At 46.3% G+C, this 72,089-nt stretch overlaps 1 pseudogene; it reads right to left on the bottom strand.

The window, feature by feature from the left end:
• Positions 1 to 43,073: 43,073 nt before the first annotated feature.
• Positions 43,074 to 70,352, bottom strand: LOC128406102 (inositol polyphosphate 5-phosphatase OCRL-like; annotated as a pseudogene).
• Positions 70,353 to 72,089: the final 1,737 nt, after the last annotated feature.

Below are 72,089 nucleotides of genomic sequence, written 5' to 3'. Positions count from 1 at the left end.
CATGGGGAAAGTCACTGGTTCTGACACGGCATTTAGGGCCCGGTAGTCCACTACAAGCCTGGGTTTATCCGTGTTTTTTTTGTCCACAAAAAACACTAGGCTCCCCCCCACCGCTCTGGACTCTCTGATGAAGCCCCTCTTCAGGTTTTTATCAATAAACTCCCTTAACTCCTGCATTTCCCTGTCTGACATGGCGTACAGCTTGCCCACGGGGAGCTGGGCCCCAGGGACCAGGTTAATTTGGCAGTCAAAGGCTCTATGCGGTGGTAGTTTATCTGCTTCCCTTTCGCTGAAGACCTTGCTCAGGTCAGCGTATTGTTTGGGCACCTTCCCTTTGTCCGCCACTTCCGTCCCTGCTAGAAAGGCTTTTGCCCCTTCTGGCACCTTTCCCTCTCTGCAGTGTTCCAGGCAATGTGCTGACCCAAAGGAAACCACTCTCTGATGCCAGCCCACTAGCGGATCATGCAACGCTAGCCAGCTCATTCCCAAAATGACGGGAGCCCCTCCCAGGGTGGCCACATTGAACGCTATCCTTTCGGTGTGCCTGGCCACCCTCATAACCATTGGGACGGTCTGTAGGCTAACTTCTCCTCCCAACAGCTCCCTCCCATCGATCGTGGTCACCTGCAGGGGGTTGCTTAAAGGGAGTAACTGTATCTGGTGTTCAGCTGCAAACTCCTTACTCATAAAATTACAGGAGCTGCCTGAGTCCAACAGCGCCTTTGTCTTTAGTGGGTATCCGTTTGCCAGCTCTAGCAACACCTCTATTACCAGGGCTGGCCTTGGAGGTTCCGGAGTGGGCACTTTTACTGCTCCTTGGCCTGGCTGCAGTGCCCTGACGGTGGCAGCCAGGCGTTGGCTTTTACTGGCTCCTGGACTCCCTCCTCCTTTCCCCCAACAGCTCCCGCCATCCCTTGCCATTCCTTTCTTTGCGGGCAGACTCTGGCAAAGTGACCTGGCTGCTGGCAGAGATAACATTTCTTGGCGCTCTTTCCCTCCTTCTTCCTCCCTTCACTGGGATTTGAAACTGCGCGCGCGCGCGCTGTTCCAACTTCCATCGGCTCTCCTGGCGGGAAACTTGGCTCCGGAATCTCTGGAATGCGGAAATCCCTCCAACGCTCTCCTTTCCCCTCCCGCTTCTCCAAGGCTCTTGCCTCCTTGCGCGCTCCAATGGTCAGCGCTGATTTGGTCAGCTGGTCCATAGACTCCGCCCTGGGCGCCCGGGAAAGTTCGTCTTTCACCGCCGAAGAAAGCCCCTCTTCAAAGAGCATTTGAATGGGTTCCGCCGATAGGTCCCACCCCAATTTATGTATCAACATCGTAAACTCAGTCCAGTACTCACGAACCGATCGGCTACCCTGTTTACAAGCCATCAATTGTCTGCGCACCAGTCCCTGTTCAATCTCGCTGGAAAACATCAAATCCATGGCGCGAAAAAACTTCCTCGTGTCCTTCAGCATTTCACTATTCCCTGCCATCAGGGGTCTAACCCAGTCTCTTGCCCCCCCTTCGAGATGGCCAATCACAAACGCCACTCGCGATGCCTCGTCGGGAAAGTCGTCAAACTGCAGCTCGAGAGCATACTGCATCTCTGTCCTAAAGGCTTGGTAGTTCCTGGGGTCCCCCCCAAACTTCTGCACCAATCCTGGCATCTTTCTTGCTAGTGTAGCGCCTCTTGCCTTTTCTGCATCCTGCGCCCTCCTTTCCTCTAGCCTCGCCGTTTGCAGTGCTAGCTGGACTTCCAACACCCTGTACCTTTCTTCCAGGCTTGGACCCTCTCCAGCTCCTCCTGCTCCCCCGGCTCCGGCTGGGTTGCTCATGATGCCTCTCTGCACAAGCTGCTTTCAGGGACTGTCCGATTGCTGTGATGGGATGGTGAGCTGCTTGTGCGTAAAATCCTAGTCCCTCAGAGTTTGGCTAAGTCCACAAACCTCTGTCTGTGACGGAGCTCCTTAAGCATGGCTCCATCAGTCGCTCGTTGAATCGGACAGTGGGCGTTTACGGAACTTCTTCCAGCATAAAAGCTCCTTAACGGAAACGCGTCTTCTGGACTCTCGGCGTGACAGTTTCCGGCGAGGAGTGGGTGTCCCTATAGGAGGTCCTGAAACCTCCCCACTGTTCTCTCTTGAAGTGTTTCTGAGCCCTCCCTCCGACTCACTTTCCCTTGGAACTCCACTTCTCCCCCTGCTGGTTCCCTCTTCAGCTGAATGGTCTCTCTCACCCTCCGTGAGCCCTTTCACCTCCTGCGCCTCAGATGGCAGTTCCCTGACACATACATAACCCAAATGAGATTAGAAATTGCTTCCAGAAATATTTTAAACAGCTTTATGCACAAGGGCCACAGAACGAAATGGATATAGACCGATTTTTGAAGACAAATGGATTACAAAAAATTTCACAAGAAAGTAAACTTATGTTGAACTGTAAAATAACCGACCAGGAGATAGAAGGTGCCATTCTAAATATGCAAGTGGGCAAGTCTCCAGGACCAGACGGGTTGTCTTCCTGCTACTACAGATTGTTGAAAGAGTGGCTATTGCAACCATTTAAGGAAGTTTGTAATGAAATTTTAGAGGGGAAAAGGGCTCCAGAATCGTGGAAAGAGGCCTACATTACACTAATACCAAAAACAGAGACTGAAAAGACTCAACTTAGGAACTACCGTCCCATATCCTTATTAAATGTGGATTACAAATTTTTTGCTGACATATTAGCTAAGAGATTGAAAAAAGTTTGAAAAAGATTGAGGAGATCCACAAGGACCAGGCGGGCTTTCTCCCGGGTAGATATCTGTCTGACAATTTAAGGAACATAATTGACATTTTGGAGAAGTTAGAAGTGAATATAAACACTAAGGCTGTTTTGATATTTGTGGACGCGGAGAAAGCCTTTGACAATATTTCTTGGAGCTTTATGAAAAAGAACCTACAGGGTATGGGGGTAGGCCATGGTTTTGAGAATGGTATTGGTGCAATATATTCAGAACAAACGGCTAAACTAATTGTAAATAATGTGGTTACAGAACAGTTTAAGATAGAAAAAGGGACACGACAGGGATGCCCAATCTCCCCTCTGCTTTTTATTTCGGTCCTGGAGGTTTTGCTGAACATGATTAGAAGGGACCGGATGGTTAAAGGTATACAGGTCGGAGCCAAACAGTTTAAATTAAGAGCGTTTGCAGATGATCTGGTCTTGACACTACAGGAGCCAGAATCTAGTACTAAAAGAGTTTTAGAACTAATTCAAGAATTTGGTCAGGTGGCAGGATTTAAATTGAAGAAGTTAAAAACCAAAGTTCTTGAGAAAAACTTAACACCGATAGAGAGAGAAAAGTTCCAAAATGAAACAGGCCTGACTGTGGTTAAGAAAGTGAAATATTTGGGGATTAATATGACAGCTAAAAATGGGAATTTGTTCAAAGACAATTATGAAAAATGTTGGGCTGAAGTGAAAAAAGATTTAGAAATTTGGTCAAATTTGAAGCTTTCCTTGTTGGGTCGAATTGCAGCTATAAAGATGAATGTATTGCATAAAATGTTGTTTTTGTTTCAAACTTTGCAAATTTTGGACAAGATGGATTGTTTCAAGAAGTGGCAGAAAGACATTTCTAAATTTGTCTGGCAGGGCAAGAAGCCTAGAATAAAATTTAAGATATTAACTGATGTAAAGGAAAGAGGTGGATTTGCCCTGCCAGACTTTAAACTCTACTATGAATCAGCAGCATTTTGCTGGCTGAAAGACTGGCTGCTTCTTGAGAACACAGACATTTTGGATCTTGAAGGTTTTAACAATGTTTTTGGGTGGCATGCATAGTTGTGGTACGACAAGGTGAAAGCACACAAAGCTTTTAAAAATCATATTGTCAGGAGAGCACTGTTTAATGTTTGGACTAGATATAAAGATCTATTAGAAAATAAAACTCCAAGGTGGTTGTCACCAATGGAGGCTAAGGCTCAGAGAAAAATTAACATGGAGGCCAAATGGCCAAAATATTGGGAAATTTTGGAACAAGAAGGGGACAGACTGAAATTGCAGAGTTTTGAGAAATTGAAAGATAAAGTGCGAGATTGGCTTCATTATTGTCAGAGGCTCAGGAGCAGAAGCGCAGGGGAGAGAGCAAATAGAGAGCGGAGGAGAGGAATCAGAGGGGAGCGTAGGGGAATATGACAGTGACCCGAGAGATTCCATGAGCTTCTCCAGCGAATCAGAAGATTCCCAGAAGGGGGCGCCTATGGTAAGGACAAGGGGGGTCCCAGGGGGGACGCTCCAGAAACAAGGGACCAGCGGGGACTCCCAAGGGAGCAGCGGAGGATCAGGACCAGTTCCCCCACCAGAGCACAGTGGGGGGGAAGAGTCACATGAGTCAGGACCAGCCTCTCCTCCAGCGGGGAGAGAAGATGAGTCAGGGGTAACCACGCCCCCATCGGGAAGTGGGGAAACGGAGGGAAGGCCAGGTCCAGCTAGCCTCCCCGAAAGAGGGAGCAGTGACACAAGTGTAACGGTCAGAAGGAAAGTGGGAGGCTGCGCGCGCGCGCCAAGTTCAAATGTGGAGGAGCGCGGGACAGCAGAAAACCCGGATTGGGAGCCAGGTCCAAAAGCCCGAAGGAGGGAGGGGGAAGAGTCAGGGGACTCAGCGTCAGAGGAGTCTAGGAGGGCTGAGACTCTGACTAGCAGGCGGACCCAGAGAAGGAAGGAACAGAGGAAGAGGTGGAGTAAGGCTAGAATCTTAAACTGGTGTCAGGGGGGAGGAGATTCAGATGGAGCTTCGACGGTCTAAGGTATAGACGTAGCGTTGCGCGCTGCGCATCTGGAAGTGAAACTGAACTTCAATAAAGACTTTTATACTAGAGAAAGAAGCAGCGTTGGTCTTGTGTGAGCTGGGACCTTGGGCAGCGCTGACAATTATTATCAGATAATGGAGGTTTATAATTTGGACAAGAAAGTTGGTTTCCAGGTGGAAAAATCTAAATTGGAAACAGAATTGCTAGAATCCAAAACTAAGACTTTGTCAAAAATGTATAACTTGCTGCTGAAATGGAATACTCAGGATGAGACGGTTAAATCTGTAATGATTAAATGGGCACAAGACGTTGGACATAATATCATGTTTGCTGACTGGGAACAGTTGTGGACCACCGGGATTAAATTTACGGCATGTAATGCCTTTAGAGAGAATATTATGAAAATGATATACAGGTGGTACATGACCCCAGTCAAGCTTGCAAAAATCTATCATTTGCCCGACAATAAATGTTGGAAATGTAAGGAAAATGAAGGTACATTCTTTCACCTTTGGTGGACGTGTCCCAGGATTAAGGCGTTCTGGGAAATGATATATAATGAATTGAAAAAGGTATTTAAATATACCTTCCTGAAGAAACCAGAGGCCTTTCTCTTGGGCATGGCCGGCCAAGTGGTGCCAAAGAAGGACAGAACTTTTTTTATGTATGCTACAACAGCAGCAAGAATACTCATCACAAAGTATTGGAAGACGCAAGATCTACCCACTCTGGAAGAATGGCAGATGAAATTGATTGACTGTATGGGACTGGCAGAATTGACGAGCAGAATCCGTGACCAGGGAGAAGAGTCGGCTGAAGAAGATTGGAAAAAATTCAAGGACTATTTACAGAAATATTGTAAAATTTAAGAAAGTTAGATGGTGCTGGATTGAAATTGAGAGGTTTCTAGCTGTAATGATATATAAGAACATAGATGGGGGGAAAAAGGTTTTGAAAAATAAGGTAATGTTACAAGCTGTAATGCTTTAAATGAAGGATTTGCTGAACAAATAATCTTAATTGGGATACAAGAAGGAGAAGTATGACGAGGTCTGAGAAATTTGTTATGTAAAAGTATGGTTTATGAATTTTATGTTTTTGTTTAATGTTTCTGTTTGTTTTGTTTTTGTTTGTTTGTTTAAAAAATTGGAAAATTTAATAAATATTCTATAAAAAAAAAAGAAAATGTTCCTGCCTCCCCACAGCACCACATTTGCCGGACAATTGCCTCTCAGCTTATGCATGTTTAGGAAGGATTGTGGAGGCAACAGGTCCTCCCCTCAAGGCCTTTTCCTCTAAAGGAGGTAGACTGGTCTTCTCCAATCCTCTGGCCACTGCTGAGTTTTCTGCTGAGCAGAAAAGCAAACTCTTTGGCCTCCAAGATCTCTCCCAACTCTCAGCAGCCCTCGCTGTGAGCCATACTAGAGGAATTTTGTCCTGCTTTTGCTGAGCTACAACACAGGAGCGCACCCCCAGGAGGCCATGATGTGGTAACCCTGGCGAAGCATTGCAGAGCAACTGAGAAAACAGAATGATGTTTGCGTGGACAGTGCATTAGAAAGCTGCACTATTATTGCATCAATAGCACATTGCAGAATACGGCCCCCCTCCAGGCAAAAACATCTGTCTGGAGGCACAGTAGCTTTCATTTAGGAGGTTGTGGTTTTACATCTTCCTATTTATTTATTTATTTATTTATTTGTTTGTTTGTTTGATTGTTTGTTTGTTTGAAATTATTTATTTATTTCATAAAATTTATACACTACCAGATGGTAAGAAACATCAAAGCCGTTTACAGAAAGATAAAACCATAAAATCAGTGAAAACCTACAGTACATTAAACGCTGAAAAAGTGAATACCAGAATAGATCAGAACTCACTCCCAAGGTAAGGGGAAGAGACATGGCTAAGATGGCAGGACAGCTTACTCTATGATGTTAACCCCTTCATGCACTAATTAGACTGAAGCATGTTGGTTATATGAGACTGGTTATCCCGCACAACATACTCTCACACACCCCATGCCCTCCAACTGAAAACCCATTTCCTGGACAATATCAACATTGTGTTTTGTGCCTGTGAACTGCACAGTGAATATTTTTATTAGAAAAGAAAACAGCCCGGTGTTTCAGCTTCTCAGAGTTGTTTTATTCAGTGCGCTGCTACAGCTTGTCACACCCAAATCCTCCCAAGGAATCTGCCAAAGTGCTTTTCCAGGCAAAAGGGGGCAGAGGGAGAGAAACCAAGAACCTTAAATTCACTAGACCAGGGATGGGGAATTGTGTGGCCCTCTAGATGTTGTTGGATTCCATCACCCCTGACCGTCGGCCATGCTGGCTGAGGCAGAAGGCCATTGGATCTGGCAATATCTGGGAGCCCACAAGATTCCCAGCCTCCGCCCTACACAAACAACCAGGCACTCAGCTGTGAGGCACGCCTCTTACCGGAGGGAGGGTCACTCCAGAGGCAGCTGTGGCATGAGGGTGCTGGATCATGCCTTTGTGGGCACATCTGAGGATTAAAGAGGACCTCCTAGGAAGCGTGCTTGGAGATCTTCCTTACCACGTGGCTCTCTGGCAAAAACACAACAGTACTAACGGCCATATGGAACCACACCTCAAAGCTGGATCAGACTTCCCAGATCCTGTAGCCTACATCAGGAGGAAGACTGGGGCAGAGGGGCCTAGAGTGGGAGTCAGAGCTGCTCTTAGGGCTGCATGTCTGAAGCATGGGCAGAAATCTTTGGGTGTGAGGTTGCATGGGGCTGTCTCTTTGTGTTTTGGTGATGCCAAGCCACCAGCCAGCCACAGGCAGGCAACCAACTGGCTTCAGGGGCAAGCTCCTTTGCAAATCCAGTCTGACTTCACCAAATGCAATGGCAGAGTGACCATTCGGCCCGTGTTCTGCTTCGCTGTGAAATGGTGTGTGTTCCTCAACCCAGAGAACCTCTCGTTCAATGTCAAGCTGGTCTAAGGAAGAAAAGCATAAGAGTTAGTCTTGAATCCCCCCCCCACATGTGCTGGGAGATGCCTGCACACCGCACATGTAAAGCACATCTCCCACCCACACCCAAAAAGTCCTGGGAACAATGGTTTGTTAAGGGTGCTGGGAATCGTAGCACTGTGAAAGGAAAACTAAGGTTCTTAGGATGCTTTGGAGGGGGTGGAATGTTGAATACACAGTGGCCACATGGACGGACGGGGACACACACACACACACACACACACACACACACACACCCCAGCATAGCTTCAACTTTTAGCACAAAAAGTCTTCAGCCAGATGTCATGCAACCCTTTGGCAGGGAAACTTATCATTTTATTGATTTTCCATAACAATTAAAAAGGCGGACAATCTTGCAAAGGAGTGTTGCCATTTAAACTGCTGGTGTGACGTAGGAACCCGAACAAAGAGAAGGAACCAACTACCCAGAGTCTGCTTCCGATTGCCCTTGTTCTCCACCTCCCTCTATGCTAATCAGCCGCAAACAAGAGTTCAGATTTGAAAGCCTTGTTATCACCTCATTCCCTTCAATTAGCCAGCTGCTCTGGCAGATGACATCAGTTCCTTCCCGCTCCCAATATTCCTGCTCCTAACCTGGTTCGCCATAGCCCGGAAGCTGAATCTCAGGGGATCGCCTTTGGGCTGGGAAGGGCTCATCTTTTCTGGGCCTCTTTTCCCCCTCAGGAAGGGGTGCTTGGCTCCTGGCCTGTGAAATGCGCTCAAAATGTAAAGATGCCTTCTTTCCAGGGAGCCAAGGAAGAAGGATGGAATTGGTTATACCCCCAAACCTTCCCACGTCAGAGATGCAGGAGTTGCGTCACCTCCAACTTCCTCAGGGATGAAGCAGCTACGAAAAACGAAACATCCCACCTGGGCACGGTTTCTGAGAGAGCAACAGCAGAAGACCCAGACTCTGGCAAGATGAGCATTTGCCCAGTGGATTCCGGCCGGTCCATGAGGGCAGACAGGGGATGGCTGTGGTGGCCGCCAGCCCCTTCCCACTCCATCTCAGATACAGAACGCATTTGCTCTGCCACTCCTTGGCTCTGGCGCCACCTACTGTAGGCCTCCTTGCGTTCCACCCTCCCAGTCCCAATGAGCACCATCCACCCCTGGTCCAGAGGCGCAGAGCAGTACTTAGGTGATCTTGCGCCCCGGCAGAACCGTCCAGATTGCGCCCCCAGCCACGGACAAGTTAGCTCTTCTTTCCTCCGCTCCTCCACCCCCCCACCTATTCAATTCACCCTGGAAGTACAAGTATCGAAAAGTACAATGTTAGAGGTTTCCCCACACCCCATAGCAATATAATTGGATTCAGCTAGCTGGTCAGTCTACTTTCGGTTTCACTCCTGGCTCCTTGTTAAATTAATACTGCATCAGAAAGCTCCCAAGCAGATATCCAAAGTTCTTTGGCATTTCTCCACTTGTTAATGAGATGTCTCTTCTTCTCCAGCGGAGTCTTTTGATCTTCTTCCAGGAAACCAAGAGTCGAAAGCCTTGATTTTCCTTTTTTTCTTTTTCCAGTCATTTCCACAGAGTTAGTCATTATTAGAGTTATTAAAACCTTATTATATTAAGAAATGCAATTTTTTTAGTCTCCCTTGCTTTCCTGGTGACCTTCAGCTTAAAGACAAACTGCTCTGGAGTGAGAAAAACCCATCACACTCAAAAAGCCCAGCTGCAGGGACCTGGAAGTGTGAGGGAAAGAGCAATTTTGTAGTGGGTTTGTTGCACAGGAGCACCAAGTTCACTAACTTCAGATTGAATCCCATTCAAAAAGAGTGCAATGGTGTGTGTTTCAGCCATCCATCTGGCTGCTGCAACTATTCCCTGGGTGCCACCACACTGTCCTGTCTGTGTGTTTGGAAGGGAATGGGAGCTATGCTCCCCTCGGAGACACTCCACTCCTTCTTCCTTAGCTGTGTTGCTCAACAGCTGAGGCAACCTTCACAGTTCTGGGATGCCGAGGAAGCAAACCAATAGTCACGCTCATCTGTACTGGCTCAGTATGACCTATTCTGACAGATGCTGCCTTTCATATTCACGCCCAAGAGCCTTTCTGCTCCAGAGATCTGGGGCTGAACCCGGGATCTGCACGCCAAGGCTGGAGTAAGAAAGAGCCCTTGCCAGCTGGCCACGTTGGGCGCCTGCCTGGAGAGTGGAAGCCAGGGGTTGGAGGGACACCGTGCTGCTCCTGGCAACCCCCACCCAACCCGACGTCCTCCTCCGCCTGAATCCCGCTTCCCCTGGGGCGCACTTCCCATCCTGGAGCGGCTGGGGTGGGAGCGCTCCCCACCCCCCTTTCCAGACTCTCCTCCTTCTTCTTCTTCATGCCCCGGGTGTTTTTCTGAGTGTATCTGCAGAACAACCCTCTGTGAGGGAGGCTAAGCTGCCCAAGGACTGGCCCAAGGTAGCTCAGCCAAGTTGCCAAGGCCAGCATTTCAGACCGCACATCCTTTCCCCTCAGATGATAAAGCCGGCATGAGTCATGCTAGCAGCCTCTGGCCTTGATGGGCTTTGAGGCAGCCCAGCCCCCTTCTCTGCAAGCAGGCTGCCTCCTGGGAGGAGCAGCACTTTTCTGACGGGACACCCCACAGAGCAACAAGCTTGGGAAGCGTGGGGCACATGGTTTGTTCATGGGGTATGAAAAAGGTGCATACAGAGTATGGATGACTAACTCTAAGTCCATAAAGTTCACAAGGAGTGTTGAGTACAATCCTAAGTGGGGGGAAAATGTGGGTATTTTCCAGAGTTACCCAGAGGAGGATGAAGGTGATGTGAAGAAAGCAGATCATGCTGAGAAAGCTGAGGAAACTGAGGATGATGATGATGATGATGATGATGATGATCAGAGTTCGGATTCCAGTTCAGTGGGCGGCGCTGCTGCTGGTGTCAGTGACAGTGATGACACAGCAGACTACAAGAGCGCAAAGGCCTCAGTCAGACCATCTGATGCGTCTGACAATGAACTGGAAGAACCACTGTTCACCATTGGTCACTTTTCTCCTAAGAAGGAGGAGATGAGTCCAGAAGACTTGCGTCTGGTTCGCAGGTCTGAAAGGGCGACCAAAGGCAAACCTCCGAAGAGATTTGCTGATGAGTTTGCTAAGACGGCAACTGCTGTTCTTAGTAGCTCAGAGAAGGTGTGGGAACCTTCAAGCTTCAAAGAGGTTCAGGAGTTAACCTCTAAAGATGCTGAGCCTTGGCTAAATGCCATGAAGGCTGAAGTTGATTCCTTGAACAGGAACCAAACTTGGGAACTGGTACCGGCAGTCCCAGGTATGAGACTGGTTGGCAGCAAATGGGTCTTCAAGGCCAAGACAGACCAGATTATGGAACAAAGGTATGAGATTCTCGGCATGCACAACACTCAGGGAAAATATGTATAAAATGATGTACAGGTGGTACGTAACGCCCGTAAAATTGGAAAAAATATATAAAACTGGTGATAAATTATGTTGGAAGTGTAAGATCAAGGAGGGCGATTTTTATCATATGTGGTGGTTGTGTGAGCCTATCAAAAAATTCTGGGAATCTATTTACAATGAACTAAAAAAAATCTTTAAATATACCTTTATAAAAAAACCCGAAGCTTTTTTGCTGGGGATACTTGGAGAAGAAATCAAAAAGGAAGATCAAACACTCTTTCAGTACGCGACAGTGGCTGCTAGAACTCTAATAGCGCAGAATTGGAAGACATCAAAAATCCCAACTATAAACGAGTGGCAATCCAAACTATTTGATTATTTAGAATTGGCAAAAATGACACAGAAAATAAGAAATCAAAAAGACATAAAGTTTAACAAAGAATGGAATAATTTTATGACATATATGGAAACAGAGGTAAAAAATCTAAAAATCACAGTAGGTATGACGTAACACTTGTGATGTAAAGAGTTTTTTAAGGAAAAGAAACTGCAGATAAAAAATCATATAATATATTCTGAAACCGAGATGAAGGGAAGTCAATTAGTGTTGTGTGTTATTTAGTAAATGTAACCTAATTTGTTGGCATTTTATGTTAGGAGATGTTTTTTCTTTTGTTTTCTTTATTATTATTTCTCTTTTTTATGTATTTCTTTTTTGTGTGTATGTGTTATGAATGTTTTTTTTCGTTTGTTTTAATGTTTGATGTAGCAAAACGAATTAAAATCAATTTAAAAAAGGGAAAAAAAGAAGAAGGCCAAGACAGACCAGAATGGCAAGGTTGTCAGACACAAAGCCAGATTGGTTGCCAGAGGTTTTTCACAGGTACCAGGGCAGGATTACCACGAGACCTACTCGCCCATGGTCAAATATAAAGAGCATTCGGCTGATGCTCAAGATAGCTGCAGAGGAGAAACTGCATGTTTCCCATCATGACATTAATACAGTTTTTTTGTACGGGATTTTGGGGGAGGAGCTGTACATGCTTCCACCTGACGGGATGCAGATACAGAAGGGAATGGTCTGTAAACTGCGGAAATCCTTATATGGTCTCAAGCAGAGTGCCAGGTGTTGGAACACAAAACTCACTGAGACGTTGCTTTCTCTAGGTTTTCACCAGGGCAAAGCTGATCCATGTGTGTTTGTCAAGGAGGAGGGGCAAAACAAACTGTATTGTTTATGTTTTGTTGATGATCTTCTGATGTTTTGGAAGAATCAGGCTTTTTACCAAAGCACCCTAGCTCAACTGAAAGAGCACTTTGACATGAAGGATCTTGGTGAGGTATCCAACTATCTTTCTCTGCAGGTGGAGAGGGACCAAGCAGGTAATTTTCTGGTACACCAAACACAGAAAATTGCTGATGTATTAACCAGGTTGAATTTGGTTGATGCAAACCCAGCAGACACACCGATGGTGACAGGTTACCAGGTAGATAGTACTGCTGAAGCGTTTTCTGACACTACGCTGTACAGATGCATTCTAGGCAAGTTGAATTTCATTGCTAGATGTTCAAGACCTGACATTGCTGTAGGCACTAACCTGCTTAGCAGACATGCTACCAATCCTACTGTTCAGGATTGGAAAGCTCTGAAGCGCATAGCCCGCTATTTGAAAGGGACTATGCACTACAGGCTGAGGTTCACCAGTCAGAAGACTGGAGGTCTTGAAATCTTTGCAGATGCGAGTTTTGGAAGTGACACCACGGATGGTACAAGCACTTCTGGAGTATGCTACATGTACAACCATTGCCTGTTTGACTGGTTGTGCAAAAAGCAGACGACAGTTAGCCTAAGTTCCTGTGAAGCAGAACTCAATGCTCTGTCATTTTCACTCATGGATTGTGAATGGTTGATGCAACTGTTTAAGGACATTGGGGTTTCTGTGAAATGTCCTATACAAGTGTATCAAGACAATAGATCTTGTTTGGCTTTGCTGAACTCGGAGAGTTGCAAGCAAAGAACCAAGTACTTGCAGATTAAGCTACATCGTGCAAGAGAGTATATTCAGAAAGGACTCATTCAGGTGTCCTACATGCCAGGAAATGAAATTCCTGCTGATCTGTTGTCTAAGGTTGTTAACAGAGAACAACTTAAGGTTTACGTACAAAGGTTGCAATTGGGTTGAACCACAGGTACTACAGGTTACACGGAAAGGGGGAGGATGTTAGGATATGTCCGTTCCACCTTAAAAGGGAGCAGGCTTTGTGAGTCACAGAGTCTGTGTATTTCCTGTTCACAGGATGTTTATGTTGTCAGTTGCTTTCGTTTTCGTTGTCCTTGCCTGAACATACCGAGCAGGCGGTCATGGATTTCTTTGTTCTGACCAACGCTGAATAAACTGTAAATATGCTCTCCTGCTGTGCATCTTTTGCTGTGTGAATTCTGCTGATAGAGTGTGCACCAGTCCAAGAATGTGGCAATCTAAATTCTTGAGGCTTCGTGTCGCTGATTGCTGATATTGCCTGTCTACGGGAGATCGATGGATCGTCCGGCAGGAGCTTGGGGGCTCAGATGGACTTTATCTCCCTGGCAGTATCCCAACACCCTCCGTTACTGGAGGCGATTTTAGCGCTCGGATAGCCTCAAATCGGGAGGCTCTTAAAAAGTCTAAGTGGTGGCTTGACCCCGGCGTTCAAACTTACGATCTAGTATACACCCCCACTAGAATATCAAAGGATGTAAAAGTCAATAAGGCGGGAGTGATGCTTTATCAGATGACTCTACGCCTTAATTTAATTATATTAAATGGCAGGTGTCCTCCAGACATACCAGGGGAGTTCACCCACCTGGGGTTAAAATCAAACAGTGTTCTCGACTATGTATTGGTTTCCCGGGATCTATTTTTGAATGTCACCTCTTTTAAAATTGATAATGCCCAATTTAGTGACCATCTTCCCCTGATAACCAATATATGTGTTGACTGGCAGTTGCTCGACCGCTCCCACCCAATCCCGGTGATTGTGGAGTCGTCCACTAAAACAAAGGGGACTAGATGGTCCCCTGCCCTCGCTCATAGATATACGGATTTTATCCAAGAAAAGTTTTCTGGTGATCAGCCGGACGTAGGAATAGTCCCGCGTGATCCTATTACCTGTATGAATTTTTTTTCTTGCCTGATAGAAGTTTTAACTCGCTTTTTTACTTCTCCAACCTATGGAGTTAAAAACGATTATTTTAAATTTGGCGCCCCTTGGTTCAACTCTGCTTGAAAACTAGCCAGACTCCATCTACATACAATATATAATGACTAAGCCATTTCCGACCTGGGAGGAGAGGGGGTTGCGGGCAGAAATCCCTCCCACATCTCACACGCGGGGGCTGGCCCTTGCCCCCGCGTGGTTAGGGAATCCCCGGGCGTGTCAGCAACCCGGCCCTCCAATCAGCGGGCCAGGGAGGCGTGGCCTAGCCTATTTAAGACTAGGCACGACCGGGGACCGCCCTCTTTGCCCCCTTTCCAGCTGAGCGGTTTTCCCATCCCACCCTCCCTTTAGGTTTAGCTAGCCTTGACCTTGCTATGGACTTCGGTTGGTCGCCGCAAGGGGCCTGGTAGGAATTTTTCCAAGTTGGCACACTTCAAGCCTTTTGGTTTTTTCGCCTACCTTGTAGCAAACGTCACAACTTATTTGGTATTGGCGGTTAGGCATTGGCAGGGGTCAATTGTTATGCAAATGAAGGGGGGAAGGAAGCGCCATCACCTTCCCCAAAAGTAAGGGTAGTCCGGTAGAGGACTCCGATGGGCGTGGCCTTGTCCGAAACCTAGGGAGGTAAGGGCCTCCGGCACGCCCCAGAGCGGTGACACCCGTGGGATCCTAGTTGGCGTACTTCAACAGGACTCCCACGGCTTGTGGACAACCCTCCCCGGTCCCCATGCCGGGTAGTCGATAGGAGCCAATGCCTAAGGCCAATACCTTCCAATTCTGTAATCAATAAAGTTGTGGCCTTTTTATGCCCATTAACCTTAAATTCTGTGTCCGGTGTCTTCATTTCACATGGGGGAGGGGAATTGCCACGCAATAAACTTTCCGGCGCTCCGGCCTTACCTCCATCTTATTTCCTGGCTAAAAAAGCATACAAACAGGCCCAGAAATCGGCCAAACGGGAGTGGCATTTAAATCGTTGGCAGACTATAATTTCTGCCTCGAAATCTCATAACTCCCGGAAATTTTGGTCCTTAATAAAGGGAAGAAACACGAAATATCCCTTAACGGTGATCCCGGCCCCTACATGGGAGCAGTTCCTGAGAAAATATTTCTCAGCGGCAGAAGCTCCGGCCACTCATTGGAGACCTTCTAATCCCCTTCCCGTCTGGCCTAATACCGACCCTGCTGAAATCCTAGAATTGATAGCTGAGCTGAAAACTGGTAAGGCCCCTGGGCCAGATTTGGTCCCTGTTGAGGCTATAAAGCTTCATTCTGCATGGTGGGCAGGGATTTTAGCTAAAACGTTTGATGCAATAAATGCCACGGGCTTAATACCAGGAATGTGGAAGGAGACCATTATAATTCCTGTCTACAAAAAAGGCCCTCCCGGTGACCCAGGGAATTATCGGAATATCAGTCTGCTATCATCCATTGGGAAAATATATGCCCGTTTTTTGCTGGCAAGGTTGATGAAGTGGTCAGTTGAGGCTGACCTGATTGGACATGAGCAAGCTGGATTTAGATTAAATCGATCCACAACAGACCAGGCAATTATTCTTTATCACTTAGCCCGGAAATACTCGACACCTCGACGGGGCCAACTTTGCGCAGCTTTCATAGATTTGAAAGCTGCGTTTGATAGTATTCCGAGGAAATTACTATGGGATAAACTTGCCTGTTGGGGAATAGATAGAAGGCTCCTGTGGCTTATCTCCCAACTTCATGCCGGGTCCGTGGCCAGGGTGAGATTATCCCCTGCTGGAGACCTGACTAACCCAGTGCCAGTAAATAAGGGTGTACGCCAGGGTTGTATTTTAGCGCCTCTTCTTTTAAACTTATTTATCAGTGATATGAGGAACCCATTAGCCGTCTCACAAAAATTTATCCACACCCCTCGTATAGCAGACTACCGTTGTCCTTTACTTCTCTACGCAGATGATGCGGTACTACTCTCTTACTCCAGAGTGGGTTTAAGGAGGGCACTAAAGATTTTCGCGACATATTGCCATTCTAATCATCTGTCTATCAACCACACCAAGTCCAAAGTACTGATATTTTCAAGGAGTCGAAAACTTTATTCATGGAAACTGGAGGGCACGAAAATCGAACAAGTACATAAATTTAAATATTTAGGAATTTATTTTCAATATAATTTAGGGTGGAAAGCGCACGTTGAATATCTTCAAAACAAGACAAAAGCCCTATCACACTCCCTCCTCCGTTTTTTCTACTCTGAGGGGGCCTTATTCATCCCTGCGGCCTTGAAAGTGTACAGCATCAAAGTGATGGCCACAATGGCCTATGCTGCACCTTTATGGGCTGCCTTTGCAAACCTCTCTCCTTTAGAGTCACTTCAAAGCCAGTTCTTACGCCGACTTCTAAAATTACCAACATGCGTAAGTAATGCGGCTATTCGTTTAGAAATGAAGATCCCCTCAGTGGAGCTAGTTATATGGAGGAGAGTTTTGATTTATTGGATATCCCTATGGCATAAACTCCCGAACCACTATCTCATTCAATGCATGTGGCGAGATGACTTCACAAATTTGTGGTCAGGAAAAATCCATGCCAAATTGCTGTCCTATGAGATTTCGCCCACTGAATTGCTCAAACTGGATCTAAATGTGGCAAAAAGGTGTATAAATCAAAGGCTGGATGATGTGGAGCTATACCAAAATTTCGTAGCTGGTGGTGGAGCCTGCTCTACGTTAAATTTCGGCATAACCCCTATCTACCGCGCTCCGTCCTACTTAACTTCGCTTATGGCCGCGTCTCACCGATATGCCTTCATTAGAGCTAGGTTCAATGTCTTTCCAACAAACGTGCTGAGACATAGATTCACTAAGGGCCAAGTCCCTTCTATGTGTGCTTGTGAAATGAAAACATCTGAATCTCTACATCATGTCATGTTTATCTGCCCTTTGTACAGTTCAGCCCGTGCTAGTATACTAAACTCCATAATCCAGCCTATGGCTGACAAACCAGTAGACCTACAGCTTGCCTGGGTTCTTCAAGATGTGGATCCTTATATTACCCTACAGGTTGCTAAATTCCTAACAGCCGTCCTCTCGTACAAGAGACGGAATGGAATGTTAGCTGATTATTGATAGTTATAAGAATTTTCTATAATGACACCAGATATTGATTTTAGTGTAGTGCCTAAAATTTTTAATCTTAATCTTAAACTTTTTTATGAACGGCTAATATCTGTCCTTGTGAGTTGTGAACTATGTTATACTACTTGTGGTTTGTACGAGTCCGCTGTTTTATTTGATTTGTTTTGTTGTGTTGTGTTTCATGATGGGCGTAAAGCCGAATAAACATTTGATTCCTGACTCTCCACACCACACTGCCATCTACTGGGTCCACAAATGATACCATGAATACACACAAATACAAGCTCTAAAATAAATTAGTTTTATTTTCCCATAAGTATGCAAACATAACACTATCACACCCGAATTGATAGCTATGCAGAACAGGATTCCCCCCCCCTCCCTTCATCGGATAGCTGCCTGCGCGGCTGTCTTTGAGGGGGGTGATCGGATAGCTGCCTGCCTGCCTGCCTGCGTGCCTGAACATGCCGTGCCCCCGGGGGGCGCTGCGACCGGCGCCCATTGGGAAGGAACAAGACAGGAAAAGGAAGGAAATGGGAGAGGTTTTTGTAAGGCCCCACTTTTCACATGGTGTCCTGTTGTGTGGTCGGAAAGTACTCTTTATTGTTTGATTTGGGTTAATGTCAGAATAAAAGCGAGTTCCTTCAAAATTACACATTCCTTTTTATCTTACCAATTTCTCATATTGTAAGAAGCGGAAGAAGAAACCATAGAGAGCATTCATATTTTCCTTCTGATCAATGAAGTCAAACGTTACAATTATCCATTTTAGAATGAGCACCTATAGGGAGAAGACAGATCTCAGTAAGCCAAAGCAAGGCCAAGGCAACCAACCCCTTCTGGAATATGGTCAGCGTGTACAACATCTAGCCGAATCATCACCAGGATAACTAAGTCAGACTGGGGGAAATATCATTCTTCAGAACCAAGACATCATCACCATGCTTTCCAAGTTACCTGAAAGTCACGAGAACACTTGCGAGCACAGAGCCAAGAGACAGCGGAAAGAAGAGAACCCTCTGTGAGTACGGAAATGGGAATCAGAGTCTTCAGTAGCCTAGTGCTGATCACTGTGCCTGCAAGACCTTGAAAGACACTGCTTAACATTCTGAACATCTTCACTCTTGATAATTTCTCACAAGCTCGAAGCAGCCCCGGTTCTTGTTAAGGGAGAAGGCAGGGCAATGCAGCTCCCTTGACATACTTTGCTGCCAAGGGGAAAGAGAAGAAGCCAAAACATGTTTTCTTTACCAAGCTTGGCACTGAGTGCGATGTTCAGCAAGTTCTGAATTTCTTCTGGTGCCAAGCCTCTCTCTTGCGCAATCTTTTCCACAGTCTCCAAAGGACTCTGCAAAGCTCCCTGCTTCCGTGAGGCACTATCTTGAATTAGGAAAAAGGCCAAGTGTGATTCAAATCCATTCGAAAAACCATCCTCATGCATGATGGCCTGTCCAATGGCTTGCTTTACCATCAATTGGCAAGGGAGCCCCACTGAGATGCCATGGCATTTGGAAAACTCTGGAATGCTGAACTTGCCTTTTGCTTTCTTGCTCCTTCGTTCAGCGGGTAGGGAGGTGTAGGTCGGGGCAAGTCGAAAGCTTCCTTGAAATTCCTCAGCCCCAGCCAGCATTGCCAATGGGCAGGACTTGTAGTTCAGCAACGTCTGGAGGGCCAGAGGTTACCCTTACCTGTTTTATCGGTTAGTGTGCTAAGATCTGGGCACAAGCCCAATTCAGCTGACGGTACTTAACAAGGGCTTGCTTTACACAAAACATGAGAGCTAATACACTATTCTGCTCCAATATGCAAATCAGCCCCTTCTCTAGAGAAAGCTCAAGAAAATACAAACTTCGGGGTTTGTAGATGGTTGTAAAGGTTTCCATTTCACTAGTTGGAAACAGCTTCCAGGCTAGGCAGGACCAAGGGTTGGTGGCAGAGAGATATTTCTAGATTTGTCTGGCAGGGCAAGAAGCCTAGAATAAAATTTAAAATACTAACGGATGCAAAAGAAAGAGGTGGATTTGCACTGCCAGACCTTAAACTTTATTATGAGTCGGCCACATTTTGCTGGCTGAGAGATTGGCTGCTTCTTGAAAACACAGACATTTTGCATTTAGAAGGTTTTAACAATGTATTTGGGTGGCATGCATATCTGTGGTATGATAAGGTCAAAGCACATAAAGCATTCAAAAACCATATTGTTAGGAAAGCTTTGTTTAATGTCTGGATAAGATACAAGGATTTATTTGAGAACAAAACCCCAAGGTGGCTATCATCGATGGAAGCGAAGGCCCAGAAAAAGCTCAATATGGAGGCCAAATGGCCGAAATATTGGGAAATTTTGGAACAAGAGGGAGACAGACTGAAATTGCAGAGTTTTGAAAAACTAAAAAATAAAGTGCGAGACTGGCTTCATTATTATCAAATAATGGAGGTATTCAATGTGGACAAGAAAATTGGCTTCCAGGTGGAAAAATCAAAATTAGAAACAGAACTGTTAGACCCCAAAACTAAGATTTTGTCAAGAATGTATAACTTGCTGTTGAAATGGAATACTCAGGATGAAACAGTGAAATCTGCTATGATTAAATGGGCACAAGATGTTGGACATAACATTATGATGGCTGACTGGGAACAGTTATGGACCACAGGTATGAAGTTCACGGCATTTAATGCCTTAAGAGAGAATATTATGAAAATGATATACAGGTGGTACATGACACCAGTCAAGCTTGCAAAAATCTATCATTTGCCCGATAATAAGTGTTGGAAATGTAAGGAAACTGAAGGTACATTCTTTCACCTTTGGTGGACGTGCCCAAGGATTAAGGCTTTCTGGGAGATGATATATAATGAAATGAAAAAGGTATTTAAATATACCTTCCTGAAGAAACCAGAGGCCTTTCTCCTGGGCATGGTCGGCCAATTGGTGCCAAAGAAGGATAGAACTTTCTTTATGTATGCTACAACAGCAGTGAGAATACTTATTGCAAAGTATTGGAAGACACAAGATTTACCCACACTGGAAGAATAGCAGATGAAGGTGATGGACTATATGGAACTGGCGGATATGACTGGCAGAATCTGAGACCAGGGAGAAGAGTTGGTGGAAGAAGATTGGAAGAAATTTAAAGACTATTTACAGAAATATTGCAAAATTAATGAATGTTAGAATGATGTTGAAATGAAGTTAAGTGGTTTTAGCAGTAATGTTATTAAGGTTTATGTAAAAATGGATTGTTAATAGATGGGAATTTGAAGTAAAAATATACTAAGAAAAAGGATTAGGATAAGAACAAAGAAGGAAAGGATTTGCTGAATTAATTAACTGATTTGGGATGCAAAAAAGGGAGGTGTGAGGAGGTCCGGGAAACAAGTGAATGAAAGTTAAGATATGAAAATACTGATTTGTTTTTAATTGTTATTCTATTTTTTCTGTTTTTTTAATTTTTTTTTCATTTTTCTTTCTTTTGTATTATTGTAAAACTTTAATAAATATTATTATATTAAAAAAAGAGAAAGCTCAAGAAAATACAAACTTCGGGCTTTGTAGATGGTTGTAAAGGTTGCTGAAAGGTTTCTAGTTCACTAGTTGGAAACAGCTTCCAGGCTAGGCAGGACCAAGGTTGCTTTGTAACTGTTCCTGTCTGCCTGCTTGCCATCGTGCATATTTGTAAACCATTTCTGCCAAAATATCTACATCTGCAATAGTAGTTTCTGGAAGCAGACCCTGCAAGAGTGCACACTCCATGAAGTCAATATGAAGAGTGTTACGGAATGGAGGGGGGGCATATGAACGAAGTCTTACTCCCGAGTAAGAGACGTAGAGCCCGAGGCGATGACCTCAAGGGAACCCTGCCACACTAGGACTCCCCTCGCCCCGTCACAACGTTGCACCAAGCACCGCACAAAAGTCCAAAACCCCGAGAAGAAAGCGCCATTTCTGACCCCGTATCCCGATGCTATACACGATCGATGTATTTTATGAATGAACAATGTATTTGCATGAGGATGCGCTCTAGCCAATCAGATGGCGTTGAATGTAGCCCTTCAGCCAATTGCAGCAATGCCATGACTCTGCAGAGGCAGCTCAGCTCCAGCTGTTTTGCACGCTCCACTGAGCGCTGACAAGGTGATGACAGCTCCTGCTGCGAGAACAACGGACTGAGTCAATCGAAACCTCGTTACTCTGTTAATCCAATCAAAACTAGATGATGTTTAGTCGTTTAGTCGTGTCCGACTCGGCGTGACCCCCTGGACCAGAGCACGCCAGGCCCTCCTGTCTTCCACTGCCTCCCGCAGTTTGGTCAAACTCATGCTGGTAGCTTCGAGAACACGGTCCCACCATCTCGTCCTCTGTCGTCCCCTTCTCCTTGTGCCCTCCATCTTTCCCAGCATCAGGGTCTTTTCCAGGGAGTCTTCTCTTCTCCTGAGGTGGCCAAAGTCTTGGAGCCTCAGCTTCAGGATCTGTCCTTCCAGTGAGCACTCAGGGCTGATTTCCTTCAGAATGGCGAGGTTTGATCTTTTTGCAGTCCATGGGACCTTCAAAAGTCTCCTCCAGACCAGAATTCAAAAGCATCCATTCTTCGGCGATCAACCTTCTTTATGGTCCAGCTAGATACAATGTAGCAATGTCAGGCCAGGCCACTTCCGAAAAGAACCGTCTGTATTAAAAAAGCCTAAAAACACTTGGAAATTCATAGAAAACCACTGGTTTCACCGATTCCCTTCATTCCACCGCCAGTCTGCTTCGTTGGCCAAGGACTTGGGAACCCCTCGGTCCCTGCCAGAATTCCCCAAGCGGGAGGTCACCTACTCACAGGAAGGTACTTTACCCGTAGGTGACAATCACTGGGCAAAAGCTCTCCTCCGGACTTACCCAGGCGGCAGACTATGCAAACCAAAGTTCTATTGTCCTCTTGCAGTAGGTGCTTAGAATGTACTTCCCAAGACATATCCTGTATTTGCATGTTACCCCAACACATTCCTCCTATGTTAATCATGTATAACCCTCCCCTTTTCTGATGGAGTGGTGATGTTTAGCGAACTGTCTGCTGGGATAAGATAGGAACTTTTAAAAGTCCTTGTCACCCCGTTCTCAGGGTTCAATTCCTCTCTGAACCTGTTGCGCAATCAACTTTGGTCTCCGCTATTTGCTCCGGTTGGTGGCTGGACTCCTTCTTTGTTCCGCAGGGACCCACGGGCTCTGAGCAGCCTCCCGCCTGGATTTTTCCGTAACAACAGAAACTCGACTAACCCTCTTGAGAGAAGAAAGGTGGCTTTTGCTCCCACCACAATGTTGTAATCTAAATAAGCACGTCTTCCTACAAGTGAATAGTAGCCACCTATCTGGGGGGAAATAAAGTGGTATGCTGAGAGACATGGTTACGGTGGAGAGCAAATCTGTGTTCCACAATCCGAACATCCCGAGAGAAACCAGATGGCAGCTTTTTTTTACTGTGTCCACAGAACTCAATGAAAGCCAACCAATGGTTTTGCAGTTGCTTTCCATGGACATTTTGCAACCAAGCACAGAATTCCTTGAACCTCGGAAACACTTCTGATTTCTGCTTGAGCATGAACACATGAATGTACCTGGAAAAAGCATCAATCAATACCATGAAGTACTTTGCTCCACCTAGAGAGGTTGCAAGTGGACCAACAAGGTCTGCGTGGACCATCTGGTAGGCTTTAGATGCCCACCTGCCAGAAACCTTGCCCTATTGAACTGTGTGTCATCATGATGGCCTTGGCCGGTTGTGAGTTGTGAAGACCGCTTCCTGCAAGGCCCTTTCCACCTGGCCTGGGGGGCAGGGCCCAGACACCAGCTCTACTAAAGAGGCTCCTGGTGAGACCAGAGGGACATCGCTCGGCCTGACAAGAAACCCAAACTATTGGATTCTTTTGCCCCATCTTTTTGTGCCTGCTAAACAGCCGTGTCATGCTTATGATCATATTTTATTCTCTTGGGAATTCTGCTGTTTTAAATGAGCATTTTATATTTGACTTTACTTAGCTATGTTGGGGTTTTTTGGGGGGGAATGCTTAAGTTTTTTGTTTTGTTTTTGTTAACTTTGTGTTAAATATGTATTCTGTAGTTGACTTCCTTTGTAATGTTTTATTTTGAAATCTTTAATATTTCAGTTTTTTGTTAACTATGTTGCTTTAACTGTATACTCTATATTTGACATTCTTCAGATTGTTTTATTTATGTTTTAATATGCTGTAAACTGCTTTGAGATTTTTCTTGAAAATATAAAGCGCTATAGAAATGAAATTAATAATAATAATAATAATAATAATAATAATAATAATAATAATAATAACAATAATGTTCATTGAAATGTTGTGTCCAAAGACTGCAGCTGATGGAGAGATCACCCCTCCCTCAATTTTCTATCAGATCATTTAGATTTGGTAAATAATACTTATTGCTATTCTTATTGTATTGATTATTATAATTGATTTATGTAGTTCTGACGGTTTAGCTGCCTTGAGCATGAAAATAGAAAGGCAGGATACAAACCTAATCTAATAAAGAGCCCTCCTCCTCCTCCTCCTGAGCCTGGGGCAGGACCGTAGCCTGAGAGAGAGAGGGTTGCACAGTTCCCCGATTCTTTTGGAGGAATTCCACACCACACATTTAAAGCTCTTACACCACTTGAAAGAGTCCAGGCTTTCCCTCAAGAATCCTGGGAACTGTAGTTTGCCAAGGGTGCTGAGAGATGTTAGATCTGTAGCAAACAGAGGTTCCCAGGATGTGTTGGGTGAATCTGTGACTCTTAGTGCAATGCTTCTTGAAATGTGTGGTTGTGACCATTGTCCTCATAACAGCACTGGGGTTCGGATTGCAGTGTGTGTGTGTGTGTGGCAGAATGGTTTAATTAGCTCATTCTCCTCCTAGCACATCGTCTTCATTCAACTCTGGCTGCTGAATGAATGCTTTCTTATAATCATTCTTATGTTTAAGTGGGCTTTGGCCTCCTTCCAGACAGCAGCTTGAAAGGGAAGCAGAGGAAAGCTCAAATGATGACAGAAGGCAGGGGCATCCAACAACCCAGAGTTTTGGTTTGGATGTGACACTTTGAGACTTCCCCAAAGCCCCAATTTCACTCGGCCCCATTTCACTCTGGTCCATCTGAGTATCTCCTTTCCACCCATGCCTCCCCTCCCCCCCAAATATTCACAATTAAGAAATCAGAAAACAACCCCCACCTCTCTTTCGACAGAACTAGGTGGAATGATCAGGCATAGCAACTCCTGCAGAGAGGATAAAACCAAAATGTTTCCAAGGGACACATTTATCAAACAAGATATCTGCCCCTAGCTCAGTCAGTAGAGTGTGAGACTCTTCATCTCAGGGTCGTGGGTTCGAGCCCCACGTTGGGCAAAATATTCCTGCATTGCAGGGGGTGGACTAGATGACTCTTGTGGTCCCTTCCAACTCTACAATTCCATGATATCCTGTGAGGAGTAGTCAACTGAGTTTTACTCAGAAGAGATGCGTCAAAATCAAGACAGCCACGTAATTTGTGCCCATCAATTTAAATAGGTCTGCTGTGGAAAGGACTGATGTTGACTACAACCCTGATGTTTTCTGATTATTTTATAGAGCGTTTCCCTCAATACCAAAAAATGGAGGCAGAGACAATTTACTGAATTTCAAAACCACCGAAGCTTTATTGAATGAACGAATCAATTTATTACAGTCACAAACCAGAATATGGACTTATACAGAGATAGAGAACATGTAGAAGATGAAGAAGAAGAGTTTGGATTTGATATCCCACTTTATCACTACCCTAAGGAGTCTCAAAGCGGCTAACATTCTCCTTTCCCTCCCCCCCCCCAACAAACACTCTGTGAGGTGAGTGGGGCTGAGAGACTTCAGAGAAGTGTGACTGGCCCAAGGTCACCCAGCAGCTGCATTTGGAGGAGCGGAGACGCGAACCCGGTTCCCCAGATTACGAGACTACCGCTCTTAACCACTACACCACACTGGCTCTCATATATATGTAGGTTAAAATCAAAATCTATAAGCTAGAACACAGTAAAGAATACAGATGTGAAACTATTAAAATGTGTAGTTTATTTTTTTTAAAAAAAGATATTTATTAAAGTTTTCAAATTTAATACAATAAAAAAATCAAAAAGAAAAAACCAAAAAAGTTTAAAAACACATAAAATTCACAATACTTATTTTTCAATAACATATTTCCCTGACCTCCTCATACCTCCCCTTCTTGTATTCCAATTCAAATTGTTAGTTCAGCAAATCCTTATTAACCTATTTCTATACCCCTTTCTTTCTTTTTCTTTTTTTTTCTATATCGCTCAAAGCATTACAGCTAAAAACCCCTTAATTTCTATCCGACATCATTCAACATTCATTAATTTTACAATATTTCTGTAAATAGTCCTTGAATTTCTTCCAATCTTCTTCCGCCGACTCTTCTCCCTGGTCACGGATTCTGCCAGTCATTTCTGCCAATCCCATGCAGTCAATCATCTTCATCTGCCATTCTTCCAGAGTGGGTAAATCTTGCGTCTTCCAGTACTTTGCGATAAGTATTCTTGCTGCTGTTGTAGCATACATAAAGAAAGTTCTATCTTTCTTTGGCACCAATTGGCCGACCATGCCCAGGAGAAAGGCCTCTGGTTTCTTCAGGAAGGTATATTTAAATACCTTTTTCATTTCATTATATATCATTTCCCAGAAAGCCTTAATCTTAGGGCACGTCCACCAAAGGTGAAAGAATGTACCTTCATTTTCTTTGCATTTCCAACATTTATTATCGGGCAAATGGTAAATTTTTGCAAGCTTGACTGGGGTCATGTACCACCTGTATATCATTTTCATAATATTTTCTCTTAAGGCATTACATGCCGTAAATTTCATACCGGTGGTCCACAACTGTTCCCAGTCAGTAAACATAATGTTATGTCCAACATCTTGTGCCCATTTAATCATAGCAGATTTGACTGTCTCATCCTGAGTGTTCCATTTCAACAGCAAGTTATACATTTTTGACAAAAACCTAATTTTGGGTTCTAACAGTTCTGTTTCCAATTTACATTTTTCCACCTGGAAGCCGACTTACTTATCTAAATTGTAAGCCTCCATTATCTGATAATAATGAAGCCAATCTCACACTTTATCTTTTAATTTCTCAAAACTCTGCAGTTTCAGTCTATCTCCTTCTTGTTCCAAGATTTCCCAGTATTTCGGCCATTTGGCCTCCATATTAAGCTTTTTCTGAGCTTTTGCTTCCATTGGTGACAACCACCTTGGGGTTTTATTCTCCAATAAGTCCTTATATCTAATCCAAACATTAAACAATGCTTTCCTGACTATATGGTTTTTAAAAGCTTTATGTACTTTAACCTTGTCATACCACAAATATGCATGCCACCCAAAAACGTTGTTAAAACCTTCTAAATCCAAAATGTCTGTGTTCTCCAGAAGCAGCCAGTCTTTCAACCAGCAGAATGCTGCTGATTCATAATAAAGTTTAAAATCTGGCAGGGCAAATCCACCCCTTTCCTTTGCATCAGTTAATATCTTAAATTTTATTCTGGGCTTCTTGCCCTGCCAGACAAATCTAGAAATATCTTTCTGCCACTTCTTGAAACAGTCCATTTTGTCCACAATTTGCAATGTTTGAAACAAAAACAACATTATAGGCAATACATTCATCTTTATGACTGCAATTCGACCCAACAAGGAAAGCTTCAAATTTGACCAAATTTCTAAATCTTTTTTCACTTCCGTCCAACATTTTTCATAGTTATCTTTGAACAAATTCCCATTTTTAGCTGTCATGTTAATCCCCAGGTATTTCACTTTCTTAACCACAGTCAAACCTGTTTCATTATGAAACTTCTCTCTTTCAGTCAATGTTAAATTTTTCTCTAAAACCTTAGTTTTTGACTTGTTCAATTTGAATCCTGCCACCTGACCAAATTCTTGAATTAGTTCTAAAACTCTTTTAGTACTAGATTCTGGCTCCTGTAACGTCAAAACTAGGTCATCTGCAAATGCTCTCAGTTTATACTGTTTAGCTCCGACCTGTATACCTTTAACCAACCGGTCCCTTCTAATCATGTTCAGCAGGACCTCCAGGACCGATATAAAAAGCAATGGGGAAATTGGGCATCCTTGTCGTGTCCCTTTTTCTATCTTAAATTGTTCCGTAACCACGTTATTTACAATTAATTTAACCTTTTGTTCAGAATATATTGCACCTATACCATTCTCAAAACCTTGGCCTACCCCCATACCCTGTAAGTTCTTTTTCATAAATCTCCAAGAAATATTGTCAAAAGCTTTCTCTGCATCCACAAATATCAGAACTGCTTTAGTGTTTATATTCACTTCTAGCTTTTCCAAAATGTCAATTACGTTCCTCAAATTATCAGATAGATGTCTTCCCAGTAGAAAGCCCGCTTGGTCCTTATGAATCTCTTCAATCAATACTTTTTTCAGTCTCTTAGCCAAAATATCAGCAAAAATTTTGTAATCCACATTTAATAAGGATATGGGACGGTAGTTCCTAAGTTGAGTCTTTTCAGTTTCCGTTTTCGGTATAAGTGTAATATAAGCCTCTTTCCACAATTCTGGTGCCCTTTTCCCTTCCAAAATTTCATTGCAGACTTCCTTCAAAGGTTGTAATAACCACTCTTTCAAAGATCTGTAGTATCTGGAAGTCAGCCCATCCGGTCCTGGAGACTTGCCTAATTGCATATTTTGAATGGCACCTTCTATCTCCTGGTCAGATATTTTGCAATTCAACATTAGTTTACTTTCTTGTGAGATTTTTTGTAATCCATTTGTTTTCAAAAAACGATCAATGTCCATTTCATTCTGTGGCCCTTGTGCATATAATTGTTTGAAGTACTTCTGGAAGCAATTTCTAATCTCAATTGGATTATGTATGTCTTTTCCTTCTACTTCCAAATTTGTAATGGTATTTAGTTTTTGTCTTTTTTTCAGTTGCCAAGCCAATAGTTTCCCACATTTATTTGCTGATTCAAATGTCTTCTGTCTCATTTGTTTAATTTTCCATTCTATTTCCTGGTTCATCAATTCCATATATTGTACTTGATATAGTTTTATTTCTCTCAAAATCTCCTGCGACTTTGGCTTTACTCTCAGTTTTTTCTCCCCTTCTTTTATTTTCTCCAAATTTTTATCTTTTTTCTCATTTCGACTTCTCTTCTTTATTGCGTTCTGTTGTATCAAGAACCCTCTCATCACAGCTTTACTTGCACCCCAGATTACTCTTTTTTCAACATTGGTAGTCATATTTATTTCAAAATAGTCTCTCAAAGTTTTTTGGGCCTTTTTATATACTTCTTCATCTCTAAATAGGGTGTCATTCATCCTCCATCTAAAGGAGCCGGTTATTGTTTGCTTCATCTCCATCTTTACAGCGTTATGGTCTGAGCAAGTTTTAGGGCAGATTTCCAGTTTCTTTATCTTTGGTGCCATTCCTCTAGTAATCCAAATTTGGTCAATTCTAGTCCATGTCATCTTAGCTTCAGAGAAGAAGGTTCCCTCTCTCCCCAGGGGGTTCTTAGTTCTCCAAATGTCAATCAAGTCCATATTGTCAGTCAATTCAAAGTAAGTTTTTGGTAGTCTACCATCTTTGGTGACTACCTGTTTTTGTGCCTTGTCCATGTTTGTAGATATGACTCCATTCATGTCCCCCATCAGAATTATATTGTAGTCCATATAGTCCAGAAGGATCTCATGCAACTTCTTAAAGAATTCAGATTTCCCCTCGTTCGGTGCATACACCCCTACAATCAAAAATTTCTCTCCTTGAAATAGAATTTCAATTGCCAAACATCTTCCTTGTTCATCTTTAAAAATTAATTTCGGTAGAAATTTCTCCTTTACATATATCACCACTCCTCTCTTTTTGACTTTATCAGACGAAATAAACTCTTGTCCCAATCTCTTGTTAATAAGTATTTTCCTGTGTAACCTCATTACATGTGTTTCCTGTAAACAAATCAAGTCCAATTGTTCTTTTCTTAGTATATGGAAAACACATTTTCTCTTTCGAGGGGAGTTAAGTCCATTACAATTCCAACTTAGAAGTTGCAGAGCCATGGTAAGTTACTTAGTTTTCCCTCCAACTGCACCGAGTTGTTGTTCTTCTTCTGTCGGTGGTGTGTCTTTCCCTGGGCCAAGAAGTCCAAATGATAAGTTTGCTATATCTAAAATTCCTTTTCCTGATGCAGTTGGCTCCTCGCCAGATTCCACTTCCTTCTGTAAGTCCTCTTCGTGATCTTTCAAAAACTTGTCTTTATCATTCACTGTCCTTATTCTTATTTTCCTTCCTTTGTATTTAAAAGATAGACCTTGGGGGAATTCCCACCTGAAGAATATTCTGTTTCTTTTCAATAGAACGACAAGATCTCTGTAATAAGTCCTTACATCCAAAATATATTTGGGTATATCCTTAAAGATCTCCACAAATGACTCTTCAATTTCCAAAGTTCTTTGGTAGTGCAGATTCAAGATTTTGTCTCTTTCTTCTTTTGTTCTTAAGGTGATCAAACAGTCTCTTGCTTTGTTCTTTCTTTGTCTTTTACCAAGTCTAAACGCACTCACTATCTTGAATTCTTCCTTCCCCAGGTCCTGTTGCCAAAAATCTGTAAATTTCTTTGTAAGGAAGTCTACCAGGTTGTCTTTCTTGCTTTCAGGTACTGCTCTGATTCTTGAATTTCTCTCTTTTCCTTGTAATTCAATCATAGACAGTGTCAGATCGTGGTCCTCTAGTTTCTTATATATCGGTGGTATCTTCTCCTGAGTGGCAGTTGTGATTTCCTTAGCTTCCTCAGCTATCTTTCGAGTTGAGGCCGATTCCTCTAATAGTTTCTCAATGGACTGTGTATTAGAGTTCACCTTCTTTCCCAGTTCATTAATACTTGTAGTGTTCAAGTCAATTTTTGCTGAGGCCTCCACTACTTGTTTATTTGTTTCTGCTACTTGTTTGTTTGTCTCTGCTACCTGTTTAGTTAAATTTTCCAAGGATTCATTGATTTTACTGAGTGCCTGAGCCAATACATCTTCAGATGACATAACTTTTGGTTTTGCTTGCAAAGCAGTAGCTCCTACTGTGCCTGCTGCTCCAGATGTTGAAGCCCTTCTCTGATGTGTAATATCTGTCTTGTATTGTCTGCTGGACCTGGTAGTTTTTTCCTGTGCCAGCTCTATCTTCCCTTTATCATTTGCCATAACACTCTCATGTAAAACCCAAGGTCAGTCTCACGCCTGGTAGATTTGTTTTGAAGAGGAATTTTCCAAGGCTTGCTTGCTTAGTGGCTTAATTGTTATTGCAACATAGTCTCCTCTAGGGGGACACACTTCCCACTTCACTTTGCAACTTTTAAAACTTTTAAAACAAATATGGTCCTTATGAGTCCCCCGTATCCCTTAAAAGCCACAGTTTCAATGTCCTTAAAAGTTACTTTACAGTCAAAAGCAGTTCTAAAAACACTGTATCTTTCGCAGAGTTATTTCAGGATTCTTTACCCTTGACGTGCTGACAGTCTTCCCACTGATCGGCTTTCCCTGTCACAGGCAGTCCGTTCCCAGGTTTTAGAGGCAGCGGATATATCTTTACTTCCCCCTTTTCTTGCAGGTAGATAATGCTTAAACTTCTCCCCCTCCGCTCCTGCAAACAGGAGGGGAACGGCTTTTTTTGATGTTGGATTTTAAGCCTTTAGGTAACGTCTTTCAAAGTTACAGCTTTACAGTCTCTTTGCTTTGATCTATTTACAAGCCGGAAAGGCAGACTTCCTGTTTGTACCTTTCCCGTTTTGGTGCCAAAATCATTCAAAATTAATTTTACAATATTTCTGTAAATAGTCCTTGAATTTCTTCCAATCTTCTTCCGCCGACTCTTCTCCCTGGTCACGGATTCTGCCAGTCATTTCTGCCAATCCCATGCAGTCAATCATCTTCATCTGCCATTCTTCCAGAGTGGGTAAATCTTGCGTCTTCCAGTACTTTGCGATAAGTATTCTTGCTGCTGTTGTAGCATACATAAAGAAAGTTCTATCTTTCTTTGGCACCAATTGGCCGACCATGCCCAGGAGAAAGGCCTCTGGTTTCTTCAGGAAGGTATATTTAAATACCTTTTTCATTTCATTATATATCATTTCCCAGAAAGCCTTAATCTTAGGGCACGTCCACCAAAGGTGAAAGAATGTACCTTCATTTTCTTTACATTTCCAACATTTGTTATCAGGCAAGTGATAGATTTTTGCCAGCTTGACTGGGGTCATGTACCACCTATAAATCATTTTCATAATATTCTCTCTTAAAGCATTACATGCCGTAAATTTCAAACCGGTGGTCCATAACTTTTCCCAGTCAGCAAACATAATGTTATGACCAATGTCTTGTGCCCACTTAATCATAGCTGACTTCACTGTTTCATCCTGCGTATTCCATTTCAACAGCAAGTTATACATTTTTGATAAATTTTTAGTATTGGGTTCTAACAATTCTGTTTCCAATTTTGATTTTTCCATCTGAAAGCCAATTTTCCTGTCCAACTTGTAAACCTCCATTATTTGACAGTAATGAAGCCAATCTCGCACTTTATTTTTTAATTTCTCAAAGCTCTGCAGTTTCAGTTTGTCCCCTTCTTGTTCCAAAATCTCCCAATATTTCGGCCATTTGGACTCCATATTGAGTCTTTTCACAGCCTTTGCCTCCATTGGCGACAGCCACCTAGGAGTTTTATTTTCCAACAAATCTTTATATCTAATCCAGACATTATATAATGCTTTCCTGACAATATGGTTTTTAAAGGCTTTATGAGCTTTAACCTTGTCATACCACAAATATGCATGCCATCCAAAAATATTATTGAAACCTTCTAAGTCCAAGATGTCTGTGTTCTCAAGAAGCAGCCAGTCCTTCAACCAGCAGAAAGCTGCCGATTCATAGTATAATTTAAAGTCTGGCGAGGCAAATCCCCCTCTTTCCTTTACATCAGTTAAAATCTTGAATTTTATTCTGGGTTTCTTGCCCTGCCAGACAAATTTAGAAATATCTTTCTGCCACTTCTTGAAACAATCCATCTTGTCCACAATTTGTAATGTTTGGAACAAAAACAACATTCTAGGCAATACATTCATCTTTATAGCTGCAATTCGACCCAACAAGGAAAGCTTCAGATTTGACCAAATTTCTAAATCTTTTTTCACTTCCGCCCAACATTTCTCATAATTATCTTTAAATAAGTTCACATTTTTAGCTGTCATATTAATCCCCAAATATTTCACTTTCTTAACCACAGTTAAACCTGTCTCATTCTGAAACCTTTTTCAATAGCTGTTAAATTTTTCTCTAATACCTTAGTTTTTAACTTGTTCAATTTAAATCCTGCTACTTGACCAAATTCTTGAATTAATTCTAATACCCTTTTAGTACTAGATTCTGGCTCTTGTAATGTAAGTACTAGATCATCTGCAAAAGCTCTCAATTTGTATTGTTTAGCTCCGACCTGTATCCCTTTAACCAGCTGATCCCTTCTAATCATATTCAGCAAAACCTCCAAGACTGATATAAAAAGTAATGGAGAGATTGGGCACCCCTGACGTGTCCCTTTTTCTATCTTGAATTCTTCCGTAACCACATTATTAACAATTAACTTTGCTTTTTGTTCAGAATAAATTGCACCTATACCATTTTCAAACCCTTGACCTACCCCCATCCCCCGGAGATTCTTTCTCATAAAGCTCCAAGAAATGTTGTCAAAGGCTTTCTCTGCGTCCACAAAAATCAGAACTGCTTTAGTATTTATATTCACTTCTAGTTTTTCCAAAATATCAATTATATTCCTTACATTGTCTGACAAATGTCTTCTTGGGAGAAAGCCTGCTTGGTCTCCATGGATCTCCTCCATCAAAACTTTTTTCAATCTCTTAGCCAAAATATCAGCAAAGATTTTGTAATCCACATTCAATAACGAAATAGGGCGGTAGTTCTTGAGTTGAGTCTTTCCAGTCTCTGTCTTCGGTATAAGTGTAATAAAAGCCTCTTTCCACGATTCTGGTGCCTTTTTCCCCTCCAAAATTTCATTGCAGACTTCCTTCAAAGGTTGTAAAAGCCACTCTTTCAAAGATCTGTAATATCTAGAAGTCAGCCCGTCTGGTCCTGGAGATTTGCCCATTTGCATGTTTTGAATGGCACCATCTATTTCCTGTTCAGTTATTTTCTGATTCAAAACTATTTTACTTTCATGAGAGATTTTTTTTAATCCATTTTTCTCAAGGAATTGTTCTATGTCCAGTTCTTTCTGCGGCCCTTGTGAATATAGTTGTTTAAAGTATCTCTGGAAGCAATTTCTAATCTCAATTGGGTTACAAATGTTCTTTCCTTCCACTTCTAAATTTGTCACTGTGTTCATTTTTTGTCTTTTCTTCATTCGCCAAGCCAACAATTTACCACATTTATCTGCTGATTCAAAAGTCTTTTGTCTCATTTGTTTAATTTTCCATTCTATTTCTTGGTTCATCAATTCCATATATTGTGTTTGATACACCTTTATTTCTCTCAGAATCTCTTGCGATTTTGGTTTTACTCTTAATTTCCTTTCCCCTTCTTTTATCATCTCTAGGATCCTGTCTTTCTTCTCATTTTGACTTCTCTTCTTTATAGCATTTTGTTGTATCAAGAATCCTCGCATGACGGCTTTGCTTGCGTCCCAGATTACTCTTTTTTCAACGTCAGTCTTCATATTTATTTCAAAATAGTCTCTCAGAGTTTTTTGGGCCTTTTTGTATACTTCTTCATCTCTAAATAAGGTGTCATTCATCCTCCATCTGAAGGAGCCAGCTGTTACTTGCTTCATCTCCATCTTTACAGCGTTGTGGTCGGAGCACGTTTTTGGGCAGATTTCCACTTTTTTTATCTTTGGAGCCATTCCTCTAGTAACCCAAATTTGGTCAATTCTTGTCCATGTCATTTTGGCTTCAGAAAAGAAGGTTCCCTCTCTCTCAAGAGGGTTTTTTGTTCTCCAAATATCCACCAAGTCCATATTGTCAGTCGTTTCAAAGAAAGTTTTTGGTAGTCTTCCATCTTTAGTGATTACCTGTCTTTGTGCTTTATCCATATTTGTAGAAACTACTCCATTCATGTCACCCATCAAGATTAAGTTATAATCCAAATAGTCCAACAAAGTCTCGTGCAACTTCTTAAAAAATTCTGATTTCCCTTCATTTGGTGCATAGATCCCTACAATCAAAAATTTCTCTCCTTGGACTTGAATTTCAATTGCCAAAATTCTTCCTTGATCATCTTTAAAGATAAATTTCGGCAACAATCTTTCCTTTGCATATATCACCACTCCTCTTTTTTTTACTCTGTCAGATGAAATAAATTCTTGGCCCAATCTTTTATTAATAAGTATTTTCCTGTGTGACCTCATGACATGTGTCTCTTGTAAACAAATCAAGTCCAATTGTTCTTTTTTAATATATGAAAAACACTTTTTCTTTTCCGGGGTATGTTCAAACCATTACAATTCCAGCTTAGAAGTCGCAGAGCCATGATGGGGTTATTTGCTTTTTCCTCCTACTGCTCCAAGTAACTGTTCTTCTTCAGTCGGTAGTTTCAGTCCAAATGATAAGTTTGCTATATCCAGTATTCCTTCTCTTGATGAGATTGGTTCTTGTCCAGATTCCGCCTCTTTCTGGAGGTCCTCTTCGTGATCACTCAGAAATTTGTCCTTGTCGCTCACTGTCCTTATTCTTATTTTCCTTCCTTTATATTTAAAGGATAGGCCTTGAGGGAATTCCCACCTGAAGAGTATACTGTTTCTTTTCAGTAAAACGACCAGATCTCTGTAGTAGGTTCTTGCGTCCAAAATGTACTTCAGAATATCTTTAAAGATCTCCACGTAAGAGTCTTCAATTTTCAATGCTTTTTGGTAGTGCAGGTTCAAAATTTTGTCTCTTTCTTCTTTTGATCTTAAAGTTATCAAACAATTTCTTGCCTTATTTCTTCTTTGTCTTGTACCAAGTCTAAATGCACTTACTATCTTAAATTCTTCCTTCTCAAGGTCCTGTTGCCAAAAGTCTGAGAATTCTTTTGTAAGAAAGTCCGCCAAATTGTCCTTTTCAATTTCTGGTATTGCTCTGATTCTCAAGTTTCTCTCTTTCCTTTGCAGATCAATCATGGACAGTGCCAATTCGTGATCCTCCAGTTTTTTAACAACCGGTGGAATTTTTTCCTGTACAGCAGTCGCAATTTCCTTGGCCTCCTCTGCAATTTTTCGAGTTGTAGTTGATTCCTCTAATAGTTTTTCAATGGTCTCTGTGTTAGAATTCACCTTCTTTCCAAGATCATTTATACTTGTAGTATTTAAGTCAATTTTTGCTGAAATCTCAGCTACTTTCTTGTTAGTTTCTGCAATTTGCTTGTTAGTTTCAGCCACTTGTTTACTTGTCTCTGCCCCTTGCTTCGTTAAATGTTCCAAGGATTCATTAATTTTTCCAAGTGCCTTAGCCAGTGCGTCTTCAGATGACATAATTCTTGCTTTTGTTTGTTGGGCAGCAGCTGCTCCTGTGCTTCCGGATGTTGAGGCCCTTCTTTGTTGTGGAATATCAATTTTGTATTGTCTACCAGACCTTAGGCTTTTTTCCTGTAGCTCTACTTTCCCTTTACCATCTGCCATAACACTCTCATGCCAAGTCAAGGTCAGTCACGTACTTAAAAGATTGTTTAGAATAGGAATTTTCCAGTGGCTCAGCTGCTAGGAATTCAATTGTTGTTGTTACAGTCAAGTCTCCTCTAGAGGGGGAAATCTCTAACTTCACTTTAAAGTTTTGAGACAAAGTGTTCTTTAAAAATCCCCCATATCTCCTCAAAAGTCACAGTATCAATTATCCTCAAATTTGTTTAAATGCAACACAGTCCATATACCAGGGACACTGTATCAGAAAGTTAGTTCCAAAGTTGCTCAATAGTTACTTCTTTACCTTAACGTGCAAACAGCCTACTGCCGGCTTCCCTGTCCAGGCAGCCCGTCCCCAGGGTGTTAAAACAGCAGTAAAGTTCCAATTCCCTTCTTTCATGCAGGCAAATAAAATGCAGTTGCCTCCCCTCCGCTCCTGCCTACGGAAGGGGGACTATTTTTGACGATAGATTTATTCTTGTCCAAAAAAAAAATTCTCTTACAGTTACAGCTTGACAGTTTCTTTGCGTTAGTCTATCTGCAGATCGGAAAGGTAGACTTCCTTTTTATACCTTTCCCGTCTCGGTACTGAATTTCCTTAAATTTAACTTCAATTTAGTCTTTTAATCCTTAGTCCTACTCACGAGTAGTTGATTTCCTTAGATCCAATTCCTTGGAAGAAGTCAGCGCTCTCCGCTAATGGCAATGCGGCTTCGCTCCACAGGCTGGGGTAACTCTCAGCACCGCGCCGCTCACCCGCTGCTGCTCAGAAGCCTTTAAAAAGGCTCTTCGCAGGTTTGGGGGGGCGCAAAAGGTGCCCGCCGAGTCTCCTTGTTCACAGGCTTCGCCACCTGTGATTTTTGGGGGTCCTCGTTTCGCCGTAACGGCAGGACCCGAACCCGTAGAGCAGACTCCCTCTGGAACTCAGAGGGAAATCCGCCATTAAGCGCTGGCGCTAACCGGAAGTCGATCTGGTTTCTCTTCAGATCGTATAAATCTTTCGCCTTTTAAAATATGCATGTCAATGCTTTATTATAATTAAGGCAGGTAAAATAATTATTACTCTTAATAGTATTCATTGCTATGAGGCTTCTTGAAGCAATTCAGAATACAATCAACATTAGCAGAACACTTTCCTTTACAACGACAATTTTAAAAGCAACAATTTAAAAGCAATAATAAAGTAATATTGCATAGGAAAGAATTCTAAAACAACAGCAATGATCACAATTAGCAACAAGACACAATGAAACAGCAAGCAAAAATTGCCACTCCATCATCGCTGAGCCTTGAAACTTGTGTCTTATCCCCATAATCGAAACTGACATCAAGTCTTATGTCATCTGGAAGAGAATGAAGGAGAAGAGAGATGAATTTCTGCCACATTTACCGATTCACCAAATTGACCTGGCCCCCATTCCACCCTATTTACAAGGAGGCTTTATGGATCCTGTCTTTGGTGGCAACGACTCCTTCCAAGCCTGCAGTTTGGCCATCTTTGTGCTGTGACAGGATTTCACAGCCACATGACCCAGGAGGTCTGCATCAAGCAAGGATGCTGCAGCTACTGAGTGGGCTCTCCTTAGTCTGGAAAGTGCGTCCCATGTCCCCAGGCTGTGGGTGTTACCTTCTTTGGGGCAGAAGTGAGCCAGCTCCAGAGGGACGAGAGCATGCTGTAGAGAAAAGAAAAAACCGTACTGGATCAGATGACTGCTCTGATCCTAAACCCTCCCCCCCCCAAAAAAAAAATAATGGGTGCAAGAGAACATGGAAGCAGACCCAAGCCAGGGAAGACTTGCTTCCATCATGGGATGAGTGAGTTCTATTGCCTGGCCCCAAGGTGGAAGTGTAAGATCAAGGAAGAGGGCAGGAAATGTCTCCAGCCTTGTCCGGCATCCCAGGGACACACATTGTGTTGTGCGCCTGATACCAGACTGTGATTCCTCCTGTGGGAATCCTTTCACAAGCCACTCTGGGAGCCTCTTGGGGCTGTGAAGGTGCCAAAGGTGAGAGACTTACCTTCAGGGAACTGAGCCTTCTTGCACAGGACATCAGCCAGCTAATGCCACTGGCTGCCAGTTGCCTCTCCGCTGCAATCGCACTTGTTGTGTAACCTCTCAGTTCCTGTGGGAGGAAAGGGGACCTCAGAATCAGGAGGCTGGTCTGGGGGAAAGAGGCAGACCACTGTGAAGCCCTTTACACTCTCAGAGAGAGATCCGTTTCTGTTCTAAAATGGCAATGTCCTCCAGCCCCAAATTGTAGCTCTGCATCCAAGGCCCTCCTTTGGCTGTCTGGGCAAGTGGGCCTTTGCTGGCTGGTCCATGTGGCCAGCTTGCCTTACAAGAGGGGAAGGGCCCAAGAGGTGCACTGCTAGGTGGCGGCTTCTCCGTGAAAGCTTTCTAGGTCAAACAGCCACTGAGGCCATCAAGATACTGACATTCATCAGCAAGTTCAGGGTCTTAGTGCTTGGGGCCTCCCAGAGGAGGCCTCCCAGCATCAGAGTATAACGTTCCTCTAACTCCTGCAGGCAATGGCAATGAGGGAGAGGATGCGCCAAGCAGGGGAAAGAGAGATCAGATGTTGAGCAATAGGAGCAATGCTTAAAGCGTGTGAAGAAGAAACAACAACTAGAGAAGTCAAATTTCAAGGCTAACAACTTACCTGCTTGTCGGGCTCAGTTTTGACCTCAATGACCGCTGCAAAGGCTGCATGCACAATCAGGCTGTGGAGCTTCAGTGGTAATTTGGACTTCATGAGGCTGGAGAGAAGGAGGGAAACCTTTTTAGATTCTGTCTCCTTGGAGTCTTCCTCATATTGGGGGCGGGCGGGGGGAGCATCAAATACATGTCATTCTCTTGAAGTTCTAGTGAATGCATGTGTTAGCTTAAACCACTTTTGACAATCATGCAGCCTATCAATTTTACAGGGTAAAAATGAATAAAGGTAAAATTAAATTAAACACACGAGGGCACTGTTTATGTGGCAGTCTACCTGGCACTTGGTTGCAAGCCTCTAGGTCTTAGTTAATCCCACCCCTAAAAGCGGAGCCATTTCGCAGTCATCTCTGGACAATATAGCTTCTATTTTCTCTCTCACATCTCCACTCATCCTGTAAATAGTTGCTGCATAAAGAAAGCTTTTTGAACGCAAGAAACCCAAGAAATTGTAAGCAATTCTTCCAATCTAATTCACTGCAGTGGCAAGGTCTGGTAACACCTTTCCACATTCTGCTCCCCTCCCCCCCCCGCCAGCTCCTCGTCAAGCTCAAAAAACCCGGTATACCTCAGTTGGTAAAGGGCTTCCAGCGCCATAGCAAGGGCCAATTCAGGCTGCGTAAAGCACGCAATCCGTCCCATGAGATCCTGATAGAGAACAGAGGGCGGAGGGGGGAAACATCAGTTCCCTACGGACATCAGGTGGATTCCTCCAACCCCAAACTCAGTGCAGGAATTGGCAATTTCATGCCAAATGCCTGCACAACCCTTCTCTTGGCCAGACCCCACCAGGCCTTCCTTCTGCCCAGCATCCCCCCAATCCCATCCCCAGCTCTCCTGCCCCTCTCACCCCTGGATACCTCATGCAACCTCTCACTCACCGCAATTGCCTTGACGGCCATCTTTTTGGAGTACCTCAACCTGTCCTTTTCTCTGGCGCGGGCCTCCGAGCAAGTGGCCAGCACGCAGCAGAGCAACATCTCATCCTTCTCCAGTTGCTGAAATGGCAAGAGTCAGGCTGTCAGTTCATGGCAGGAGGGCTTCTCTGCATCTGAGACCGCCAAAATGGGGGTATAAACAGCACTGGTGGATGGGGGGTGGGGGGTGAGGGATTTCGTATGTACTGTGCTGTTTTCTCAAATACTAACCACAGGCGATGCCCAGACCCTGCCAGTCTCTGAACCATCTGCAACAAGAGAAGAAGGAAAGGACATGGGGGCAGGTTAGTTCATTTCTACTTATTTTCCACAGTTGAGGATTAGAGCATTAAGGCCACCCCTCCTTACGCTCCAAAATGAAAAGGAAGCATTTGCTCACGTGGACCCACAGCAACCCTGGACTTCTTGGGGACTTTGCGGGTCCCCTTCTTCTTGCGGGCTGCCATGTCCCTCAGTCGCCTGAACCTAGAAGAGAAGGAGAGGGGCAGACCTTGTTGTTGTTGTTGTTGTTGTTGTTGTTGTTATACCGCCCTATACCCACAGGTCTCAGTTACAACCAGTGCTTTTTTCTGGGGGGATGCAGGGGTACGCACACCCCAAAACATTTTGTGAATCTTTGCACTTTTGTCCATTTACTGTACTGCATTTATTTTCCCCGATTTGAACTATAAAATGGTGATTTTCTTGAGTCAAAATGAGAGTACCCCGAACATTTTTTTAAATAGAAAAAAGCACTGGTTACAACATAAAAATCGCAATATAAAAACACAAAATGCATAATAAAGGTGAAAAACAACCCAGTAAAGCCCCCTCCCCAACACATTTCAAAACCTGAGACAGAAGCCTACAACCAAAATGGGGTGTGTGTGTGTGTAAGAGAAGACAGGGAGTCTTTGCAGCATAGCCATAACACAAATACGGGTAGCCTAACAGTTGCAGGCAGAGCCGTGTCATTTCACACACTACTTCGGCTGCGGGACATCGTATCAACAAGGAGAGGAGCATTTGGTGTTGTTGCATCTCCTCGGGTATTTGTTGATTTGTCGCCACGAGGGGTTGTAGTTGTGGAGGTATAGTTTGAGGAGGTTTCTGGTTATTTGTACCCTAGGTGCCCACTCACACACAACAACAAATCTCACTGCAGCCAACCAAAGACCACCAACCACACCCTAGGTCACCCCCCAACCTCTCTCACCACCAAGGAAATGCAACAAGGGAATAGTAAGTGAACCCACACAAGTGATGCTGACACAAAACCCCACACATACAGGGGAAACTCGGGAAATTAGAATATCGTGGAAAAGTTCATTTATTTCAGTAATTCAACTTAAAAGGTGAAACGTCTACTTCTCAGAGGTCAAATATTGCTCTGTTTGCAATCCTTGTTTTGCTGATTTCATTTCATATTCTAATTTTCTGAGATTGTTAATTTGGGGTTTTCATCAGCTGTACGCCATAATATCACAATCATAACAAATAAAGGCTTGACATATCTCGCTTTGCATGTCATGAGTCTATCTCATATATTAGTTTCACCTTTTAAGTTGAATTACTTGAATAAATGAACTTTTCCACGATATTCTACTTTCCCGAGTTTCCCCTGTACACTAAGTAGAAGAGAAGCATTGCCACCCGACCCCACCCTCCCCCTCTTTCCCCCTCTGTTCTTCCTAACCCAACACTGCATGCAACACTAATGTCTCACAACAAATGAAACTGATCTGTAGAAAACACAACTTGACAAAAGAGACAAGGCACGGTTTTTTTTGTAAACTAAGAAATCTTTAACCATTTGTTTATTTGTTTATTATTTAAAAACACCAACAAGGAAAGGAGCAGGAAGGAGTTATCCAAGATGATCGTGGCCTAGGAGAGAAAGCAGATGGAGGGAGAGCTTTGAATCAACTCATTTGAGAAAGCTGGTGGGAACTTCTTCACATCATGTTTACTCCGTTGCTGAAATTTGCAGGCAGCCGATGCTACAAGGAGAAGTAACTGGCGACGAAGGTGGGATCCGGAATGCTGAGGAGCGGTTAAACGCAGCCCTGCCCCAGAGTCCGGATTGTAGCTAAGAACAAGACTCACTGGCCAGCTGAGAAGACGACCCTGCCCACAGGACAATGGAGAGTCCAAGGGTATTGGAGCCCTTCCAGCCATCAGAGCCCCACACGTGGGAAGATTACGTCGAACGCTTCGAGTTCTTCGCAGTGGCTCAAGGGATCACCAATGCCAGCAAAAGAAGGGCCACATTCCTGAGCTACTGTGGGCCTGAGATCTTCACGCTGGCCAAGGCATTGCTTGCTCCAGCGAAGCTAAGTGAGACACCTCTCGAAGATATTCTTGCCTGCCTGACAAGCCATTTGGCGCCTACTGAGACCAAGATGGCCCGGCGGTTGGAGTTTCATAAGAGGCAGCAACGTGCTGGGGAGTCTGTATCTGCATTCCTAGCTGAACTGCGGAAGCTCGCTCAGCACTGCGACTTCCAAGATCTGGAAGAGACTCTCCTGGATCGGTTTATCGGTGGTCTGAGCAGCAAGAAAGCCAGAAGACGCATCGTGGCTAAAGAAGAGGTTACCCTTGCTTCAGCCTTGAAGGAGGCCACCGCCACGGAGAATTATGAAAGAGAGGAGCTTGATGCCAGTCGCAAGGCCCCTAAGCCACAGATAGAAGTTGCGCATGCCATGGACGAGCTAGAGGCTACTCCGAGCCAAAGCCCAGTCCGTGGGGTCGAGTCAGTGCGTCAGGCCTGCACAGTGCACAAAGAGCACCGAGGCAGGTGCCCTGGTTGTGGCGGAAACCATGAGCGGAAGAGTTGTCGTTTCCGGGATGCTATGTGCTGGACGTGCGGGAAGACAGGTCACATCGCCAGGGTCTGTAGATCGGCGGCGTTGGAAGCGACAGGAGCACCTAGACTGGAGCATCGCAGACCGCCCACGGCAAACCATGTTCTAAAGGACTGCCACTACGTAACGGAGATCAACGGGAGGGTCGTGCAGTTTCCAGCGCAAGGCAAGGCACACGTCAAGGTGAAGATTGAGGGTCAGCTGTGCGACATGGAGGTGGACTCCGGATCTGGATTCACTATCGTGTCGGACCAGACCGCGAGGACATTCTTCCCTAGGGGTAAGTTGCCCCCTCTGGAGCCCTTCCCGGCAACTTTGCAGTCATACTCAGCGGGCCGCATCCATGTCATGGGAATGTGTGCCGTGAGAGTACAGTTCCGGGACAAACAGGCGGTACTTAAACTGGTGATTGCGAAGGGCAGTCGCCCCAGTCTCCTGGGCACTGACTGGTTCCCCGCCCTGGGACTGAGTATATCAGGGCTTAATTCAATCCAAACCTGCCCTGAGATGAGCGAGGCATTATGCAAAGAATTTGCTGGTCTCTTTAATGGAAAACTGGGTTGTTATAAAGGGCCCCCAGTTGACTTCGAATTGGACCCTGGGGTGGCCCCAATCCAACTCAAACCAAGGCGAGTGCCATTTGCACTGCAACCCAAGATCGAAGCAGAGCTGGATAAATTGGTCAAGCAGGGAGTTCTCTCACCCGTGGACTCTGCTAAGTGGGAGACTCCAATCGTCAAGCCCCTTAAAGCAAATGGGGAAGTCAGGATCTGTGCAGATTACAAATGTACTATCAATAAGGCACTCAGGGGAAACTCATACCCCATTCCAGTCGTATCACATCTGTTGGCTAAACTGGCTGGGGGCAAGGTGTTCGCCAAAATTGACCTGGCACAAGCTTACCAACAGCTGCCAGTAACCCCACAATCAGCGGAAGCACAGACTATCGTCACACATAAAGGGGCGTTCAGAGTTAACAGATTACAATTTGGAGTTTGTGTGGCCCCAGGGATTTTTCAAGGGCTCATGGAACGCCTGTTAAGAGGTCTGCCGGGGGTCTTGCCATTTTTTGATGACGTTTTGATTGCTGGAAAAGACCCACAGGAACTGGTTGCGCGTGTCCGTGCAGTGTTGCTCAAGTTCAAGGAGGTGGGGTTGCAACTGAAAAAGGAAAAATGCAGTTTTGGGGTGCCAACTGTGGATTTCTTGGGGTTTAAAATTTAGTTGTTGTGACGTGGGGTTTGTGATTTCAGCTCTCTTGACATAATATGCTGGAGACAGTTCTGTAGTAACACTTCTTTATTAAAGCAAACAAGACTGAGAACTGAGGAGGGGAGAGCTACATTTATAGGGACAGGGAACTAGCTAGAAAGGATACATTTTGGAGGGAACAATATCAGGCAATCACAGTCCTGCCTTTTGGAGGAAACCAATAAGACAGAGGATCCAAATACAGCAGCTTAAATGAACCAATAGTAACTGTACCCTCTGGAACCAAAAGGCAGTTACTTTACTCTAATGCAAATACAGACAATAATAATACAGATATAAAATCCTTTGACTCAATACACAACAGGGACCACGAGGGTTAACTAATCGAACCCCCTGCAATGCCTAAGGTGGGGCTCGAACTCAGGACACTGAGATGAAGAGTCTTATGCTCTACCAACTGAGATATCTTGGGGGAAGGGCCATAGCTCTGCAGTAAACCACCTGCTTTTCATGCAGAAAGTCTCAGGTTCCACCCCAGCATCTCCCAGGAGGGTAGGGAACATCCCTTGTCTGAAATCCTGGAGAGCCACTGCTTGTCAATTTCGACAATACTGAGCAAGGTGGCCCAGTATATGGCCGCTTCCTGGGTTGGAAATTCAAGCGAGGTTCACTGAAACAGGTGGGCTATTGTTACAAGTCCTGGTCAGAAAGCAAAAAGGCAACATGTGCGCACCCCACCCCCCTCCACAACTGAGAGGGATGGTTATCAAAGGAGACATCAGCAACCTCTGCAGTTAACAAGGCTTCCCAGACCAGACTAGCCCTCCTGCCAGTGTGCCGGTTTACTGGCTTTCAGGGATGTTTTAGTGGATTTCCTGTTACTCGCGGCAACATTTGGACTAGATGACTTTGGAAATTCCTTCTGATTCTATGCTTCTGTACACACCGCAGACCAGCCAGGAAGAGATGGGGCTCTGGGGCTGACCTGGCGACAGAGGTGGCTGCCATGTGAGCACTCAAGGCAGCGCTGATACAGTTCATAGCAAAGGACTGGTTCTGGCACTGCCTCCAGGAAGATGAGCAGAGCTTCGGCCACCGAGTGGTCACTGCCAGCTATTGACAGCCTGGCAAGGGAAGTGTTCTGTCCTGTTACCTGCAGCCTGCCTCTTTCCCAGGCTGGTCCAAAGCAAGAAGCTTGGTCCTTATACATCTGGGCCCACCTTGCAAGTTCCCCCTTTTGGCACAAGGTGGACCTTGAACCCGCAGCCCTGAGATTAAGAGTGTCACGCTCTACCAGCTGAGCCATCCCACTGTAATTATCCCACACCTCCCCTCTTGACGAAGCTGCCTGCAAAGCTGATATGCCAAGGAAATGCCCTTCTGCAGGCATGGTTTCAATCCAAACAACAAATACTCGTGGTCAACTCCAAAAGTGCAGTCAAGAAAACCTGCCTGCCAAAGAAGAATTGAACGCACCCTTGAAGCTCCTTTGCAGCCATGTCTTTACCTGTCTCCACACCTGACACCACGTATGATGCTAGATGTGGGGCCTGCGGGCCTGTCAAGATTCCCCACCTCTGCTTTATCTAGCCAGGCTGATGTTTTCAAATGGGGGTTAAAGCTGTGAAGCTGTTTGGATGCATGACTGGACTTGACTGTGGGCATTTCATTGTGCTGTGTCCCAGAGCCTTAAGGATGGGGTGGCCTAGGAACCTAAGCCACCAGGTATATAAAAGTCAGGTCCACTCCAGCCAAGAGTGAAAGAAAACCACCAAGCAGCCCTGCTCCCCAACAATGCCCCCCAAAGAGGATACGGATCGTCTCGGGAATGCTGGTGTCCAGCCACTCAGTTATCTCCTGCAGCTCGTCCTGCGTGCCCGGGGTCTGGAAGAGGTCCTCCTGAAGCAGAGTATCACCCATGCGTTCGGAAGGGATGAGGTACATCCTGGATAGCATGAAGAACAATCCAGCCCTGGGGTGCATAATATGAGGTCGAGGAATGCCACAATGGAGAGAAGCCCATCACCAAGAGAGCTGGCACAAGGGCTGAGAATTGTATCCCGCCTGCTTTCCACAGTAGCATTCCTACTACCCTTCTCCTGATTTGGGGCAATGGGAGAGTGAAATCATTCCCCGCTTCTTCTAGTGGCGAGTCTCAGAGAGCCGCTTTGCTAGGGAGAGACAGACAATGGTTGGGAACACTTGGGTTCTTCTGAGCCGCTCTAAGGAAGACCGTATGCTGGATGTCCCACCTGCTGCCGCTCCACCAAGGTGCCACTATACTCACAGCAGGAGCTTGTAAGAGCGAGTCGGTAGCTAAGATATAAATCAATGGTGGCGTTTGGAACCTGCACACCCCAAAACTGGTACTGGATTCCAGCCCACACCCATCCTTTCAATGGTACCGTCCCCCTCAGCTCACCTGGTGGCAGGCATTCTTGAAGAGGTGGTCCACCAAAAGCCAGATCTCCTTGGCCGCTCAGTGGAGTCATCACCATCCTGGGGTACGATATCCAGAAACTGCTTCTCCTGGAGGTCCAGTGACAAGCGGGGCTGGCATGAGAGCCTGACAGAATGTGTGCCTGTATGCATTCTTTCCTTGCTCCAGCTGGGTGGACAAGTCTTGCCCTCTGAGGCCACAACTAGGGCTGGGCGATAGCTGGCTTTCAACACGGTGATATATCACTAGCTAAACATTGCAATACACCAATATATCGCAATGTCTGAAATAAGATGGAGCTATGTAGAGGCATTGGCTGCCTTCACGGTTTCCCCCGCATTGTGATTTTTGCTGCCCCCTGCAGGAGGGCAGGGGAAAGCTGAACCGGCAGAGTCCACAGGGGCTGCAGGAATCTAGAGAAGCATTGTCTGGCTTCACAGTTTCCCCCCACATGGTGTTTTTTGCATAGTACACACACACATCATGATTCGCAATATATTGCCAGGTCAGAAATTATGAAACCAGTCTCACTATCTAGACTTCAAGCTGAGTTGAAAATATATCGCCTGGCCCTAGCCACAGCAAGCATCTCAAGTGGGGAAACAAAAAACAAATTGCTCGCACCCCAAATCCAAGCTCCCCCTCCCCCTATTAATATGCAGCTCGTAATCCTCCCACTCCGGATGTGCAGTTCACCCAAAAGCTTACTGAATATGCAGCTGTGGACATGAGGTTTGGCTAACATTTTATTTAAATTGTTGGGTGAAGGGCAGGAAATAAGTAACAAAAACAGCAACAGAACATGGATGGGTCTTCATAGGTTGATGGGCTGCAGCCCCAGCCAGCATGATGAGATGATGGGGTCACATGTTCACCACCCCTTGTCTAGAGCACGTTGCAGAGACAGTGGTAGAAACTGAGCAACAGCTGGAGCCCCAGCCCACGACTTTGTCTGGGCAATGCAGCACACAGCAGCTGGTGAACCATGCCTCCGGCCTCCTTCCCATCTTCCTCTCCAGAAATGTTCAGGGTGGTTAGTTCTATCTCAAGTTACCACATTCAAGAGAAAGAGAAAGAGAGGAGGGGGGAGCAAGAGAGCTTTAGGAGCACAGCAGTGGCAAGCAGCCCATCACTAAAAGGAGTTGGCAAGGATGGAGAATTTGATCCCCTCATCCCCAGGGCAGCTGTTGATTAGGACCCAGTTCATCCCCCCTCCCCCCCCGCCAATACTCCCCGCCCCTGGAGAGAGAGAGAGAGAGAGAGAGAGAGAGAGAGAGAGAGAGAGAGAGAGATTATTGGTGTGGGGAATGACACATACTGTATCAGAGTCTTAGTGCAAGAGTAGCTGGTGCATGCTAAAGAACACAGGAGCCTTGCTGGGTTAGATCAGCATTTTGTCATAGCTGTCAACTTACAGATTTGAAAATAAGGGACCAGCAGTCTTGAAAATAAGGGACCAGCAGACAAAATAAGGGACCTGCAGCCTCACCTGTTCCAGGCACTCCAGTCTTCCTGTCCTCCTGCAGTCTGGTCAAACTCACGCTGGCAGCTTCGAGAACACTATCCAACCAACTTTGTAACCAGAGGTTCAACTGAATAGAATCTGAATCACATGCACCACAAGGCCTATGCAGCCGCAACTTAAGATGGCTCCCCGGCCTGGCTTTGCACTGCAAAGTTTGCAGCAGCACGTGCAACAAAATGGCGTCCAGCATTCAAAAAACCCCTCAGCTTGCATTAACTAGCCACACACAAGGCATGCAAGCTCCACCCCCCAGTCGTTCTTAGACTTCTTATTGGGTGAGCAACACAGCCAAGCAACACAGTTGGAGCCTCCCTCCTCCCTGGCCGGCAGGGAGGGAGGGAGAGGAGCTGCTTCCTTTGAAATTTAAGGGACATCATTTAAGGGACATTTAAAGGACATCCATCAATAAGGGACAGCAGCGGGACATGGCGCTGGAATAAGGGACTGTCCCTTCAAATAAGGGACACTTGACAGCTATGCATTTTGTTCCCACAATGGCCAACCACATGCCCTTGGGAGTCCATAGGGACACGGGGACAATAGCACTCTGTCCATAATGTTCCCCAGAAACTGGTAATCAAAAGCATGTGGTTTGTGATAATAGCGGCAAGAAAATAGCCCTGACCGGTAGCCACTGATAAACATATCCTCCATGATTCTAAATGTCTACAGCTGTCCAAATTGACAGTCACCACTGTCTCCTTGTGGCTATGATAATACACCCAAGTAGATCTGATTTTGAGAGGAGTGACATTTCCCTGAGCCACCCCAAAGCAGCCACTACCGCTTCCCAAATGCCAGTGCTCAGGTGGTAAGAGTAAGCTAGAGTGGCATAGCCTGTGCAGCAGTGGCTGAGCACAGAGACAAGGAGAAAACTGGCTCTTGGGGCCAGAGGGGGCTGGCGCCTGCATCATGAGACTGGGCTTTCTGCCTCCCGTGCTGCCAATCGCAAGCGGACCCAGAGTCAAGCAGCGCAAAATCAGTTACAAGCAGTGATGGCAAATTCTGGTTTCGTCTCCGTTCTCCTCTGCCGACTTCTACAAGGGCCACGTTGAGACTAGGGAAGAGACCAAAGCAGAGAGCTAGAGCCACCACCTGGACTGGATTTGAGTCAGAAGGCAGGCAGGTGCGGGTTGCCTGAGAGGAAAGTCAGGTTGGTGGGGTAGTGCCTGGTTTGCCCTAAGGGACCAGCTGCCACTGCATGGAGCAGCTGCTGATCGCTGACAAGGGCAACTCCATTTACGTGCCTTCGAGGCACATGCACACTGCCGCAAAGCTGGAAGGGGCACTTGAAGGGGCAAAAATGTCCCCCCCCCCAAGAGCACCAAAGCGGCAAAGCGGCATGGAAACAGCATCTCGACTCCCTCCCAGGAGCTTTGGCACCGACCTCTCAGGCCTGCGGAGAGTTGGAGCAAGGAGTTTTGCAGGGAGGCTGCTGGTTTTCAAAAGGCCTTTCAAAAGGGTTTCCGGAAGTTTAGAGGGTGTTTGCAGGCTTTTCCAATGCTGTCCCCAATATACGCAATTTCATTTAAACGCACGGTACCTCGGAACGCAACCCCCGTGTAAACGGGGCGTTGCCTGTACCTGATTTGAGCCCGCTACAAGAACATCTAGAGGATAGCAAACCAGCTGTTACCTTTTCTAGGAAGCTGTCTTCTCCCTGAGATCAGAGGAGGAAGGCAAGAGCAAAAGACAACCCAGGGTGTTAATGGCACAGGCCCTGAGAAGAGAAAGAAACAGCCCGTTGGCTGAACCGTATCTGGGCAGATGGCAGGGAAATGCACACGGTTCAGTGGCCCTGCGAAAGGGCAGGTGGGAGGACCAGAACCTGGGATGACTCAGTCAAGGCAAACAAAGGGCATGAACAGCACACAGGAAGCGGATGCACAGCTACAGAAGCTGAATGCAGCGGAGGACCCCCAGCCCCCACATTTCTGAGTGGAAGAGCAGCTGTTTTTCAAGCAGGCAAGCAGAGTGGGAAGGCTAGACATCCAGCACATGAACCTGCCAGGTAAATCAACCCCTTTCCCTACCAGGTCAATAAGTCTGGTGACAGGAACTTCACCAAGCGGCTGCCTCACCCAGCACAAGGCTTCCAAGGAGGTCCCGAAGCAGCTTGGTAGGTAGCTCCCACTGATGGTGAGGAAATAGTCCTTGCCACGGTCAAGGTGAAGGACAAAGGTAGCCTCAATCTTCTCTTCCTTGCTGACGTACACCTCCAGGGAAATGTCCCCCGTCTCACCTAAAACGGGAGGAGGTCAGGTAGATACACTCTTTGGCACAGCCAAGTTGGCTTGTCTGTAAATTAAAAGTGAAGACAGTGAAGAATTGAACAGAAGGACACCATGCGAGCCTGCTGGATCAGGCCAATGGCCCATCTAGTACAGCATCCTGTTCTCACAGGTGTATGGGGGAAACCTTAACTTCAAGAATTAGGAAAAGAAGCGACTCAGTTCCCACCCCCACCCCACTTTCCTCTCTAGTCCTCCAAAGCAGCAGCTGCACAGAAGATGGTGACAGGATACTGGGGGGTGAGAGAAAGTGATCCTAACAAAAGAATATAAAAAGGGAAAGGATTTTTGCGCCCCCAATGTAACTTTCTTTTTTAGTTTACATTTCATTGAGTTTTTAAAAGTTTGGCTAGTTCTATATGATCCCCAAGATATTTTTGTGCCTCCACAACATAAAAATACGCTTCTTTTTTTTAAAAAAGTAATTTTGGGACGGACTGCTCTCACTGGTTCCCTGCGATGCCAAAAGGTGTTTTGGGACCCTCCAGCATTGTTTGGCTTCAATTCATTTGTGTGTGTGTGTTTGTTTAAAGCTGGTCACACACACTTTTACACTTTGGGCTCAGCTGCTTTGACGTGTGGCCCTTGGAGGCTTGAGCATGGGGCAATGCAGCCCACAAATGTTAAGCCTCCCCTGCTCTACCAAACTCCCAAGGTTTGAGGGAGGAGGGTTGGGAAGAGGAGGAGAAAAGGAAGGCCTTCCCTAGATGACCCTTGCGGTCCCTTTCCAACTCTACAGTTCTCTGATTCCAGAGAGAGACGCGCTGGGCTCCAAGTATCCCTCGCAGGGCTCAGCGCGAAGCCATGGCTTCCAATACTGGCTGTCACTGAGCTTGGGGTTAAAGGAGAAGTGGAGGGTGACCTGCCCGTTGTTTGTGATCTGGAACTTCTCCTTCTGCAGCTGCCGGAACTTCACATTCTCAAGCGGAAACTGCAGAGCAAAAGGGGGGGGGGGAGGAAAGAGAGTGCTTGCCTTCAGCAGAGGCAAGGAAACGTGCTCCAGGGGGAAGTTTGTCCTTGGCCCCGGGCTCTCATTTAGGGGACTGCACATGCAACAGGTCCACGTGGGGCTCTCCAGATCTTGCTGCACTTGCCACTGGCCATGTTGGCTGGGGATGATGGGAGTTGTAGTCCAGCATCTGGAGGGCACCACGCTGGCTACCCCTGGAGTCTTTGCCTGCGAGGAGGAGGAAGAGGCTGCCGCTCAGTGGAAGGGCATCTGCCTTGCATGCAAAGGTCCCAGGTTCTATCCCCAGCATCTCCAGGTAGGACTGGGAGAGATCCCCCGGAAATCAAGACTGAGCTAGATGGGCCAAGGGCTTCTTTCCCCCCTGGTCTTTTTGCAGCAAACCCTCTTTAAGGGGTTGGAGAGGATCCTATTCGTCTTTACCTCCCTCCAGGGAGGGAAGGAATTCGTTCTCCATCCTGTCCATCAACTGAACAATACCCTCCACAACCTTCACCTATGGGGGGGGGCAGAGCACATTTGTTGGGGCTATGGACTAAAGGGGGGGCATGAGTTAAGAGCAGAAAGGCCTGACGCACCCCCCTGTTCCCAGCCCTGAAAGAGGCAAGTACTGTAACTCTGTGACTTCCAGAGCCAATGGGCTGAAGCCAAATGCTCCAAGCCAAGTACCACAGAAGCTCCATTGGATGAATGGAGCCAACGGTTAAGGTATACAGTTCAGCCCATGTGGTCTGCCATGCCTGCAGGAGCAGCGTGTACTCAGAAGAGTGGGGAATGGAAGCCTAGGGATTTAACAGAGCCAAAACCTGCCCACTCCTTGCACCGGAAGTCCTTGGCCAAGGAGGAGCTCTGTGGAAAGGGGCCTGGTTGTTGGTCAGGGCCTGCCCAGATTCGAGGAGGTGCCACATGGCAGGCAACTAAAAACCCTGAATAGACGATAGCCCTGGCCAGGGCAGGGGTTACCCCTGTGAGGAAGAGGGAGCTCCTTTTCAATTCCATGTGGCTTCGGTAGCTGAGCTGATTCACGCTGCCTCCTCTCCAGAGGATTGGCTCACACCATGCTGGCACACGGCACTTCCCACTGCAAGGAGACAGTTGGACTGGCTGAGGCAACACACAAGGCTCACGCAGTCAAACTTTGGCTCCACACACGGCCTGTGATCTTGACCACGGTCAGGAGCTGGAGATGATGGGGCTTGGGAGTCCAACTTCTGAAGGGGCGGACCTTGCAGGTGTGCAGGCATGTTGCCTCATGGAGAGAGTTGTCAGGAAATCAAAAGCTGCCTTCTACCAGGTCAAAATGAATTTCTGACCTCCCCCAGTTTGGATTCCTACATTGCAGGGGGTTGGACTAGATGACCCTCGTGATCCCTTCCAACCCCACAATTCATTAATTAAGTCTACTCTGGCTGGCAGCAGCTCTCTGTGGCCCAATCCTTTTTCAGGTGGAGGTGCCATAGAGTTTCAACTTGAGACTCTGCATACAAAGCATATGGCACACCACCAAATGATGATCCTTCCCCAAAGCAAGGGGCCCCGTTATTCTTGTTCAGACACTATTTTTTCAGTGATCCAAAAGACCCTTTCTGGCACCTGAAATGCTGCCCAAAGGAGCCTGCCGTTTTCCGGCTTCGTCACTACATGTTCCGCCTGTCCTTTTGATTTCCCCATTACCACAGCAAGAGCAATGAAACTAGCAGGCCTAGGTGGCTTCTGACAGTTGTCAAGAACCACAAGAATATGCCAAATCCTGGATGCAGATAGGTAGCCGTGTTGGTCTGCCATAGTCAAAACAAAAAAAATTTTCCCTTCCAGTAGCACCTTAAAGACCAACTAAGTTAGTTCTTGGTATGAGCTTTCGTGTGCATGCATGTGTATCTGAAGAAGTGTGCATGCACACGAAAGCTCATACCAAGAACTAACTTAGTTGGTCTTTAAGGTGCTACTGGAAGGAAAAAATTTTTTTGTTAAATCCTGGATGGTGAGGCTCAATGGCTACTAGCCATAATGGCCACCGAACATACTCCACCAAGAGAAGCAGTATGGCTTGGAGGAGGGGAGCGTGCTGTTGCATCTCATTGGCCAATGTGAGAACAGGATGCTGGGCCAGATGGACCAATGGCCTGATCCAGCAGGGCTGCTCTCATGTTCTTATGCCCTGGCAGACTCATCTTGAGAGAGCACCAAGTCTCATTCCCAGACTTCCTTGACACAAACAGGATTCTCTGCTTATACACGCCATGAAACAGAGGATGCTGGTTATCAGGACAAATGTGGGGGAAAGGCTGCTTGTGGAAAAGGAGCCAAAACATTTCCAGAGACTTTGAGCAGGGATGGCTTGAGGAAGACAAGATCTCACAGCCTTGCATTTCACAACTCGCCTAGCAGCCTTTGGCAACCCGGAATTCCATGCAAGCAAAGTGAGCAGGTGAAGGAGAGCTGGATCTCTCTCTTCCTCCGTGGCTTGGTGTCCATTCTGGCTGCAGAGGAAAGGAAGTCCGCCCAGCCCTCAACTCTAGCCCTCCTCCAACAGCTTGCTTAGCAGAAAGCCATTTGTTACTAGCCTGCTGAGGAGGATGGAAAGGCAGGACACTACTAGCATCTCAGCAGACTAGGAAAAACAAACAAGCCTTGCAGAAGAATGATTGAGAGGACTTACTTACAAAGGCTCAACTATCAAGCAGGATCTGTTTTAGAGTCGAATTTGTATGTCGGGATGAACTTGATCTCTCCCTCTGTGAAATCAGCAAAAGCTGTCTTTTGGGTACGCTGAATGTTTAAAGGTAAAGGTACCCCTGCCCGTACGGGCCAGTCGTGTCCGACTCTAGGGTTGTGTGCCCATCTCACTTAAGAGGCCGGGGGCCAGCGCTGTCCGGAGACACTTCCGGGTCATGTGGCCAGCATGACTAAGCTGTTTCTGGTGAACCAGAGCAGCGCACAGAAACGCCGTTTACCTTCCCGCCGGAGCGGTACCTATTTATCTACTTGCACTTTAGGGGTGCTTTCGAAATGCTAGGTGGGCAGGAGCTGGGACCGAAGACGGGAGCTCACCCCACCGCGGGGATTCGAACCGTCGACCATGCGATCGGCAAGCCCTAGGCGCTGAGGTTTTACCCAAAGAAATCGCTTATCAGCAGAGAAGCAAAAGACCCCCTGTTGCCTGACAATGGAGTCTATTAACAGCCACTGTTGTGCTGGAAGACCAAGGTGAAGTACTAGTAGGTTAAAGTTAAAGGTAAAGGGACCCCTGACCATTAGGTCCAGTCGGCGTACAGCTTCCGGGTCATGTGGCCAGCATGACTAAGCCGCTTCTGGTGAACCAGAACAGCACACAGAAACAGCGTTTACCTTCCCGCCGGAGCGGTACCTATTGATCTACTTGCACTTGGACGTGCTTTCTGTTGGGATACTGCCAGGGAGACAAAGTCCATCTGAACCCCCAAGCCGGCTACCGGACGATCCATCGACCTCCCGTAGACAGGCAGTATCAGCAAATAGCGACACGAAGCCTCAGAAATAGATTGCCACATTCTTAGGCTGGTGCACACTCTATCAGCAGAATTCACACAGCGAAAGATGCACAGCAGGAGAGCATTTTTCCAAGTTTATGCAGCGTTGATCAGAACAAAGAAAACATGACCGCCTGCATCGGTATGCTTAGGCAACAAGAAGGAAGCGAAAGCAACTGACAACATAAATATCCTGTGAACAGGAAATACGCAGACTCTGTGACTCACAAAGCCTGCTCCCTTTTAAGGTGGAACGGAAATATCCTAACACTTTCGAACTGCTAGGTTGGCAGGAGCTGGGACCGAGCAGGAGCTGGGAGCTCACCCCATCACGGGGATTCAAACTGCCGACCTTCTGATGGGTAAGCCCTAGGCTCTGTGGTTTAACCCACAGCGCCACCCGCGTCCCTACTAGTAGGTTAGCCAAGTGCAAAAAAAGGGGTATACCTGCTGAAATCCTATCTTATACCCAATTATTAAAGGTACAGGATGCTTGTGCATTTTTGCCCCATGTCATCTTAAATTACTTTGCTGCATCACACGGCAGGAAAATCCTCTAACTCAGGAGCAGCAGACACGTGGCCCTCACAATGCTGCAGAACTACAATTCCCATCATCCCTGATTACTGGCCATGATGGCTGGAGCCAACAGGAACTGCAGCTCGGTAACATCTGGCAGACCACAGGTTAGCCATACCTACAATAGACAATGTTATATGTACCAATAATCCATACAAACTGTTAACAACCACCAGAATACACCCCCGACACTAGGAGCAACTGCAAAACCATCCTTTTGCATCCTACGTTGGCTCCCAGGACGTTTCTGAGCACAATTCTCAGTGTTGGCGCCAACCTTTAAAGCCCTAAATGGCCTCAGCCCTGAAAGAGTGCCTCCATCCCCATTGTTCAGCCCAGGCATCAGGGTCCAGCACCGAGGGCCTTCTGGCGGTCTCCTCACTGTGAGAAGCGAAGTTACAGGGAACCAGGCAGAGGGCCTTCTGAGTAGTGGCACCTGCCCTGTGGGACACCCTCCCGTCAGATGTCAAGGAGATAAGTAACTATACAGCCTTTAGGGAAGTTTTTAATGTTTTATGATGGTTTTGCATATGTTGGAAGTCTGAGGCTGCCCCCCCTTCCCTTCCTTGCAGCATCCTCCTCAAAGGGCTAAGGCATGACTACGCTCACAGAGTTGAAATCCACCGTAAGGTGCAGCAATCAGGCCTCTGTTTCAACACAAAATACCAATGATCCTTATGCCAAGTGGGAGAAAGGTCGTCAACATGATGAACACACAAACCTTGGAGAGAAAAATGTAAAACAAAAAGCATCAGCAATTTAATTGGACTTAATGGAAGTCTCTGCTGATAAGAACATGTGAGCAACGCAGATTTTCCAGACAGATGCAAAACCTAGAGCAGGAAACCTTAGACCTTTAGATATTGCTGGACAGCAGCTATGCTGGGGCTGATGGGAGTCCAACAACATCTGGAGCGTGTGCTGAGCTAGGAAAGCCCTCTAACTGGGAAATTGCAGAGCAGTCCTACTTATTCCAAGGCAACCCTCCAACTTAATTGGGACTTGCTTCTAATTCAGGTTGCACAAACCTGCAACCTTAAAAAGCATTTGTAGAAGTCACAGTCATCCTATGTTCTTTGCTCCTAACTGTCTGAAAGTGGTTTCTCTAGCCTAGGCTGGGGTATCCCAGACAAAGGAAATAAACAGGGCAATATCCTAAACCACCACATATAACACAAAGATGTCTCTCACCTGGTCGTAGGTCAGAAGTCTCTGAAGCTCATTTTTAGTGATCAGATGACAATGCTGGAAAAAAGCAAAGAAACCACAGCTACAGGCTAGCTCACGGGGTCGGGGGTCGGGGGGCAGCCTGCTGCCACTTCCTGCAATATGTAGTAAGACTGATAACTAGGATTGGGCAGTATGATCATATTAGGCTAGTGCTCTGTGAACTAGACTGGCTCTTGAACTGCTTCCAGGCCCAATTTAGAGCATCCCATTTGGCCTTTCAAGTGTTTCAAGGTTTGGGAAAAGGGTACCAGAAGAAGGCCCACTTATTTTTGCACTGCCTCTCCACTGACTAGAATCCCTTTCCCAGGGAACTCCTGCTCTTTCAAGCATGGCAGGGCCTTTTCAGTCATGGCACCCGACCTTTCAGAATAATCTCCCAAAGAGGTTCACCTGGCCCCTGCTTTGATGTCCTTTCAGCAAAGTCTTTTAGAATTTCCCCTGGTTCTTTATTTCATGGGCAGGGCGCTTGTGGCCCTCCAAACCCTGCTGTAGTACACAGGAACATAGGAAGCTACCTTATACTGAGGCAGACCATTGACCCATCAAGCTCAGGACTGACTACATGGACTGGCAGCAGCTTTCAGGCAGAGATCATGCCCAGCCCGATCTGCACACACTGGTGACTGAGCCTGGAACCTTCTCCATGCAAAATGGCCGCTCTGCTTTCGCGTTACTGCCCTTAACAAACTGCAACTCCCACCCCGATCACTGGAGAAGTTGCCCACATTTGCTATAATCTAATCTAATACATCTCTGCCACTCGGTTTATGTTGCTCTCTACTGGCTGCTCTAGTAGAAACCTTAGTGGTGCAGCTGCAGCAGCAGGGATCGCCGACACTGCACCCTCCTGGTGTTGCTGAAGTGGAACTCTCATGAGCCCCAGTCAGCAAGGCCAATTCTTAGCAATTATGGGAATTTTGGTCTATCAACATTTGGAGAGCACTATGCTGCCTGCCATAAAGAAGGCTGATCACCGAAGAAATGATGTTTTTGAATTCTGGTGCCGAAGGAGACTCTTGAGAGTCCCATGGACTGCAAGAAGATCAAACCTATCCATTCTGAAGGAAATCAGCCCTGAGTGCTCACTGGAAGGACAGATCCTGAAGCTGAGGCTCCAATACTTTGGCTACCTCATGAGAAGAGAAGACTCCCTGGAAAAGACTCTGATGTTGGGAAAGATGGAGGGCACAAGGAGAAGGGGACGACAGAGGACGAGATGGTTGGACCGTGTTCTCGAAGCTACCAGCATGAGTTTGACCAAACTGCGGGAGGCAGTGGAAGACAGGAGGGCCTGGCGTGCTCTGGTCCAGGGGGTCACGAAGAGGCAGACACTGTCAGTATATGAAAACATCGAAGCAGCACACAGCTAGCTTGTTGACATCACATGATGCTGCTATCTGTGGGAAAGAATTTCCCAGGAACTTCACAGGCTGGATAAGTCTTTGTGAAGAGTGTAATTTGAAACCTTCCGACTGCGCATGTTCAGGAAGTTTGTCAGACTTGCTAGAAGAACTGAACTGAAAGGACGTGTTTTTCTTTAGTGCTGTAATGTCAGAAATAAACATCATGTAAATAGATTTCTGACTTATCTTCTTTCCCCTGCGGAAGCAGGAGGGAGGGGTTGTGCATTTTACCCATGCTTGGGAAAATGTCGCCTATCAAAATCTCCCTGGTCTGTCTGAGATATCAGCCAGAGGAGGTTACCGGTAAGCAAGCTCCGAGGACAGTGAGAGGGGCCAGCCTCTATGGAGGGGGCTTGCAAACCGACAAGTGGTAGCAGAGCCCGATGGTTGCAACAACAAGACAGCTGAGCACCAGGTGGGAGACGTTTTTTTTTGCTGATAAGCAGCGATCCACGGACCTCTGCGACGCTGATTTATGGCTGGATGCTGAACGCGAATTGGAAAACTTCTTCGGTTCCCTGAGAAAAAAGCTCCTGTTTTGGATAAAACAGCGCAGAGAAGCCACATACTTCGCATTCCAGAGCTGATAAGAAGTTCTGTTGCTATGCGACAAGACATGAGTACTTTTTGAGCAAAATTTATGGGCTAGTTAACTTTAAAAAGCAAAGAGAGAAAAGAAGCTTCAGAAGCGAAAGCAAGGCTGGATTTTTCAGCGACGCTTGTTGTAAACAAACTGTTGGAAAGGGGACTTTCCAAGCAGAGCGCAGCTTGCTGATTGCTGTTGGATTGCAGCAAAGGCTTGTTGTTTACAGATTCTCTTGGAAGGGGATTTCCAAGCAGCTGGGCTGACTGCCAAGTGCAAGCAGCTTGTAAACAGCCCAATAGACTATTGGATTTTCCAGCTTGCTGCTAGAAAGCTGCAGTTTGGGATTAAAGATGGCTCTGTTCTCTCAGAAACTGAATAGCCAAAACTGGCTAGAATGGTCATTTGCAATGGAATTCTTGCTTGTGGGAGAGCAATTATGGGACTTAGTCCAGACCCCACAGCCTGTTGCTGTACAAGCACAGGGGAAGAAGGCTGCAATTCAAAGTGAATTGAAACAGCGTGTGTTAAGAATTTTGGCGGAAAATGTGGACGCTTATCTTGAGCCAGTCCTAAAGGGTGCAGAAGAACCAAGGGTCGCTTGGGAGTCACTCCGCAAAGCTTGTGAAGCTGAGGTGGGAAGCAAGGACCGAGAATTGGTTGCACCAAAGGGGGAGAGCCAAGATGAAGCTAGCCAAATTCTTGAGAGCTCATCGAAAGCTGGGAGGAGCTTTGAGCCACAACAAGGAAGTGAAGGAACTGTTGCTGCTGTTGCTGTTGCTGATCCTGTTTTTGCTGCAATGGCTGTTGCTGATGGGGAGAGTGAAGCTCAGAAATCAAGCACCCCCACTACTATTGCTACAGAGGAGAAAGCTGTAGCTCAGAACGCTGTTCGTCAGGAGACACCACATCAGGAGAAAGGAGCTAGAGGGAGCTCTGTAAAGCCTGAGGCTTCAAGCAAAGGTTGTACCCAGTCCCAGGCAAAACCAGATATGGCTTTGATGTCCCTAAAAGCCACATCATCCGTGGAGAACTCATTTATTGTAGACACAGGAGCGACGCAAGACATGGCATCACGCCGGGAACTGTTTTCTACGTTTGAGAAGCAACGCTTCACTGTGAAACTGGCCAATGGTCAGGAAATGGAAGCAACCGGGATCGGAACTGTGTATCTAGAAAGCCTGAACTTGACTATAAACAATGTTTATTTTGTTCCTGATTTAAAGTACAATTTGCTGAGTGTTTCTCAAATAACTAAGAAGAAACTGGTGTTATCCTATGATGAGGAAAGCTGCAAAATCTACAAAGATGGAGAGCTGTATCTTTCTGCCAGAGATCTGTCAGAGATCTGTATCTGTTAACTTTTGATAAAAATGATTTTAAAATGTGCACAGCATGTGAATCTAAAATGCTTTCTCTTGCAGGTATCTCGAAAGAAGACATGAGAGGAAAGGCAACAAAGATTAACAAAGTTTTTCAGCGAGTGTATGCTGATGTAATTGGTCCTTTAGCACCTTCTAGAGGCAATGCAAAATACTATCTTATATTTGTTGATCATTTTTCTCAATTTGTATGGATTTACATTTTGCAGAATCCCAGAGAAACCTTAGAAAGGTTTAAGGAGTTTTGTGATAAGGTTAAGAGTGTTCATGATGATAATATTGATTTTCTTTTCACAGATGAGAAGCCAATTTTTCTTTCACAGGATTTCCAGGATTTCCTCGAGAAGCAAAGGATAGAGCACAAGGTTGCTGTTTCAGAGGCTGCATGGAACAAAACTGTCTGTGTAAAAGTGAACAAGGAGTTGCAAAATGGCATGAAGGCACAATTGCTGAGTTCACACTTGCCACATGAGTTTTGGGCTGAATCTTTATCATGTTTTTGTTACACTTGGGTGAGAAAGGTTTTGAAAGGTATGGAATGTTCTCCTTTTGAGAAGCTGTTCCACAGAAAACCTTCTGTCACACATTTTAGGGTTTTTGGATCTCAAATCAGGACTGAAACTCCAGATGGGGTGAAGAATGCCAGAGGCATTTTTGTGGGTTATGAAAAGGGTCTCTACAGAGTAATTTTGTCTGAATCTGGTCAGGTGATTCTCACAAAATTTCTAGAAAGTGCTCCTGGACAGGAGAGAGTAATTTTTCACACATTTCCCACTGCTGATGATTCAGATGATGAATTTGATTATTCTGATTATAGTGGTACTGAAAGTGACACAGAAAGCTCAGAGAGTTCTGTTGACACAGTTATTGAGAAAGGTTCACACACAAAAGCTAGATCTTCACAGGTTAAGGATGAACCACTGTTTACTATTGGAACTGGTTCTCCAAAAGGTCCTGAGACTGAACCAGTCAGCAAGGAGGATCAGCACCTCATACGCAGGTCTGAGAGAATCACAAAGGGCGTACCACCCAAGAGGTATTCTCAAGAGTTTGCTAGTTCAGCTGTTGCATGTATTACTATTGTTGACAACTCAAGCCAGGTTAAGGGTATGTCTGAGTCGCAGACAAAGACACAACAGGGAGTTGCTATAATATAATAATAATAATAATAATAATAATAATAATAATAATAATAATAATAATTTATTATTTATACCCCGCCCATCTGGCTGGGCCTCCCCAGCCACTCTGGGCGGCTTCCATAAAAACCAAAAATACAGTAAAATATCACACGTTAAAAACTTCCCTGAACAGGGCTGCCTTAAGATGTCTTCTGAATGTCAGGTAGTTGTTTATCGCTTTGACATCTGCTGGAAGGGCGTTCCACAGGGCGGGCGCCACTACCGAGAAGGTTCCCTGTAGCCTCACTTCTCACAATGAGGGAACCGCCAGAAGGCCCTCGGCGCTGGACCTCAGCGTCCGGGCAGAATGATGGGGGTGGAGACGCTCCTTCAGGTATACTTGACTGAGGCCGTTTAGGGCTTTAAAGGTCAGCACCAACACTTTGAATTGTGCTCGGAAACGTACTGGGAGCCAATGTAGGTCTTTCAAGACCAGTGTTATATGGTCTCGGCGGCCGCCCCCAGTCACCAGTCTAGCTGCCGCATTCTGGATTAGTTGTAGTTTCCGAGTCACCTTCAAAGGTAGCCCCACGTAGAGTGCATTGCAGTAGTCCAAGCGGGAGATAACCAGAGCATGCACCACTCTGGCGAGACAGTCCGCAGGCAGATAGGGTCTCAGCCTACGTACCAGATGGAGCTGGTAAACAGCTGCCCTGGACACAGATTTGACCTGTGCCTCCATGGACAGCTGTGAGTCCAAAATGACTCCCAGGCTGCGCACCTGGTCCTTCAGGGGCACAATTACCCCATTCAGGACCAGGGAATCCTCCACACCTGCCCGCCTCCTGTCCCCCAAAAACAGTACTTCTGTCTTGTCAGGATTCAACCTCAATCTGTTAGCCGCCATCCATCTTCCAACCGCCTCCAGACACTCACACAGGACCTTCACCGCCCTCACTGGTTCTGATTTAAAAGAGAGGTAGAGCTGGGTATCATCCGCATACTGATGAACACCCAGCCCAAACCTCCTGATGATCTCTCCCAGTGGCTGCATGTAAATGTTGAAAAGCATGGGGGAGAGGACAGAACCCTGAGGCACCCCACAAGTGAGAGCCCAGGGGTCTGAACACTCATCCCCCACCACCACTTTCTGAACACAGCCCAGGAGGAAGGAGCGGAACCACTGTATGACAGTGCCTCCAGCTCCCAACCCCTGAAGACGGTCCAGAAGGATGTTATGGTCGATGGTATCAAACGCCGCTGAGAGATCCAGCAGAACTAGGAAACAGCTCTCACCTTTGTCCCTAGCCCGGCGGAGATCATCAACCAGTGCGACCAAGGCAGTTTCAGTCCCATGATGAGGCCTGAATCCTGACTGGAAGGGATCCAAATGGTCCGCTTCTTCCAGGCGTGCCTGGAGTTGTTCGGCAACCGCTCGCTCAATCACCTTGCCCAAGAATGGGAGATTTGAGACTGGGCGATAGTTGGCCATCGTGGCCGCATCTAAAGATGGTTTTTTAAGAAGCGGTTTAATAACCGCCTCTTTCAGCGGATCTGGGAAGGCTCCCTCACGGAGGGAAGCATTCACCACCCCACGAAGCCCATCGTCCAGTCCTTCCCAGCTAGCTTTTATAAGCCAGGATGGGCAAGGATCCAGGAGACAGGTGGTTGGTTTCACTTGGTAGGCTCGACGTTGAGCTCTAACCTGTGTCCGGTCAGATTCGGAATGAGTTATCCGCCACCGGCGCTCTAGCCGTCTCAACGATTGTTTCATTGCCCTCAGATCCGTGGAAAACCACGGGGATGTCCGGGCTCCATGCAATCGGAGAGGGCGCTTCGGAGCCAAACAGTCAATAGCCCTGGTTAACTCCACATTCCAGCGGGCCACCAGGGAATCAGCTGAGAGGCCATCAACATGGGATAAAGCATCCCCTACCACTCTCTGGAAACCATTTGGATCCATTAAGTGGCGGGGGCGGACCATCCGAATTGGTCCCACCTCCCTGCAGATGGGATGGGTCGCAGAGAAGTCCAGTTGCACCAGGAAGTGATCTGACCATGGCACTTCTTTCGTTTCGCTTTTACTTAGTGTCAGATCACCAACATCCATAGAGGTAAACACCAGGTCCAAGGCATGTCCGCGGCTATGGGTTGGGCCAGACTTATTCAGGGACAGCCCCATGGAGGCCATGCTTTCCACGAAGTCCCGAGCGGCCCCTTGCTAAGCGTAACACAACATTTCCTAGCCAAGGTAATGCAGAAGCACTCATTCCTTGGAAGTCAGACAACCAGAGAGTTACATTGGTGAAACCAGTGGCAGGTAGTTCAAAGGGTGGAACTGAAACAACAGGGGATTGTTACATGTATAACAACTGTTTGTTTTCTTCTCTGGATCAAGCTTTGTCCGCAGCTAACGATGATTCATATGGGGGAGGATGTCAGTATATGAAAACATCAAAGCAGCAAACAGCTAGCTTGTTGACATCACATGATGCTGCTATCTGTGGGAAAGAATTTCCCAGGAACTTCACAGGCTGGATAAGTCTTTGTGAAGAGTGTAATTTGAAACCTTCCGACTGCGCATGTTCAGGAAGTTTGTCAGACTTGCTAGAAGAACTGAACTGAAAGGACGTGTTTTTCTTTAGTGCTGTAATGTCAGAAATAAACATCATGTAAATAGATTTCTGACTTATCTTCTTTCCCCTGCGGAAGCAGGAGGGAGGGGTTGTGCATTTTACCCATGCTTGGGAAAATGTCGCCTATCAAAATCTCCCTGGTCTGTCTGAGATATCAGCCAGAGGAGGTTACCGGTAAGCAAGCTCCGAGGACAGTGAGAGGGGCCAGCCTCTGTGGAGGGGGCTTGCAAGCCAACAGACACGACTAAATGACTAAACAACAACAAATGCTGCCTACCCTGAGCTACACACAGGCAGGAAAGTTACAGAAACATGACTCAATTTGCTTCTCCAGATAGCGGAGACCAACAAGTTACATCAGCCAAGGCTCTCTCCCTCCAAGCCCTCGAAACGCACACGTGTTTCATGATTGTCAGCTGCGGCAGACCCTGGTCAGGGGGCAGGAAGCTCATCTGGGCACAGATATCCTTGTAATCCTGGTTTCGGCACCTGAAGTCTTCCATGTGGGCAGCAAGGTGGGAATTGACCATGCAGAAGCTGGTATTGTTGCAGACAAGCCTCACGGCCACACACCCCTTGTTACCCTGCAGGGGCGGAGCAAAGATGGCTGTTAGTGAGCAAGCAGGAAAGAGGGGGGAACTGGTTGGCAGATAGACAGACAGAAAGATCGACGTCGGGAATTCCGCTGTCAGGGTCTACTCCCCATCTTCCCCATGATGCCTGTGCCCACTGTCTCCCTCATCGCTTCCTTGATGCGGCTGAGCTGGTCCTTCCTGACAAAGATGAGCAACATTATTCCGACTAGACGCACCAGCTGCACCTAGAAGATGCAAGGTACTGGGATGTCTACCAGCTCTGTTCATTGCTTGCTGTCCTGGGCCGGCTGGATGCAGATAGGAGTGGCAGGGGGCCCCAACTGGGGATCCCCCAAGGGAAGAAGGCTCAGAGCCAGGGACTGGTGGGGGGTCGTCCGAGGGAGAAGAGGGAGCAGACTGTGAGCAAGAGGAGGTGTTGGAAACTGAAGAGGCAGGGGGGCAGGGAGATTCTGTGGCAAACAGCAGCCCAGAATCCGAGGCAGAAGTGGAGGCTGGAGGCGGGGGTCAAGAGGCAGAGATCAGGCAGGCTGCTGCAGAAGCCAGGGGGTCTCCCCATCCTGCTGCGATCAGCTCCCCTCCCTGCTGGTCTCCCAGAAGACAGAGAAATTAAGAGGAGGGAGCAAAGACAGGCAAGGTGTCAGAGTCTCAGGTTGCTTGGGAAGGACCAGGGGGAGGAGGAGACTTCAGAGAGTGGTGGGAGGGTAGCAACCTTCAGCCTTCACAACTACCTCACTGGGGAAGACCTGTTGGGAAAGGTTTCTGTGATCACGAGGCCTGCACGGTTTGGGTTTCTTTGAATAAAGAATGTTGGCTTCTTTTGAATAAAACACCACTGACACCAGGTGTTTTTTCTTGCTGACCTCCTCCTCCTCCTCCTCCTCCTCCTCCTCCTCCTCCTCACTCCAGCTCCTGACAGCTGTCTGGCTGCTGAAGAAATGGGTGGGGTTGGACTTACTTTCTTGTACTTGGATTTGGAACGCAAAGCCTTTTCCACAGCTGTCAGCCACTCTTGCTCCTTTGTAGAGTCCAAGTAGAAGAAAGCCTCTGCGCTCAGGTCCAGCTCCTGGAACCGAATGCCAAAGTGCCAAAGAGAAGGATGTGGAACTGCAGGAATAGGACTCCAATTGGAACAGATGTGCTGGTTAAATATGCAAAGACAACAGGAGTGTGCAAGGGCAGGTGTCAGCGCTGCCCAAGGTCCCAGCTCACACAAGACCAACGCTGCTTCTTCCTCAAGTTAAAAAGTCTTTATTGAAGTTCAGTTTCATTTCCAGACGCGCAGCGCGCAACGTTACGTCTATGCATCAGACCGTAGAAGTCCCATCTGAATCTCCTCCCCCCTGACACCAGCTTAAGATTCTAGCCTTACTCCACCTCTTCCTCTGTTCCTTCTTTCTCTGGGTCCTTCTGCTAGTCGGAGTCTCAGCCCTCCTAGATTCTTCTGACGCTGATTCTGCCGACTCTTCTGCCCCCCTCTTTCGGGCTTTAGGACCTGGCTCCCAATCCGGGTTTTCTGCTGTCCCGCGCTCCTCCACATTTGAACTTGGCGCGCGCGCGCAGCCTCCCACTTTCCTTCTGACCGTTACACTTGTGTCACTGCTCCCCCTTTCGGGGAGGCTAGCTGGACCTGGCCTTCCCTCCGTTTCCCCACTCCCCGATGGAGGAGAAGCTGGTCCTGACTCACGTGACTCTTCCCCCCCACTGTGCTCTGGTGGGGGAACTGGCCCTACTCCTCCGCTACTCCTTTGGGACTCCCCTCTGGTTGCTTGTTTATGGATCGTCCCCCCTGGGACTCGCCTCGCCCTTACCATAGGCGCCCCCTCCTGGGAATCTTCTGATTCGCTGGAGAAGCTCATGGAATCTCTCGGTCCACTGTCATATTCCCCTACGCTCCCCTCTGATTCCTCTCCTCCGCTCTCTATTTGCTCTCTCCCCTGCTCTTCTGCTCCTGAGCCTCTGACATCCATCCCCCCCTCGAAGCCCCCCCTTCCCCCCTCCCCCTCTTCGGGTGTGGGTTCCAGGTGCTCCAGCGCTGGGGGTGTGAGTGCTGGCTTCCGTTCTCTCCCCCTGGTGTGCAACCGGCCAGCGGGATCAGGCCCCCCCACGATGGGTTCGTCGACGTCGACTTCCTCTGCTTCCATTTCTCTGCTGTCGTGCTCAAAACCAAGATCCTCCCCCCACACGTCCATGTCCACCTCTCCACCCGGTCCCTCGGGTGAGGCTGTGTGCAAGGGCCCCCTCAGCAGTTCCCTGCTCCACCCCACTTCTGGTTGAGTGTCCCACCAATAGGAGCGGTCCGTGGCAAACCCCGAGAGCGACCCCTCCGGGGAGCTCATCCCCGGCGTCGGCTCCTCATCTGAGGAGAAACCCTGGAACGTGCTGGCTGACAGTGTGGGTGTGAAAAGCCAGTCGTCGAAATACTCCACCGGCATGGGTCTGTGTGGGAAGATCGAATGGAACTCGTCTTTGAGGTAGTGCTCCTCCACGGCGTAGCACGGCACCCACTCGTTGGCGCTGGCCGGAGTACCCTCCCTGGCGAGGAGATATTCAACTCCCTCTTCCCCCCATCTGGAGTCCAAAATCTGCGTGACCTCGTTGAGTGGCGTCGCCCTCTGTGGTCCCTCCCCTGTTGGCGATGGGCTACGTGGGGCTGGTGTGGTCCCTGGCGCCTGAAACCTGTGGGGTGCCTTGTAAGGCGTGAGCACTGACCTGTGAAAGACTGGGTGCATTCTGGAGCCCTCCGGGAGTGTCAACCGGTAGGCCACTGGATTGATTTGTGCCGCGACCTGGTAAGGTCCCAGCTGCTTGTGTCCTAGCTTCTTCTTAGCTAGCGTTCTGGCCGGCACTGCCTGGGCTGCTAACCAGACCCAGTCCCCTACCTGTATGTCTTCCCCAACCCTCCTGTGCCTGTCTGCCTGCATCTTGTAGGCGTGTTTCGCGAGTTCCAAGTGCCTTCGGAGTTGCTCATGGACCTCCTGTAACTCTGCGGCAAAGTGCTCTGCCCCCCGTGGCTCCCCCTCTGCCTCGGTCTCCAACCCCGGGAAGGTTCTGGGGTGGCACCCATTGTTGGCGAAGAACGGTGTCACCCCTGTAGACCCGTGCTTCGTGTTGTTGTAGGCAAACTCGGCTAGCGGTAGGTAGTCCACCCAGGTCGAGGGCTGTTGATTGGCGTAGCATCGCAGGTACTGCTGCATGATGGCGTTGACCCTCTCCGCTTGTCCGTTGGTCTGCGGGTGTCGTGCCGACGCTAAGTTGATCTTGACGTTCAGGATGCCCAGCAGCTTCTGCCAGAAGTTCGAGATGAATTGGCGGCCCCGGTCGGACAGGATGGACCGCGGCAGGCCGTGAGCTTTGAATACGTGGTCTATGAACAGCTTGGCGGTCTGTTCCGCTGTGGCCACCTTCGCGCACGGAATGAAATGCGCCATCTTGGTGAAGAGGTCTACGACCACAAGTACCGCTGTTTTGCCGCGCGAACTGGGCAGATCTGTAACAAAGTCCAGGGCCACTTTCTCCCATGGTTTGAGCGGCGTCTGCAGCGGTTCCAGCAGACCCGCCGGCTTCCTGTGTACTGGCTTGGCCCTTTGGCAGGTGTCACACCTGGAAACGTAATCCGCAACCTCTCCCCGCACCTTGGGCCACCAAAAGTCCCTGGTGACTAATTCCGCCGTCTTGTCCTTGCCGAAGTGCCCAGCGCTGGGCGCGTCGTGCAGCTGCTGCAAGACTCTCGCGCGAAGGTCGTCTCCCGGTACGTAGAGAGCCCCTTTGCGGAGGAGTAGTCCGTCGCGTATCTGGAACTCGTCGTCCCTCGCTGTGCCGTTGCGCACCTCCTCCATCTTGGATTGCGCAAACGAATCTGCCTGTAGCGCGCGACGGACTGCGTCCAGGTCCACTGCGGCTGAAGCGCACGCCCACACCTCTGGTGCGAAAATGTGTTTGGCCGCTGCCGGTGCCGCTTCCTCGAGATACTGCGGCTTCCTGGATAGCGCATCCGCCATGACGTTGTTGTCTCCCGGGATGTATTCTATCCGGAAATCGAAATCTGCAAAGAACTCCGCCCAGCGGATGTGTCTCTGGGTTGTGTATATCTTTTCCTTCTACTTCCAAATTTGTAATAGTATTTAATTTTTGTCTTTTTTTCAGTTGCCAAGCTAGTAGTTTCCCACATTTGTTCGCTGATTCAAATGTCTTCTGTCTCATTTGTTTCATTTTCCATCCTATTTCCTGGTTCATTAATTCCATATATTGTACCTGAAGTAACTTTATTTCTTTCAAGATCTCCTGTGACTTTGGCTTTACTCTCTGTTTTTTCTCTCCTTCTTTTATTTTCTCCAGAATTTTATCCTTTTTCTCATTTCGGCTTCTTTTCTTTATTGCATTCTGTTGAATCAGGAACCCTCTCATCACGGCTTTACTGGCATCCCAGATTACTCTTTTTTCCACATTAGTAGTCATGTTTATTTCAAAATAATCTCTCAAAGCTTTTTGGGCCTTTTTATACACTTCTTCATCTCTAAGTAAAGTGTCATTCATCCCCCATCTAAAGGAGCCGGGTGTCGTTTGCTTCATCTCCAACTTTACTGCATTATGGTCTGAGCAAGTTTTAGGGCAGATTTCCACTTTTTTTATCTTTGGAGCCATTCCTCTAGTGATCCAAATTTGGTCAATTCTAGTCCAGGTCATTTTAGCTTCAGAGAAGAAAGTTCCCTCTCTCCCTAGGGGGTTCTTAGTTCTCCAAATGTCAATCAAGTCCATGTTGTCGGTCAATTCAAAAAAAGTTTTTGGTAATCTACCATCTTTGGTGATTACCTGTCTTTGTGCCTTGTCCATATTTGTAGAGACAACTCCATTCATATCTCCCATTAAGATTATGTTGTAGTCCATATAATCCAGAAGAACTTCATGCAACTTCTTAAAAAATTCAGATTTCCCCTCGTTTGGTGCATACACCCCTACAATCAGAAATTTCTCTCCTTGAAGTTGGATTTCAATAGCCAGATATCTTCCTTGTTCATCTTTAAAAATTTGTTTCGGTGAAAGTTTCTCCTTTGCATATATCACAACTCCTCTTTTTTTTACCTTATCAGATGAAATAAATTCTTGTCCCAATCTCTTATTAATAAGCATCTTCCTGTGTAACCTCATTACATGTGTTTCCTGTAGACAGATCAAATCCAATTGTTCTTTTCTTAATATATGGAAAACACTTTTTCTCTTTCGAGGGGAATTTAGTCCATTACAATTCCAGCTTAGAAGTTGCAGAGCCATCGTGAATTACTTACTCCTCCCACCAACTGCACCAAGTTGTTCTTCTTCTGTCGGTGGTGTATCTTTCCCCAATTCAGAGAGTCCAAATGATAAGTTTGCTATATCTCCAATTCCCTCTGCTGCAGTTGGCTCCTCTCCAGCTACCCCCTTCTGTAAATCGTCCTCGTGGTCGTTGAAAAATTTGTCTTTATCCTCCACTGTCCTTATTCTTATTTTTCTTCCTTTAAATTTGAAAGATAGGCCTTGGGGATATTCCCATCTAAAGAGAATTCTGTTTCTTTTCAATAAGCCCACAAGATCTCTGTAATGGGCCCTAACATCCAGGATCAGTTTAGGTATGTCCCTGAAAATCTCCACCGTAGAATCTTCAATTTCCAAGGTTCTTTGATACTGTAGATTCAAAATTTTATCTCTTTCTTCTTTTGTTCTTAAAGCGATCAGACAATCCCTTGCTCTATTCTTTCTTTGTCTTCTGCCAATCCTAAATGCACTCACTATCTTGAATTCTCCTTTCTCCAGATCTTTTTGCCAGAAATCTGTAAATTCCTTTGTAAGGTAGTCCACCAAGTTGTCCTTCTCCTTTTCCGGCACTGCCCTGAGTCTTAAGTTCCTCTCTTTCCCCTGCAATTCGATCATAGACAAGGTCAAGCCGTGGTCCTCAAGTTTTTTACATACCGGTGGTATCTTCTCTTGAACAGCAGTTGCAATCTCCTTCGCTTCTTCGGCTAATTTCTGAGTCGAGGCCGATTCCTCCACTAACTTGTCAATAGACTGTGTATTAGAATTCACCTTCTTTCCCAATTCAATTAAACTTGTAGTGTTCAAGTCAATTTTTGCTGAGGCCTCAGCTACTTGTTTATTTGTCTCTGCAACCTGTTTGGCTAGGTTTTCCAGAGATGCATTAATTTTAGTAAGTACCTGAGCCAATGGGTCTTGTGATGACATAGCCTTTGGCCTTAGTTGTGAGGCCGCAGCTCCCACTGAACCTACTGCTCCGGATGTTGAGGCCCTTCTCTGCTGAGCAATATCTATTTTATATTGTTTCCCAGACCTGAGCGTCTTTTCTTCCGTCTGTTCTATCTTGCCCTTCCCATCTGCCATAGCACTCCCAGAAACAGTCCAAGGTCAGTCTCACGCCAAGTCACTTTGTTTTGGAAAGGAATTTTCCAGGCTCAGATGTTTAGTAGCAATGCTTGCTGCAACATAATCTCCTCTAGGGGGACACACTTCCACTTTCAGTTACAGCAAATAAAGTCCTAGTAGTTCCCCTTTGTTCTCTAAATATACACAATTTCACCCAAAAGTTACTTTTAAGTCCAAATCCTTTCTAAAAGCAATTGTATCTTTTCACAGAGTATCAATATTCTTTGCCCTTGGCACTTTGACAGCTGTCAAACGCAGTCCGTTCCCAGATTTTAGAGGCAGCAGGTAAAACTTTACTCCACACTGTCTTAGCAGGAAATTAATGCTCCAGACTCACCCCTCCACCCCTGCTAAGAGGAGGGGAATACACCTTTTTTGGTGATAGATTTAAAATCTTCAAAAAAGTGTCTTTCAAAGTTACTGCTTTACAATCTCTTTGCTTTGCTCTATCTACAAGCCGGGAGAAGCAGACTTCCTGTTTATACTTCTCCCATTTCGGTACCCAATTTCAATCTTTTTTTTTTGGAATTTTAGCTTCTTACTCCTACTCAGGGGTAGTTGCATTCAGTTCCAATTGTCCAGAAAGAAATCGGCGCTCTCCGATAATGGCTTGCGGCTTCACCCCGCGAAGAGGGTAGACGACTCTCAGCTCCGCGCCACTCACCCCCGCTCCGTTCAGAAGCCTTTAAAAAGGCTCCTTTGCAGTCGGGGGGGCACAAATGGAGCCCGCCGAGTCTCCGTGTTCACAGGCTTCACCGCCTGTGATTTCTTCGGGTCTCCGCTTCGCCGCAGCGGCCAGACCCACGCTTCGCGGAGCCGGTTCCCTCCGGAGTTCAGAGGGAACCCGCCATTAATCGCTGGCGCCGACCGGAAGTCTCTCTGCTCCCGGAAAGTCAGCCTGGAAACCAGGTTGCCAGGTGAAGGAAGAATGGAGAGATCAACCAACTCACTTGCCTTCAAAGAATTTCTGGTTGCCTGTGGCTACTGGGATAGTGCTTAGATATCAGGCTGGCTGACACATCTTAAAAAATACAAGGAAAAAGCTTTTGTTCTTTCATTAGCAAAGCTCCTTTGGGGCCCCGAATAGCTAAGCTGAGGAAGAAGTGGCTGGTATTACTTGTTTGTTCTTGGTCCTGATCTTGCCTGCTGTCAGAGGCTCAGGAGCAGAAGAGCAGGGGAGAGAGCAAATAGAGAGCGGAGGAGAGGAATCAGAGGGGAGCGTAGGGGAATATGACAGTGGACCGAGAGATTCCATGAGCTTCTCCAGCGAATCAGAAGATTCCCAGGAGGGGGCGCCTATGGTAAGGGAGAGGCGAGTCCCAGGGGGGACGATCCATAAACAAGCAACCAGAGGGGAGTCCCAAAGGAGTAGCGGAGGAGTAGGGCCAGTTCCCCCACCAGAGCACAGTGGGGGGGAAGAGTCACGTGAGTCAGGACCAGCTTCTCCTCCATCGGGGAGTGGGGAAACGGAGGGAAGGCCAGGTCCAGCTAGCCTCCCCGAAAGGGGGAGCAGTGACACAAGTGTAACGGTCAGAAGGA

This window comes from Podarcis raffonei, chromosome W, assembly GCF_027172205.1.
Source record: "Podarcis raffonei isolate rPodRaf1 chromosome W, rPodRaf1.pri, whole genome shotgun sequence".
NCBI classification, from domain to species: Eukaryota; Metazoa; Chordata; class Lepidosauria; order Squamata; family Lacertidae; genus Podarcis; species Podarcis raffonei.
This window is presented reverse-complemented; position numbering and strand designations above follow the sequence as displayed.